Raw genomic sequence first — 72,089 nt, forward strand, 5'->3', positions numbered from 1 at the left:
TTTTCTTTTATAAACCTTTTTTTGACATTCGAAGGGTATTTTTATGATCTTTTAAGGTGTTTTTTTTATATATTTAAAATATTTTATGAAAATATTTTCAATTTTGACATCAAGAACGGAAGTAACGACTCTCGTGGATCGGTTTAGCTATCTATTACATATATATGTTATTATTTCTTCACAAAAGCCATGTTTTTATGAAAGCCATGAAATTTTATGAAATGATAAGGGTGTGGTTGATTTTATTTCATTTTATTTTTTTGTTTCTGCGTACTTTTTTTAACGCTTCTTCTCTCTTTTTTTACGCAAAGTTTTCTATTTTTTTTTAGTCTTACAAGCCCGGTCCAACAATATTTTAAAATATTATATATTTCAGTAACCCAAAGGATCCTAGTACACTCACTAAAATATGACATTCTTAATACGTTCTATTATCATTACCTTTTATCGTAGTGGCAAATCCAAAATCTCACAATGAAGGTTCTTAGGAATTGAAAGCTAATTTACCCATACTTGCTCATTCATTGTTTCCTCATAATGTAATTTGCTAGAAGAAAATCTTAATTCTATCACTGCTTAAAATCTCAAAGTGGAACTGAACACTAAATAAAACATTAAAACTCAAGACAATGACCATAAAAACAAAATCTCAATTCAGTGGTGAGATAAAAAATTTTATCCACCTTTCAACGTAATCATTAATCACATAATATTTATTAGGCTACATTCTATATTCAATTTTTATACAAGTAAATCAAAAACCGATTTCAAAAATTTATCTCAAGCTAGCCATATATTGGTATTGTCCAAAACTAGAAATTATTTTCCATTCATCTAACCAATTTTCATCTTAAGTTGAAATCTTAGGTTAATTCATAACTTACATGAACAGTTCTATATATAACATGTTTTCAAGCCTTAGTTCTATAAAGATACCTTTCTAAAAAAATTCAAGAATCAAATCCAAGATAAATTTGACATTTCTCTAATACCAAGTACCTATGAAAACCTTTTTTTTTTTTTTTTTTTCTAATTGGTGTCTTTTTAAGTTTTTTTTTTTACACACACACATATAAACTTGATAGAGAACAAAAAAATATACTCAATGCCTAAGCCTCAACTCGTCACCTTCTCGCCTCCCATTGTACAGCTGTCGGTTTCAGCAGCCACCTGACAATTTCTGCTTCAAAATCTGAAAAGACTGTAAGCACTCAGCAGAAAAATTAAAAGACACCTCTTTTACCAACAAATTAGTGAGGGGTTTAGCAATAGAAGAGAAATCTTTAATAAATCTCCTATAAAAACCCGCATGCCCCAGAAAACTTCGAATTCCTTTCAAATTCGTGGGAGGTGGTAGTTTTTCAATTACTTTTTCAATTTTGCCCTGTCCACCTCCACACCTACCTCGGACACCTTATGTCCTAACACAATGCCTTCCCTCACCATGAAGTGACATTTCTCCCAATTCAGCACAAGATTACTCTCCTCACACCTTTGCAAAACCTTTTTTCAAATTACCTAAACATGCATCAAAAGATGACCCAACCACAGAAAAATCATCCATAAATACTTCAATAAACATTTCAACCATATCATGAAAAATTTCCATCATACACCGCTGAAAAGTGGCAGGGGCATTACAAAGGCCAAACGACATCCGTTTATATGCAAAAGTACCATAAGGACAAGTAAAAGTGGTTTTATGTTGGTCCTCAGGTGCTATAGGAATTTGCATATATCCGGAATAACCGTCTAAAAAACAATAAAACGCATGCCCTGCAAGTCTCTCAACCACCTGATCAATAAAGAGAAGGGAAAAGTGATCCTTACGAGTGGCATCATTCAATTTTCTATAGTCAATACAAACCCGCCACCCTGTAACAGTTCTAGTGGGAATCAATTCATTATTTTTATTTTTAATAACAGTCATCCCTCGCTTCATGAACTTCCTCGCTAACATGCTCATCATCTGTTGTACCTGTCAAACAAATTTCTAATGAATCCATGGACAACTATTCCTGCAGAGAACACTCAACCAAATCATCAGTAACATCAATTCTGAAACAATCAGAATTGTCAGCAGGATAACGAATGCCATGAAAAACATTAAAAATAATTTTTTCATCATTCATGCGCAATATAAATTCTCCCTTATGCACATCAATCAATGCATTCCCAGTGGCTAAAAATGGTCTACCCAAAATAAGAGGTATCTCACGATCCTCTTCCATATCAAGCACAACAAAGTCCACTGGAAATATAAACTTATCTACCTTAACCAATACATCTTCCACAATCCCCTTTGGATATTTTATAGATCTGTCAGCTAATTGCAGGGAGATAGTGGTTGTCTTAACTTCACCAATTCTAGCTTTTCAAAACATGAATAAGACATAAGATTAATATTTGCACCTAAGTCACATAAAGTCTTGTTAAAAAATGATTTCCCAATAGTGCATGTAATTGAAAAGCTATCGGGATCCTTAAGTTTTGGAGAGAGTTTATTTTGTAAAATAGCAAAAAATTCCTCCGACAACTTCACAGTTTCAAAATCCACTAGTTTTCTTTTGTTAGACAAAATCTCTTTCAAAAATTTTGCATAACTGGGCATTTGAGCCAAAGCATCTGCAAATGGAATATTGATATGAAGCTTTTTGAAAATCTCTAAAAATTTTGCAAATGATTATCCAATTGCAGTTGCTTTTCTCTTTGGGGGAAGGGAGTTTACTCAAATCAATATTATCATTAATAATTGGGTTAGAAGACTTACCTTTCTTGCCCGTAGGCGTCGAGTCTGCCTGCTTGGGTGCTTCCTCTAGTCCTTGTTCCTTGATTGACTCACTTGCTTCCTCATCCTCAGTATTATTTTCTACAGTCTCTGCTTGCGATCTAGTCACCGCCAGAATAGCATTGACATCCTTGGGATTCTTCTTAGTATTGCTAGGAAACGATCATGCTGGCCTAGTTGACAGTTTTGTCGCTATCTGGCTCATTTGTGTTTCCAACTTCTGCAACATTGCCTCCTGATTCTATAGACGAGTCTCAGTACCCGCTACATATTTCATCATGATTTATTCAAAGAAGGGATTTTTCTCGACTGGCTTTGATGTGTTGGCTGTAGGATCTTCAGGTTTCCACAAGAAGTTCGGATGATTCTTCCAACCAGGATTATAGGTATTGCTGTAGGGATTTTATGGCTGTCTCCCTTGATTTCCCATGAAATTCGCTGCATCAATCTCAAATACTTGCTGTTCCTAGGGCTTCTGAGCTTGCACTTGATTGGATGTAGATGTCTGCAAAATTGTCATCTGATGAGTAAGAGAATTGATTTTGGCATTCAGTGCTGTTAGTGCATCGACTTCTAGTGCCTTTTTCTCCTTCTTAACATCTGGCCATCCAATGTTGCTTTCAGCCATGTTTCCAATGATTTCTCATGCCTCTGCTGGTGTCTTCCTAAATAGGCTTCCGCTAGCAGCAGCATCCAACATGGATCGAGCAGATTGATCAGCCCCGTTGTAGAAGGTCTGAGTCTGCTGGCTCTGAGTAATATTGTGTTGAGGACACATCCTCAACATCTTTTTGAATCGGATCCAAGCCGCATGTAGAGATTCAGCTTCCTTCTGCCTGAATAAGATGGTGTCAAAGAATAGTTTTGCCATCTTTTTGGGAGGGAAATACTAGTTCAGAAAAGTCTGAAAAAGTTGGTTCCATGTAGTAATAGAACCAGCAGAAAATTCATCTAGTCATTCAACAGCTGCGCCTTGCAGAGAGAATGGGAATAACCGCAGCCGCACTACATCAGATGTTATCCCATTAGCCTTAAAAGTGTCGCAGATCGACAAAAAACGCTCCAGATGAGCATAGGGGTCTTCCACAGATGTACCCCAAAATATTGCTTGCAGCTGAATCATCTGAATGATTGAAGGCTTCAATTCAAAATTATTCGCCTCCACAGTAGGGCGAATGATGCTAGATCCATAGCCTTCAGTAGGTGGACGAATGATGTCTAGAACAGTTCTGTTGTCTGCCATTTCTTCTTCTGATTCAGATTCTGTTTCAAGTTCAAGATTGATAGATCTCTTGGTCTTTTGGATTCTGCTGAGCGTGCGTTCGATCTCCAAATCAAGTGGCAGTAGCTCCCTAGATCGAATGCTATGAATGCAAAACAGATAGACCTGAAAATCACCAAGAATTAAAATTCGGAATTTACGAAAATAAATAAATTCTAATCTCAAGCAAAATAAAAATTCTGATATAAAACAGTCCCCAGAAACGGCGCCAAAAACTTGACCGCTAAAATCGGTGTGATTAAAATCAACTGGCAAGCGTACCAAGTCAAGTTATAGATAGTGAATAAAATCAGATGTCGAACCCACGGAGACTGTATAAATATGACTACCAGAATATAATTATTCCTACTTAATCTAGACTAATTAATAAGAGAGATTTTAGATTTTAAACTAAAACTTAAATAGAAAATAAATTTCAACTCAATAAAAACGCAGCAGAGATATTGGATTAAAGTTCAATTTGGAAAAAGCTCGATCAAGGACTCACGTAGGTACCAGACAAATTATGTAACAAGTAGTTGATTCAAGACTCAGAATTAATCTTAATTCACGGAAATTCTCCTAATTTGTTCAAAGGACTATTTCTAAAACAATCAAAACTATTCAAATATTGACGGATTAATATTTTGTAATTCTAATAAAATTTGAATGCATGACGAACGATGAAAATTCAGTTGATACCCAAACCGCATAATGAAACGGAATTATATTTCTAGTCGGTTTTACAATATGTTGACTATCAAAGTGATCGAAATCGGAACCTTCTCTGTCGACTTGAAATCGATTAACATGCAAACAAATAATTGGTCAGGAAATTCACAAGACAAATATAAATTCGATAATCAATAAAATAAAATCAAGTCTAAAAATTCTCAAATAAACATCCAAGTTTCCTACATAAATTATATGGCCCAATCGCGTGGCCTTGATCGAAAGAGAAAAACTACTCAAAGTTCAACATAATTCAAGAACAAAAGTTTTTAATCCAAAACATCAACTAAAAATCAAAAATAAAACGAAAAGAAGAAAAGTAGAATCAGAGATGATGATCCCGCCTCTTGCCTTCAAAGATGTTGTGTAACCCTTATTCTAATGATTAGATTTGTATTTATATGCCCAAGGGTCTTCAAAAGATAGTATCCTTCCCGAGCAAGAGTTTCCTTTTTTAAAAATTCTGCGCGCGTCGCTCGCTCGAGCGAGACACTTTTTGTCCCGAGAATTTATTTTCTCGCCTCGCTCGCTCGAGCGAGCATAGCCTCTCGCTCGAGCGAGAAACTTTCTGCCTTGATGATCTTTCTTCGCTCGCTCGAGCGAGTTCAACTTTGTCCAAAAATCAGGATTTTTCCGAGTTTCCCTACAAAATGGACTAGGAAGAGTATTATGCAGACAAATGCATTAAGCATGCTAAAACTAAATAAAACAAAAAAAAAATGAATGCATGAAAAACAAACACAAAAATATGCATACGAAACACAGTTATCATATTGTATTAAATAAACTATACTGAAGCATGTTATACTAGTTTGAGATTGTATAACTCTAGAACTACCTTGAATTGCATTATGCATGTTGATTTGAGTGAGTTGTGCATGTTGAGTTATTGTTGTATTGGATATTGAGCACTAAATCAATTCTGGATTTTGTTCAGGGTTTTTCTCGCTCGATCGGTTGAGTTTTACCGATCGAGCAAGGATGCCTGTTATGCTATTTTTTTTAGTCAGAGTTTTGGCCGCTCGACCGGTTAAGTTTTACCGATCGAGCGAGGGGTCCTGGAAAGCTTGGGCAGGGATTTGCTCGCTCGATCGGTAAGACTTTACCGATCGAGCGAGGCCTGTAGCGGAGAAAATAAAAAAAAAATTATGGATTATTTTTTATTTCTTTGGACCTTTATTTATCGATGTTTGATTGTTTTTATTTGAGTTTAGAGGATTATAACTGAGGTCCTCACATGTAGCCAGTCAAAAACATCTTGATATGTTTCTTGATCAATTCTACCTTGTCCACAATATGTTGGATCATTTCTGGACCTTCAACCAGTCTTTACCCTACTTCATCCCGAAATAGAGGTGTCCGACATCGACGACCATAAAGAGCCTCGAATGGTGTCATGCCAATGATGCCATGATAGCTATTGTTGTAGGCGAACTCTATCATCGACAGATGATCTTGTCAATACAATCCAAAATACATTACTGAAGCCCTCAGCATATCTTCTAATGTCCAAATAGTCCTTTGACACTCTAATTCCTTGTTGTCCATTCTTATGTAAAAACATAAAATCTGAAGAACAACAATCTTGAATTGTGCTAGCCCTTGCACTAGTGAGGAGATCACTAATGCTCACTTTATGGCTCAAAGCTTCTTCCACGAGATTCACACTACCCAGATGATACTTAATATCACAGTCATAATCCTTGAGAAGATCCATCCAATGACACTGTTACATGTTCAACTCTGCCTGAGTGAACACGTACTTTAAGCTTTTATGATCCGAATAGATCTTAAATCGCTCTCCATACAGATAATGGTGCCAAATCTTCAGTGCAAACACGATCGCTGCAAGCTCCTGATCATGCACTTGGTAGTTTCCTTCGTGGGTCTTCAGTTGTCTCGATGCATAGACAATCACATGCTCATTCTGTGTCAACACATAGCCTAAACCCACACATAGCCTAAACCCTGAAAAGATGCATCCGTGTAAACCACAATATCTTCGGATCTATATGGCAATGCTAAAACAGGCGCAGTATTCAATCGACTTTTTAACTCATCAAAACTCTGCTCACACTTGCTTGAACAAGAAAAAGTAACATTATGATACTTCAGTCCCACATGGGAAAAATGAAAGCTTTAAAATGAGCTACAATGGACTTCTATAGCAACTTGGTTAATAATTTTCGTAAAGCGAGGACGAATACAAAATATTTGCTATAGGGGCCCATTGTGCAGTCGCGCAATGCGTGGGCTTGGGTCCGGGACGTGACAGAATATGAGAGCCGGTCACCAGCCGGTAGACCCCGGGAAATAAGTGTTATGCGGGGCAAAATGCTACGTGCATGGGAGCCACCTCTTGAACCTGTGGGACAAAGCGCTACATGACGGGAGTCATCACTTGAACCCGTATGAGCCACCTCTAGATTCCCAGTGTTGGTTGATTGAAGCTCAGGTAGCGACGAGGACGTCGTGTTCTGAATGAGGGGTGATTGTGATACCCCAGTCCCACATGGAAAAAATGAAAGCTTTAAAATGAGTTTAAAATGAGCTACAATGGACTTCTATAGCAAATTGGTTAATAATTTTCGTAAAGCGAGGAAGAATACACAATATTTGCTATAGGGGCCCATTGTGCAGTCGCGCATGTGCGGGCTTTGGTCCGGGGCATGACAAACATCTTTCCTCATTAGTTGCGTCAATGGTCTAGCAATCTGTGAGAAATTTGCTATAAATTGCCGATAATATCCTGCCAGACCCAAAAAGCTGTGGATTTCTCATGCTGTTGTCGGACGTAACCACTTCAATACCTCTTCAGTTTTGATTGGGTCAACTGAAACACCCTACAGAGAGATGAAATGACCAAGGAACACCACTCAGTCAATCCAGAACTCGCACTTGCTGAACTTGGAATACAACTGTCTCTCGCGAAGAAACTGCAGTACTAGCCTCAAGTCTATGCATGCTCGTTGATGCTACGAGAATAGACCAGAACGTCGTCAATAAAAACCACAACAAACTTGTATAAATAATCCATGTAGACTCGGTTCATCAAATCCATGAACACCGCTGGTGTGTTCATCAAACCAAACGACATCACTAAAAATTCATAGTGCCCATACCTGGTACGAAACGCAGTCTTCGAAATGTCCGCATCACGAACACGTAACTGATGATAACCTGACCTCAAATCAATCTTAGAATACAAAGAGGTCCCTTGAAGCTAATCAAACAAATCATCAATCTGTTCAACAGATAGTTATTAGTTCTTAATCGTCACTCGGTTCAACTGCCTGTAATCAATACAGAGGCGCACATAACCATCCTTCTTCTTGACGAGAAGAACTAGCGCTCCCCACGACAAAACGCTCGGACGGACATAACCCTTATCCAAAAAATCTTGCAACTGTTGCTGCAACTCTTTCATCTCCGCTGGTGCAAGACGGTACGGTGCGCGATAAATTGGTACTGTCCTTGGCACAAGTTCAATGCGGAACTCGACTTCGTGAACTAAAGGAAACCTTGGAATCTCATCCGAAAATACGTCTAGGTACTCGCAAACCATTGGTAACTCCTCTAAAGCCCTGCTACCTATGGATGTATCAATAGCATGGATAAGGTAGCCTTCCCCATGAGCCTCTAAAGCCTAACAAGCCCTCAGTGCTGATACAAGAGGATAAGGTCGCGCTTCCTCACCATAGAAAAATCAACTATCGTCCTCCATCGAACGAAACTGAACAACCTTCTGATAACAATCCACTATAGCCCTATACAAGGTCAGAACAACGATACCTAAGATATAATCAAAATCCTCCATCGCTAAGATCATAAGGTTTGCTACCAACTCAGATCCCTCAAACTCTAAGTACACCCTAAGACTAAACGCTTAGCAAAAGCAGAATGATCCATCGGGGTAGACAATGATAAAAACACATTTAAGGGAATGTATGGTAGTCTATAGCACTCAAAAAATCGTGCCGAAACCAAAGAATGCGATGCACTAGTGTCAATGAGAACAAGAGCAGGAATCTCACATAAATTAAATGTACCTACAATGACATCCTCATTCTCCTTTTGAACCTGATCTTGGCTCAGTGCAAAAACTTGGCCTGGAACACGTGGCCTCTCGTTGGTAAATAAGATTTATTCTAATGGCTAAAAAAAATGAGATTATATAAAATGATTAATTTTTCTAATAATTTTGGTTTTTTTGAGAATTTAGTTACGATATAATCGTATAATAATATAGTAATATATATATATATATATATATATATATATATATATTTATTCTATTTTAATAAATTTGAGAATGTGGTATGTTGTTATGACTAATCTTTTAATTTTTCCATTTAGTATATACTTAATTACCAAAATATCATTTTGTTTTGTCTATTGATAACTACTTATTTACGAACATGTCACGTATATAAAATTAATTCATTTGTTTTAAAAAAATACTTTTCAAAATTGTTCTCTGTTTTCTTTATTAAAAAAATTGAATGAATGAAAATGAAATATGTGCACCGAAGTACTAGTTTAAGTAAGAAACATAGTTTTACATTGTATCTTTCTATATTATAATATCTCCAACCCTAGAAGAACTGATTTGGTCTTTTATGTGTTTGGACTTAATTAACCATATCTAACAATAAGAATTACACATGTCTTTCTTATTAAAAATACATTTACATCTTTGAAAAATCACACGTCCAAATAAAATTTAAGCAAGACACATGTCAGTTTTTCTTCTAAGTTTCGAAACCCACTAGATCCACTTTCTCCACCACTACATGTTTTTGAGTAATGGTAACTTGTATGCACTTTTCAAAATTTTATTATTTACATGTGCTTCGTAATTTTTAAAATTTTATGTCTCATTCATTTTATATATTTTATTTAAAAAAATTAAATATGTAAAAATAAATTTTAAACATGCATGGAATCACCTACTAACTGGCAACTAATAGCATGCATTAAACTTAATATAGCAAAATACTTAAATAAATTCCCGGACCATACCTTCGTCCGTAGATAGCCCTTTGGAGTCGCTAGTCCCGGATGACTATAACCACAACTTGGTTATTCCAGAACTTCTATTATAACCGATAGGGCCCTCAAGTGTATAACTCACACTATAAAACTGAAGAAGGAACCTCGGGAATTCGTAATTGAAATGAAATCAGACAAGCCCTATTTATAGGCAAAATTCTCGCCCAGGATCGGAACTTCCAATTTCGGGATCGGAGCTTCCGATCCAGCTCACGGCGTGCATGCGTGACACATCGGGATCGAAAATTCTGATCGGGCGATCGGAGCTTCCGATCTGCTCTACGTTCAACACTTGTCAAAACTCAAGGCTGAGTCATCGAACATTGCTGGCAGCTGGAGATCGAAACTTCCGTTCTTGGATCGGAGCTTCCGATCTCTGTGCTTCCGATTAGCTTCCAAAGTGGCTGGGATCGGAACTTCCGATCTGAGTTCGGAGCTTCCGATCCGGCCCAATATTCAAAAGCCCAAATTTTCTTCTTAAGTCCAATTACACTCCGAAATTGGTTAATTACTAACCCTTAATCATGTTTAAAATATTATTATATTAAAATGGTTTCTGGGTTACTACATTCTCCCCACCTTTAGATATTTCGTCCACGAAATAACATCTAAAGACAAATCAAGATAACAATATGAAACATCAAACCATGTTTCATTACAACAACTTAATTACATCTTTACATGGTAGTCAAAAGTACAAAGCAAACAACTCAGGATATTCCGCTTGCATATGACTCTCAGTTTCCCAAGTTGCATCTTCAACGCCTCGGCGTTGCCACTGTACCATCACAAGTGGTATAGTCTTGTTCCAAAGAACTTTCTCCTTCCTGTCTAGGACACGGTGTGGTCGTTCATCAAATGATAGATCTGGCTTTAGCTGAACATCAGTAGATTGAATTACATGTGATTTATCAACTATGTACTGTCGAAACAACGACACATGAAAAACATTTTGTATACTGAAAAGATTTGGCGGTAACGCCAAACGATAAGCAACATCTCCGATTTTCTCCAGTATCTGGAAAGGCCCAGTGAAACGAGGTGACAACTTGTCTTTCACACCGAACCTCATCACCTTCCTAAAAGGTGATACTCGCAAGAACACATATTCACCAGGCTTGAACTACAGTGGCCTGCGGTGAATATTAGCATAACTTGCTTGCCGATCTTGAGCAATTTTGATCCTTCGCTTGATCAAATCTACCTTATCTACAATCTTCTGCACCAATTCAGGACCCTCGACTTGTCGTTCCCCGACTTCATTCCAGAATAACGGAGTACGACACCGTCGACCATACAATGCCTCAAAAGGTGCCATATCAATACTACGATAATAACTGTTATTGTAGGCAAATTCGATCAAAGGTAACCGATCCTGCCAAGATAAGCCAAAATTCATGACAAAAGAACGTAGCATATCCTCCAGCGTACGAATAGTGCGCTCTGACTGCCCATCAGTTTCCGAATGATATACAGTGCTCAAACTCATAGTTTTACCCAACTCCTGCTGAAAACTACCCCAGAAACATGAGGTAAATCGTGGGTCTCTATCACTAACTATCCTCACTGGAATCCCATGCAATCGCACTATCTCCTGGATATATAAGCGTGTCATGCGATCATAAGAATACTCCTGGTTGTAAGGAATGAAATGTGCTGATTTCGTCAACCGGTCAACGACAACCCAGATAGCATCATACTGACGTGAAGTCATAGGCAAGTGGGTGACAAAATCCATAGTCAGGTGCTCCCACTTCCATTCGGGAATCTCAAGATTCTGCAGTAATCCACCTGGTCGTCGATGTTCAGCCTTGATCTGTTGACAAACCAAACATCTCAAAACAAACTGATAAACACTTCGCTTCATCCCTTTCCACCAGAATCTAGTTCGCAAGTCCTTATACATTTTCATGCTACCAGGATGAACTGATAATAGACTCCTGTGAGCTTGAGAAAGAATATCATTCCTGAGCTCTGCAACATCAGGTACAACCACTCGATTCGATAAGCACAATAAACCATCTGCCTGAAAATGGAATCCAGATGTATTAACCCCATTGGCTAGACGTGCCAAATGCTGAGTCTTAACATCAGATATCTGAGCATCTCTGATCCGAGAATACAATGCTGGCTCAGATAGAATAGTATACAATCGAATCCCATTCTTCCCTTTCTTGTGCTTGAGCGTAAAACTCAATTAACAGCACTCTTGAATCATATGAGATATTTCACTAGTCTGAAGTGCAGAAAGTCTCACCTGCCGACTTAAGGCATCAACAGTAAGATTGGCAGAACCTGGATGATATTTGATTTCACAATCATAATCCTTCAGAAGATCCATCCAGCGTCTCTGTCGCATATTCAACTCCGCCTGAGTGAATAAATACTTCAAACTCTTGTGATCCATGAATATCTCAAATTTCCGTGAAGTAAAAGTTGATAAATGATTCCTAAAAGCTCTCCCAAACACTACCTAAATCTTCACATATCATCACTTCCTCCAAAGCATGCATAGGAGCTTTCTAAAGACTGGTGGCCTTATAGAATAGGCAAATGCGAATACTGGAAACCCTAAAAACTGAATAAAACAATAGTGCTGATATTTTGTGTGTTGTTAATATGATCCGAGCTTTTGTTGTATAGTGTGCGGACTCATCCGCTTTTTGTAATTTTATAACTATTTATAATTCAATATAACATCTTTTCCTATCAAAACAGAAAAATGAAAAACGATAGTACTGCGCAATTTACATTTTGATTATCAAAGTTGGTAGGCTAATATTTTTTATTTGCAGTCAAATATACTCTGGATTCTTTCTATGTTTCACATTACATGTACTGAATTCAATTACCTTTTATGCAGTTATGGGAGGCTTTTCTTGTCACACATAGCTGAAGAGATAACTGACTCGCTTACATTTTCAGGTGAATAATTGTACTAATCTTTTCTGCAACATCAACAATTTATCTTTAAAACTATCTTGGTGCTGAACCTGGTTAATTATTGCATTATCTTGATTGCAGGTGGTGTACCCAAAGAGGGACTAAGAATACAAGACATGCTTGTTAGGATTGGGACATTACTTCTTATTAGGGACAAAGTAAGTTCCATGATGCGAGAAAATATTAATACCTCATACATGTCTCTTGTGATTGCGACTTAAGAATTGAGGTTCCGTTTGGACGTGTACTTTAGAAACGTTTTTAATATTTTATAAGTGAAAAAAAACATGAAGTATGTGTTTGGATAAGATTTTTATAAAAAATTTTTTAAAAATATTTTTTAAAAAATGTTTTCAAAGTATAGTTTTTAAAGAATAATTGAGAGGTGTTTTTAGATGTTTTTAGAATGAAACCATGGAAGACAATGATGAACAACATTACCTTTGAAATGTTAAAATGTTTATATAGAACATTTGTCCAAACACATATGTATTCATAAAAAAACTTTTAAAATATTTTATTAAAAATTTTTAAAAAAAACTTTTATAAAACCTTTTATACGTAGTTGTCCAAACGGAGCCTGAGTACTTTTGTTAATTTTCTTATTTTGAGAGAAAAATAAATATATTGTGTATTATTGAAAGAGGCCAACACCTCTATTTATACAAGAGTATACACTAATTTGTAGCTTTGACTACTGGAAAAGGAAAAAAGGAACATAAATCTCCTATACAAGTGACATAGCTAATTAAAACATAATTCTATGGAACCAACAATATACATTCCTAATTCAAAATCTCAATTATTTTCCAACACACCCCTCAAGCTAGAGAATATACGGCTTTTAATCCCAAATTGGAGACAATCCCTTGAAATGATGTGCTATCGAGTGCTTCGGTAAATGTGTTAGCAAGTTGGTCCTTGGTCGAGATACAGGGGGTGCAACTCAGTCCGCTATGCAGCTTCTCCTTGATGAAGTATTTGTCTGACTCATTATGTTTTGTTATGTCATGTTGAACGTGATTACCAGCTATGTTAAATGCGGACTTGTTGTCACATAATAATCTCATCGGCCCTTCCCACTTGATCTTCAGGTTCTCAAGTTTATTTTAGTCCATAATAACTCGCATATTCCCAAGGTCATTGCACTAAATTTTGCCTTAACACTCGATTTTGCAACTATGTTTTGCTTCTTAATCCATGTCACGAGATTTCCTCCAAAAAAAGTAAAATAGCCAGACGATGATCTTCAATCAATAGGTGAGCTTGCATAATTAGCATCAGTGTAAACTTCGAGCCTCAATCCCGCATTTCTCCTGAACAAGATACCCTTGCTAGGATTCCCTTTCAGATAATGTAGTATCCTGTTAATTGCTTGCAAGTGAACCTCTTTGGGATTTTGCATAAATTGACTTACCACACTGACAACGAATGAAATATCTGGTCAAGTATGAACCAAATAACTGATACATCTCTTTGTCCACAGATTGATCTTCATTTGCCTCACCAAGTTTGTGATTTGGGTCAATCTCTGTAGATGCTGGTTTACATACCAATTTTTTTGTTTCTCTAGAGAGATCGATTACATACTTTAGTTGTGAATTGAGAATTCCTTCATTGGAATGAGCTTCTCCGATTCCCAAGAAATATTTGAGTTTACCAAGTTCTTTCATCTCAAATTCCTTGGTAAGAGTCCTTTTCAAAGCATCTTTGTCCTTCTTGTCGTTACCTTTCATGATTATATAATCAAGATGCACCAAGAGAACTGTCACTAAACCTGAATTTGAATGCTTGATAAACATTGTAATCACCTTGACTCTGTTTATATCCTGAGTCTAACATCCCTTTGGAAAATATTCCAAACCAGGCTCTAGGAGATTTTTTGAGACCATATAATGCCTTCTTGAACCTACAAACCTTGTAATTATTTGTATTGCCTTTGAATCCTGGAGGATGTTCCATGTAAAATGTCTTCTACTAAGCCTCCATGAAGGAGTGCATTTTTCACATTAAAACTGTTACACTTGAAGTTGGCGACTAGTGACATCAAAATTCTATATGGGGTCATTTTTGTCACTGGGGCATATGTCTCCTGATAGTCGATACATTAAGTTTGTGTGTACCATTTTGTTACAAGTCAAGTCTTGTATCTTTCTAGCGAGCTCGAAATTTAAAAAACATAAGAAGATTCTAGCTAATACTTTTTTCATGGGTGGTTTTAAGAAAAACCGGGATATCACATGATTAGTGCATGCAATTTCCCCAAGAATTTAATACGACAGACTTGAGGATGACCTAACCTTGGAGGTCCTGAACTCAATCTGTCATCTTCGTTCCTCCAATTCTTTGTTGCTCGGTAAGTGCTTCAGTAAATCCGCCATCAATTCAAATAATTTGGTATTCTATACATTTTAGTAAACCCCCCATTAACATCCCCAAGTCCCACCACCGAGCCTATAGATCATCTGTTATCCCGCTCCCAGATCCGAGGTCAGAAACGGGACCCTTTAGAAGTTCGAGTAACCCATTGTGTGTTTGTGTGATTAATCGGAGCTTGTGAAATTTGTAGTGTAGCGACTCGTACCAGATCACCTACTTTTTATTCTTAATGGCATGCATAAACTAATAAAATTACGGAAAATTAATAAACTGGTCAAAAACAAGTCCCAAAACAATACTAACTAAACTGTTAATAAGTACAACCATATCGAACTAAAGTTTGAAATAACACTGAAACAAAACCAGATACCCTTCTGCTGCTGGTATTGCCACCGTGAGCTCATTGTGTGCTCCCACCAAGTTCATTCAACTTCCAACCTAAGACCTACTTCATGGAATAAGGTGTCCAAGAATAAAACTGAGGACATGAGCGATAACAAGATCAACATGCTCAGCCTAGTGGCACCATGGTGTGTAGCATGCTGCACAATTGCATTAGGATCTGGCTTCCACACCAGATCAGGATAGTGGACAACAGATGTTCCTGACTACCGTAGTCGATGAAAGTGGGTCCTGTTGTCGAATCATACAACGAATAGAGGGCTGAGCGACCCTCACTAAGGCATATGTGTTGGTTCATGTTTGAACCAATGCCACCTCTTCAAAAAGTATGGGACCTAATACCCTATACTCATTACATTAGTACCCACATTCATTTTAACATTAACAACATTATTCGTGGTAGGGATAACCCGGCCCCATGCTAAACCCGCCCCGGACGGTCCGGGGCGGGTTCAAATAAGGTCAAACGGGTTTCGGGGCGGGTCCAGGTCAACGGGTCCAGGAAGGTCCCGAGTTTGGGTGGACCCAACCCGTATATATATATTAAATTATATATATTTAATATATATATATAGTAATAATATACTATATATATAATATAGTATTTTATATATATATACACAGTATATATAGTATATATAATACACTATATATATGCATTTCATCGTGGAAAAAATAATGGTCTATATCTCGGGTTTGGCAAAACCCGCCCCGTTGACATCCTTAATTCGTTGGTCTCATTGTTCACTCATTCATTTTTATTTTTATTTTATATTAAATAAATACATTTTTTATTTTATATACAATTTTAAGTATTATACTTTGAATTAAATAACAATATTATTTTAAAATATATTTATTACTTTAAATTTTTTACGAGTATAATTTATTTTAAATTAAAATTTTACTATAATAAATTTAAAATGACGGAGTACAACATATGAAAAAAATAGCACTTGCATAAAAATAAAAAAAGAGAGATTTTGGAAAAGATTATGCTATATAATTATGTATTGGGTTTAATGAAATAATATGTAGAAATTGATGAATTTTATGGATAAATTTTTTATTTTTGTAATTAAAAAGCCGTAAGTAGCAGTTGGGTATTTTGGCAAATTTTTATTTTATAAATTCAGATTTATTAATATTTTTAAAATATAAATGTATATACACACATTTTGAAAATTTTGAAGAAATATAAACTAGCCGTTTGTTTTTATTTTAAAACAATTTTTTTAATATAAAAGAGTTGATGAGAGAGTATGGGGTCTCACGTGCAACACCTTTGTTTCTGGCGGTGCATGCATGCGCTAGAATGAAAATGTTTAAAAAAACTTGAACGTGTTCAGAAGTATGAATGTTGCTCTGCTTAGTTGGCAATGAAGTTGGTGTTATAACACTCATCCATATTGGTTTTAACACCCATTGAATGTCATAACACCCAAATTAAATAACCAATGTAGGTGCCCAACAAGCTATATGAAATATATACTCTCTCAACGTGTAATGAATGCAACATAATAGCCATGACATAATATATGCAGTAATTTGTCAAGTAAAATGCACTGCATAGAAATGTACACTCAGTTTGGGTATCTCGGACCGTACTTATGTACGTCTAAACACTGGTCTAGCAACTCAAAGCTCCAATCCTAGACAACATAGCCAAAAGGCTAGCATTACTAACTAAACATGCTTCCTCTATCTCCAATAAACCCATGGCTCACGGATATATCTCTGTCCACCTTCAGTCCATTGGAATATATAACTACGCCAAGGCCTTCTGGCACTGCTGCCACTCTTGAAAGCACTTCCCAACTGATTTAGCCTAAATATATGACCTACAAAACACTAAAATATGGACTGGAACGAGAGGGAACTTCTGAATTTTCGTCCAAATTATGAAATCCCGAGACTTATTTAGAGGCATGGGTTCGGATGGTCCGATCCCGGTTTGGATGGTCCAAACCCTGCATGATTCAACGTGTCAACAACGTTTTGACACTTAAGTGGACTTCGAAAGGTCCAAGTTGTTACGTGTCGATGCACTTTTAACACGCGAATTGTCATGCTAGCACCCTAGGTTCGGTGGGTTCGAACCCTTCGGTGCTTCCAAACTGACTTCAGTGCTCCCGAACTAATTGATGTATAATTACTTTAATTCGTTTAATTAATGACCCCTTAATTATGTTTTAGCATTTATGTAACCAAACTCGGGCCACTACATGTAGAGTATTCAATTTACCGTGAAACATTGAAATTAGTATGTCCAATTTTTTATTGGAAGATCAAGTCATCATATGACATAATTCCATAACAAAGCCAAGTATTTAAAGCCTAAGTAAGACCATCCAATTGTTAACTTTGATTCCAACAGAAAAAAATATTTAATTTTCATGGGGTGAAGTATTTATTTTCGAAATTTCACTGTGGGTTTTGGTGCAAATAATTATATTTTCCTTATGGATTAATAAAATGGCAGTATTATTTTTCAAAAATTGGTCTCATAGAGCCAGCACGAGCGCATGTTCCAACAATTGGATTAGCAAGGGTGATTCTGCAACTTCTATAAAAACACAAGGGCGAAGACGCCTATTTAATTTTTATGGGGGTGAAGTGTGCATTTTTTATATTTCATAGGGGTTTTGGTGCAAAAATCTCTTTTTGTTTTTGGGTGATGGTCCATTGTATATGTTGGTTGGTTGGACAAAAATAGGAGGATTTTTTACAATGGAGAGACTCAATTGGTGGGACATGATAAAATTCGCGGTTCAGTTTTAGATTTCGAGGAATGAAGAGTTCAAAATCTTATCGGTTATAGATTTGTATAGGGATTACAGGGGTGTATTCAATTCAGAGATTTAATGACTTTCATTGACTTATTTTTTATTATAGACTTTCGTGGAGTTGATATATTTTTATTGACTTTTAAGAAATCTCACAGAGTTTGTGAAAAGAATTATATGGAGTCCTATAGACTTTTTTGCAAGACATTTGCAGACATTTGCAGTGATTTATTGATTTTTTTTAATAACAGACTTTCGTGGAGTTAATAATATTTTTATATGTTTATTCGATAAAATTATCCTTATATATATGTGTGCATATATATGTTTGTGTGTACGTGTCAGTGTGTGTTGGTTTATGTATATATTTTTATAAATTTTTAAATATAGTGAAATTATAATTTTAAATTAATGCACAACATATATATATATATATATATATCATTAATGTTCAATAAGTACTAAATAAATAAATTAAATTATTAAAATAATTTATTATTACTTTCAACTCTGACAATAAAATCTTATTAAAATTTTATGATTTTTATATGTATAACATGATAATTTTATTAAGGAATTTCATAATTATAATTTGACGTAATAGAATTTCCATATTAGAAGTTATAAAATAAATATAATTATATTTAATATATTTTTTAAAAAAATTCTTTCAATTATATAAAAAATATTAATTTTTATTTTATAAAAAATATCTATAGCAATATTTGTTTTTATTATTATTTTCATCATTTTGTGGCGTAAAAGTTCTACTATTTAAAAATTAAATGACTTTGTATAGTTTATTGCAATTAATTGTATAAATTATGTATTAAAAATAACAAAATCATCTCCAAAATTTCAACGACCAAAATTTTTTTAAAAATGGATTTTCAAATATTTTACTTTTTGATTTCATATTGTAAAAAGTTTTATGAAAAAAATTTAAGGAGGAAGAAGGAAAAGAAGAGGGAAATGAAATTAGAAATCCATTCAAATCTTTGGGTTCAAGCAAAGATAATTCTAGATATTTTATTATTGTACCTTGAACTTTAAAGTTTGTACTTTAATGACTTTCATGGAGTCATTAAAAGTCTCTTGGAAATTTGAATACCTATGGACTTTTATAGAGTTTTTAAAAGTCATAGTTGAATACCACATGACTTTTTAAAACTCCATAGACTTTTATTTTGGATACCACTAGATTTTCATAGAGTTTGTAAAAGTTTAGATTGAATACCTATTGACTTTTAAATTCCACAAGACTCTTTAAATATCATGATTTCTCCCACTTTGAATACACCCCACTTATTTTATGCTAAGTTGACTCTGGCTTATACCTCGTTTTGCGTGGACCTCTGGTCCAGTTTTTCGTTTATATCTTTATTAATAATTATTAACATAATTTTGTTTCCGACCAAAAAAAAGAAGGTGTCGCTGAATTCAGGATCCATGGAATTCCATAGCCACAACATGATCATGGAATCTGCTTCATCCCGTGAACCAAAGATTGGGTATCCTTTCTTTGGTCCTGTACCAGTTATATGGCTTAATTGCCTTTCCCTTTTAAATCTGTTCGGACAAATTGAGACCATTTGAGGTAGTTCTTCCCATTCATCCTGTACGCGGCCTGTATAGACTGAAGATCCCCAGAAATTTGCTAGGTTAACATTTCTTCGGATCTTCCAGAAGTTTTGGTGGCTTTCAACATGTTTAATCGGGACTGGAAAGGAAAAACTTAGAGGATGAAAGGTAGTCAGTGGGGAGAGACCAGCAAGTTCGGTCGATGAAGATGAGAAATTACGGCTTAGGGACAAAAGCCCAAGAGAGGAGAGAAGAAATATTCCGGGTTTAGAAGAATTACTGCACAGAAGTGAACGCCCAGCTGAGAGAGAATGGCCCGATCAGTAAAACCTAGGGCTCTGGATACCATGTTATTTGAGAGGAAATTAAGATACATTGGGTATTATTGAATGAGGCCAACACCTCTATTTATACAAGAGTATAGTAGTATACACTATTTTCTAGCCTTGACTATGGTAAAAGGAAAATAAATCTCCTATACAAGTGATACGACTAATTACAACGTAATTATAGGAAACCAATAATATACATTCTTAAATCTCAATTATTTTCCAACGAGCTGCATTCCTATAAGTCTTATGTTCTGTACTCTCTTGTTTTCTCTAGTATCATTAGGTATGAGAATCCATGTTGACCTCAATAAAATTTTCCTTGCACGATTCTCTTCAAGGCATTAACCCTGTTTAAAAATACAACATTGCTATTGTGAATATAATTGTGCTTAAAGGTACAAAATTATGTATGCTTCTTAAGCTTGGTGGTTATGGTTTTGATGTTAGTGAAGTGTCCTTCAATATATACCCCAAAATATGTTTTTGATGTTAGTGAAGTGTCCTTCAATATATACCCCCAAATATGTTAGTGAACTGTCCTTCAATATATACCCCAAAATGATGTGTATTATTAAAGGTGGCTTTCGCTGTTCTTGTTTATACTAAAGTTCTGCTAGTCTCTATACCGAAGTAGCTATGCAATACATGGATTGACAAGGTTTCCAAGACCTTTTATTAGTTCTTTGCTTGCTTATGATTTTCAATTAACTTGGAAAGCTCATCTTGGCTTGGCAGGTGAGAGCTTTATCAAAGGAGGGCGCTATTCTTTTCACAGATGATATTCTATTCCGCTACCCGGGATTAAAAGGAGGAAAACTTTGGAAGGAGCACCATGATCAGTTGCTATTGCTAGCGTTATTGAAGTACAACCTCTTTCCCCTTTCTTCCACGCGTGCTAACATCAAGTCTCATTAACTGAAAAAAACAAAGACATTGTAGTATCTGCCTTTTGTAAGATTTTATTATAGTATATAATATATAAAAGTTTCCTATCAAAAAAAAAAAAATTTGTGAGACTGTTGTCTTTTATGCAATAAGTTCTGGTAAATTCATTAAGATGGCTAATTAAATATGATAGGATGATGTTTTCTTTTCCTTACCAGTTTGGTCTCTTCTTATAATCCTTTAGTCAGTAACTTATGTTGTGATTGAAGCAGGTTATGACATTTTAATTTGATTAAAGAGGCTCTTCTTTTTAACTTTCCTCAAATTCTACTTGCATTATCTTGACTTTTGCTTGTATGGATGTTTAGACATGGTTATGGAAGATGGCAAGCAATTGTCGATGACAAGGACTTGAGATTCCAGGAAGTTATCTGTCAAGAGCTGAGCCTTACTATGATCAATTTACCCGTCTCAGGAGCTCCCCAAGTACAAAATACGGATTTAGGAACTTCTCAAGCGCAAGTTCATCCATCAGGGACTTCGCAGGCTCAAGTGTCTGCTTCTGGCATTCCTCAAGCATATGGGCCTACTCCAGGTTTGTGTCATCCACATAACGGTGCAAATTCAGAACATGTTGATGTGACTGGTAATCAGGCCAAGGGAACTAATGCTGCCAATGATTTTGGAGCTGACGTTGCACGTGGAACTACTGACACTCCAGCCCGAGTGCAACTTTTTCAAGATCAAACTGTGCTATATCATTTTAGAGAAATGCAGAGGAGACAAGTTGAGTTTATTAAGAAAAGGGTGCTGCTTTTAGAGAAAGGACTCAATGCAGAACAACAAAAAGAATATTTTGCAAGTTCTTTTAAGTTCTCTATTAATGTATGGCTTCGACCCAATTTAATTATAGCTGAATTTCCATGTATAATGAATAACAGAAGTAGAAAAGTGTTTACATTGTAATTCTAATGGAAGCATGTACAGTATAGGAAAGGGTATTAGAGTAGTATACAAATCTCTACTTATCTTGGGGCTGTTTGCTCCACTGTCATATGAGATATTAGATTGTTGTCTTCTTTTTGTTTGAAGTTTAATTAATTGATAAAATCCTCTTTACTCGATTGAAACTGAAATTTGATTTTTTGAGCGTGAATTATACTGTCTGAACAAGATTATAATCTCAGGGTGATGAGAAAACAAACATGCCAAGTAGTGTGACAGGGCAGAAAGTCGCAGATGTTAAAGTTCCAAGTTCTGATGGATTGGATTCCCAGATGACCAACCGGTTGCTTCAAGTTGAAATTATTTGTATGTGTTTTCCCTTTTTCATATTCTTTTCTTTAAGTTTCCCCAGAGCAGTGATACAATTGAACTTTTAACTTTTCCAAATTTTCCGTGTCTGGGGACTGAGCTAATCTGGTAGAACTGGTGGTTAGAGTCCACTTATTGCCTTGACATATCTCGAGCTTTGTTGTTACTTGAGGATAGCTTTATCTGTTCTCCCATGCACTGTTATACGGAGATTATTACTTGACTATGCAGTATTTTACATTATAAGACTTTAGACTTGTCTTCTTTCTTTTTCCCCGTTTTCTGATTGGCGGATTCTTGACATCTGCGGTGATGGTGAATTGAGTCTGAGTATTGTTGAAAATTAATTCAGCTTCCGAGGAGATGCTGAGTGCCGCTTGTGATAAAAGATCAGATCGCTTGGATATGGCCAGGCTCTACAATGAAGTAAGTTTGTTATATACATAGTTAAATTAAGTTGACAGAAGTAGTGTCTCAAGATTTTGTGAATGCTGAGACGAGCTAGTTGGATATATTATAAAGGGGCTGTTTGCAGATGTGCAGGGTTGTGTCGGACAATGACCAAGATTCAGTTGAAGCATATTTAGCTAATAAACCGGCAAGTTTGAAAGTGAGAAGAAATTTGGGTGGGTTAAAAGAATTTATTGAAAAGATGAACCACATACTTTCAGCAAAGCAACATTGTTCTCCAGGGGTTGAAACTACTACTGCCTCTGCTACACCCGCAATCCCTACACCGGATAATAATATGTTTGGAGTTGTGAATATAGGTACAAAAGCAGAAGTAAAAATCAGCGGTGAAAATATTATTGCTCCTTCGAATGGGAGTGAAGGAGCTACAAAAATGGTTGTGGATGAAGACGGTGCTAGCATCGTTGACTCTTTGGAAAGGAAGTCAGACATGGTTTTGGACTAGCCAGCCATATCTTCTCAACTCTATTATAAGTATATGAAGACCGTGCTAGCATCGTTGCCTCTTTGGAAAGGAAGTCAGACATGGTTTTGGACCAGCCAGCCAGCCATATCTTCTCAACTCTATTATAAGTATTCTATTTCGAAAATGGTTTCATTATGATTGACTACAAGGGAAGTATTATACTTATTTCGTTTTGAGTTTAAAAAAACTTCATCAATTCATGGGGCTCTGTGTTATGTAATGTAATCTTTTCGTTACTCGAGTACTAATATCATTATACTACAGACCTGGACTCCAATATGGTGTATCTGCTTTGTGGTTGTGCTATGCTATAAATGATTATATATATGCCCAACAAAAACAGTGGCAAGTGTAGATAAGCATGGGTAATGTAACAGAAGACCAAATGTGAATGCGCTTACTAATTAATTGAGAGTGGTTGGACTTTCTGATTAGACACTTTTTATTTTACTTTTTTGTTCTCTATTATCCAATTTTACAGCCGAGACTTTATTTGTAAAAGTGAAATTTTTATTTCTCAAACACCACTTGTTTTTTTTTTTCAAAATTTTTAATTTAATTGGACAACAAAATATTATGATATAAGAATTCTTATTGAGTGAACGTAGCAACTGAATAAATCAAATTGGGTGGAAGAAATACTAGATTATGAGTATTTTGTAACTGAATAAATCAAATTAGGTGGGAAATACTAGATTATGAGTATTTTGTAATTAAATGCAAGGGGTAAACCTAAGTGTGCAAATATTAGATTAAGTTTTATACCAAATCCAAAAATATTCATGTCAAAGGAAGATAAAATGTAAGTGGATCTAGCATTACTCATAAATTTGCAAAGGTAGCATTATTCCTCTAGGGGTGAACATCTACCTAATTTACGGAGATTTCGAAGTCGTTTCGAATAATCATCCTACTATATTTATAAAATTTTCTTTCCTCGCGCTCTTCGGTTAGTGACGAGTCTCAATTCTTCTCGCCTCTTTCTCCACCCCTTTAATCCAACACACTCATATCAATGGCTGCTTCAGTTGTCGGATCGGCTCGTCTCCTTCAATTCGACCAGAAATTCTTATCGTAAAATCGCTCATTATCCTACATACATTATTCCCAACATGTATTATAGCTAGTAATCTATCACGGGATATTTTACTTCTATATCTGACACAAGTACAGTTAAGAAAAATTATTTCTATCTTTTCCTGACACTTTAGATCATACCAAACACTAGTGTGAATTGAAACTATTTGTCTTTCGTTTTCAAGATAGATGCACGTTGGATATTTTAGATGATGTCATCCTGCATACAGATAATGTGTGGAACAGTATAAATGTGGGGATCTCGGGTGCTAATCTCATCTTATAGGGCGATTAATAACTGGAAAAATAAAATCTGTAATACAGGACATTTGGCGACGCAAAACCTTACATTTGGCGACGCAAAAACACGTCGCAAAAGATCAACAAATATATATATATATATATATATTTTATAAGACCTTGACGCGCGGGCGCGCCTAAGGCTCGGGCCAAGGCACCCAAGGTGCCTTGGTTAGGCGCGGTCGCGCCTCCTGGGCTGGGCGGGCGCGCCTAGGCCTCGGGTTACACTTCTAAACAACTGAAAAATGAAGGTTTTTCCCCTGTTTTGAATCTCAAACATTGCCTAACATATATAGCATGAATTCAACATCAAAATCTAGAAGAAAACATGCAAATCCATTAGCTAATCAAGCAACTAAACATGGAACTTGACATACAACCCACAAGATCTTACATTGTTCTTATTCTTGCCAAACATACAAGTCTTTATGAGTAAGTGTTTATAACAAAACATATACAAGATCTAGATACAAAGGTTGACATCAACTCTACTGCATAAACCCGAGTTCACCACATCTAACTCCACATCTTTCTGCTTACAACCTTCTTTGTCCTGTGCTAGCCCCATCTATTCCCATGCACACATACAAACATAGAAATAGCCAGATATCTCTGGTGAGAATTGAATCCCAGTATAAAACAACTATATCATGCATATCATAGAGTTTAAAGAAATACTCATATAAACATCTCAACAAGCATTAAATCAATCTAATGCAATGCATGACTTAAAAATCTGCTATCAAGTTCTATATCGGTTCTTGGGATCCCGGGAAAGAAGAACACAACAAATCTCCCACCTAATCTCCCTTTCGGGGTGGCGTTGAGCTCTTTTCCCGGACTTTGGCATACTATATCAAGTTTCTAATAATAGGAGTCGATCTATCTCCTAAGTTCCTTGATATATATCCAAACGTCCGTATTCTTTTGGCAAATCTGCCATTTAAAATCTAAAAGGGTTGTTGGCTCAATATGAATGCATCAAAATCTAGAAGCATAATAATGAAAGCCAACTAACAACAGGCTAAATCAAACAAGCAAGTAAGTGTGCAATACAACACATATAAGCACATAGTATGTGGTTTTGGAAAGGGCATTCAAGGAAAGTCTCTTGAATGTACAAGCCCTTATTCTAAGGTTGTCTTATACCTTTCAATCTTGGTTTCAAAGCTCTTCAAATCTGATCTAGCTGCACAACAAAACCTCAATCAAAATCTGCTCAACAAACTAAGTCTTGCAAGCTAATCTTCAAAGCAAACCTTGGGCTATTCTATTCCGGTTTCGCCGCTGAATTCCCGAGTTCGATGACCTTAAAAACCAATCTGAAAATATAGCATAGCAAACTAATTATATCAGCAAGAACTTACATAATACTCAGCTCATGTAATCTAGACTCAAACTTGATCATTTTTCAAACCGACGGCGTAACGGTACGGAATCGGTAACCGAGACTGAAATCTAACCAATCTATCATCCCAAAACAACTCATATACATGATATACCAGCACAAATACATCAATGTACCAACATATCAGCAGCTATCATTTCGAAATAAATGCTGTAAAATTCACAAGAAATACCAACGGCATCCAATCTTTGACCCGATTTCGATAATACAACACATAGAAGCTCAAGAACACATATCTAACATCAAATTCTGAGTTCTGTATCATCTCAATTTTGAAATATGCTGGATCATAAATATACTTACACCAAATCGAAGCTCGTTTTACAAGGATCGCGTAACTATGCCCGGAATTTAATTTGGCCGGACGGATCTTGAGATATTAAATCTTGAAGATCAAATCTCAACAAAGAAATGAAGCTCTCGGTTCTTAGGCTGATAACTTTGATAATTCTGATGCAAAATGGTGATAACACACGTGAATATGCATAAGTAGACAAGTGTCCCACTCAAAAAGCCATAATTGCACTTTGGCCCTTTAACTTTTCAATATTTGCAAACTAGCCCTTGAAACGACTTTTTGATTTAATTTCAATCCTAAATAATTTAAGAATATTAAAATTTAAATCTAAACTCCAAAAATTCTCAAATTAAATATTCTCGAATTATAATTAAATAATCTCGGGCCTTACAATTAATATCATTTTAGTCGGAAAATAAAATGATACCACATATTGGATCTGGATTAAGTATTTCTACCAAAACGCGAGCCCCTTCTCCAAACCTTTGACTATGTTCGTGAAGACACCTGTCGACATTGAAATCACATACAACTTGGCCTTTTCGTGTCCACGATGATTTATTTACACAACAGAAAGATTCTCTCAACATGGGTCAAAAAAGATACAATGGACAGTCGGTAGGAATGATCAAAACTATCAATAAAAAAGTAAGGCACCCTTTAGCAGGTCGAAATTCGATCCTTGCATGCTTGTACTGACATTTACTATAAATAACTTAATTTTCAAATACTAACTGAAATAAAATTATAAAACACGAGACCTTAAAAAAATTGAATCTTTAAAAAAGTCATACCCATAATTGACATAGAACATTTACCATGGGTTGAAATCTTCTTTGCATTTCTTAACAATCTGATTTGTCTAAAATTTGAGAAGCACCATAATATTTAGGTATGTCCTAAATAATTTAGAGATTGTAATAAAATAAAAAAATTTAGAGATGATTTTCTATAAGAAATTTCGATAACTAATAAAATAATTTTAATTACTTCAAATAAGAATTATTTTATTATACCATAATACCTTATTATTTATTGTTTCTACATGAAGATATCAAACCATTTTCATCTTGTAAACGTTAAATTTAACCAAATTTATCACAAAAAATGACCTATATATCTGCAAAAGTCATACCAACTTTTATATATACCGATTCTTTAGATCCAAGCATTGAGCGTCACTTAGACAATTTTTTTTCAAAAGATACATAAAGTGGGAGAAATCAAGAGATGTTTGTAGAGAAAACATGTTGTTAATACAACTTGAGAAACTTGATTTGTCCTTCCTTTGTAAATGAAAATTGCAAACTTATTTATAGTACTACTCACTTAAGATTCTAGAGTGTTCTACATTTATAAAACTGAAAGAATGTAATGTTACACTCTTATTTCTATATAGAGCTACACAATTTTAGAGTGTTCTAAGTTTTACACCACTCTATATGACACTAATAGTCATGTCAATAATATCCTGAAATCTCCTATAAAATCATAAGATATTCAAGACCCCTCATGAATAACATAGACGATTCAACGCACTTCCTTTTACCAAATTCTTGAGTGTTTCAAAATCTTCTAGAATCTAGTCTAGATACAAATTTATGACTTACGCAACTGTTTGTATTTTTTGTAAAACAAAAACGAGTAATAATGCTATGTGTACATTAAGATTTACACATCATTATTGTACTTAAATTACAAAAATACTCTTAATCTAATTAGACACTTTCTATTTTATCTTTTGTTTTTTGTTATCCAATTTTACAAGATTCACATTGGTGAAATTTTATAAAGAAATTTTTATATCTCAAACAACACGTGATGTTCTTATTTTAATGTTTTCATTTGACAACAAACTATTATGATATAAGAATTCTTATTGAGTGAACATAGCAACTGAATACATCAAATTGGTGGAAGAAATACCAGATTAAGAGTATTTTTGTAATTAAATTCAAGGTGTAAACCTAAGCGTGCAAATATTAGATTATAAGTTTTATAATAATTTAAGAAAAATCTTGTAGTGTATGTTAACTTACGGTAGCTTCGATCCTATCCCATGGGTATTATCCCATGGGGTAATTGACAATCACTGGTTGGTTCAAATCATGTGGGTTCCACTGAATTATATGGGGTCCACATTATTTAAACAAATAAAATACATCCACCTGTGATAATACCCACGGGTTAGATTGGAATTTTCCTTTAACTTACATTTTCTTTGCCAAATACAAAATTTTTACATTTCTCTTATGGTCCGTTTGGTAGATAGGATTAGCGTGGGAATTGTGTTGCAGTCAAGTGTTTGACTGGTTTTTTGTAGAAATCTGGATACCACCAAGCCCGTGATTGTGCACTGTTGAAGTTTGAAAAGGGGTGAAATAAGTCCGGCTCGCAGACAAGGTATTCTCAATCCTCCATTCTATAGTAACATTGACAACCAAAACAATTACACAAAATACCCTCTGCCCTACTTACCTTCTATCATCTCTTCAGCCGCATTTGGCAAAAGGGAGTAAGGTTGACGCAGGTAACGAAATGAATTTCCTTCCCATTTCGCTCTGAAATCGGCGCACCAGTGGGTAAGTCTTGTTACCACAATTTAATTATTGTTCACCCTCTTGGGAGTCACAATTTAGTGGAAAGAATGTGATCTTTTTGTGTGTTTAATTAGTTGGCCACACAAATTTTGTTTCACAAATCTTCCATTTCTGAGTGTTCTCTTAACAATACGATAAAAAAATAGGACATGTGAAGCATAAGTTGGAGCAATCTTTCAAGGTTGGTGAGCCGCTGTGTTTGAGATGTGAAAATGAGAGAGATGCGAAGATGCAAGGTTCTTTGAAGAGCAGAGTATCTCGGGATATGGGTTGAGTTAGGGTGGAATGTGAATTTGATTCAGTCAAGGGGTAAATTTGGCACATTCGAAAAATATATAATTCTTATCTGGGACATAATCACACGAACCAAACATATATACCTTCTCAATATAATTTAACATATCCTTATACAACACATTATTATCCATATTATAATCTTTACATTATTAATCTCATCACACGCGAACCATTATGGTCCGTTTGGTAGATAGGATTAGCGTGGGAATTGTGTTGCAGTCAAGCGTTTGACTGGTTTTTTTTGTAAAACTCTGGATACCACCAAGCCCGTGATTGTGCACTGTTGAAGTTTGAAAAAGGGTGAAATAAGTCCGGCTCGCAGACAAGGTATTCTCAATCCTCCATTCTACAATAACATTGACAACCGAAACAATTACACAAAATACCCTCAGCCCTACTTACCTTCTATCATCTCTTCAGCCGCATTTGGCAAAAGGGAGTAGGGTTGACGCAGGTAACGAAATGAATTTCCTTCCCATTTCGCTCTGAAATCGGCGCACCAGTGTGTTGGAAAACGTGTTCAGATCAATTAAGAATTGATACCCGGTGCAGCGAAAGTTTAAAAATTTCTATTTTTCTATATGGAACGATTCCATATCATGGGTATCAAAACTTTACGATTAAATTATGCAAGTAAAAATAAAATCACAATTAAATTTTTACCTATTCAAGCAACGGCTTGATTATGGACACCAACAGAATTTAATCTGCTCTTCTTGTATTTCCCGGGAACCGATGGCTTCACGATCAATCTCCGGAATAAGGTCCACGAACAGAAAACAAAAACCCTCTGATTTATTGCACTAGAAATCAATCAGATGTTTATCGAAGAGAATAAACAGATTTGATCTGTTAATTCGGAATGTAATTTTTCACAAAAATCATAGACCGAATTTTCTCTAAAGGGACAGAGGAATTTTCGAAAATTCCCCTTTAAAATATATGTGTGATTTCGAAAATTGCAAGAATGAATTGTGTCAATTTTCGAACACTACACATGTATTTATAGATAATTTCTAGACTAGATTAAGTTATAATTTTATTAGGACTCTAACTCCTTAGGGCCCACAATCCATAACTTAAGCCCAACAAGCCAAGCCCGTTGTTATAGAAATTAATATAAAATTCATCATGACTCCGATTGATAAACCGATTTTACAAATGTGCACAGAAACCATTTCTGCACCTTTTAAAGTCAAGATAATTTTTCTGAATCCGAATTCAGTGATTTTCAAAAATGCCCATCCCTATGTCATTTTAGGAAATTCCACTCCCTTTTAGTTAAGAAGTCCAACTTCTCTTTCATTAAATTTAACTCTTTAAATTTAACTATCTCAACGGGGTTTAGTAATCCATTACTTGTGTGACCCTCAATGGTTCAGGGATACAGCTAGCCGTGGGCTCACAACTCCTTGTGACTCGGAACAACAATTTCCGACTTGCCCAACGAATCATGGTAAGAGCGTCTAGCAACATCGCCCCATGATTCCCTAGGTATCACTGATAGTGCCTGCAAGAACCAGTAGATTTTGGTTAGCGTACAGTACGGTCCCTTCATCCATATATCCCGATCGAATCAACAATCATTGGTGCATCGAGAGTTGTTCGAGATTTGATAACTATGCATTACATCTTGGAGATCAAATAGTGACATCGCATGTGTTACTAGGAAAATCGAGTAACCTAAAACACATCATGTACTCTGGCCAGAGATTCGTCACACTAATATCTCCTCAGATCGCATAGGATATCCACACTCGCAAGTATGTGGTGAATCCTTGACAACAAAGCATCGACTCATATATGTGTCGTAACTGTACCCAATCCCGACACCTGATGACCCCAATAGAGTCGGTAAATGAGTCAAAGTACAGTACTAGCATATAGAGTCTCAATGATGTTTCAAGTAGTAAGGACTAATGGTGTACAACCAAAACCGCGGACTTTATCCACTCGATAAGTGATAACCACTTGGAAAGTTCGAATAGGGTAGTTCGATCATTCATCATATGAATATCCATTTGCATGCTTTGAACATCTCCATGTTCATTACCAATGAAACGTGGTACTTGGCATCACAAATGCTAGTCTCAATCTCGAGCGATCATTATCCTTATTAGCGGACGGCTCAATTGACTAGGAACTGTTTAGAATATATAGTGACTATAAGATGTGTTTCATAATAGTGATCTCTCTTTATTCACTATCTCATCTTACTTACACTATAGTATATTCAAGGTCTTTATCAAAACATCAATAGTATATCACAATATAACAATATGAAGAAAGACAAAGAAAATGCCATTAATGAATGTAAATTATATTAAACAAAGATTGTTTATACATAGAGTCATAAAAGCCTTTAGCCACAAGTTAGCTAATCGGGCACCCACTCTTTCAATCTCCTACTTGCCCTAAAGCCAACTAGTCATACTACGTAATCTCATTGCTTCGCGATGTTTGTCAAACAATGGTCCTGGCAAGGGCTTAGTAAGTGGATCAGCGATATTGTCTGTAGAGACCACTCTCTCGACAGTGATGTCTCCTCTTTCCACAATCTCCCAGATGATGTGGTATTTCCTCAGTACGTGTTTGGATCTTTGATGAGACCTTGGTTCCTTTGCCTGAGCAACGACACCAGTGTTGTCGCAGTATACCGGAACTGGACCAACAGCTTCAGGAATTACGCCCAACTCTTGGACGAAATTCCTCATCCAAACGACCTCTTTAGCAGCAGCTGATGCTGCAATGTATTCTGCCTCAGTGGTGGAATCCGCTGTGGTGTCTTGCTTGGAACTCTTTCAAGAGACAGCACCGCCATTGAGCATGAATACAAATCCAGAGGTTGATTTCGAGTCATCCACGTCGCTTTGGAAGCTAGAGTCGGTATAGCCTTCCAATTTCAATTCTCTTCCTCCATAAATCATGAATATATTCTTAGTCCTTCTCAAGTACTTAAGAATATCCTTCACGGCTTTCCAATGCATTTGACCGGGGTTGGCCTGATAACTGCTCGTGACACTCAAAGCAAAGGCTACATCCGGTCTGGTAGATATCATCCCACACATAATACTACCTATGGCTGACGCATATGGTATGTGTGTCATTTTCTCTATCTCTTCGTCAGTCTTGGGACACATAGACTTGGATAGAGAAACTCCATGACACATAGGTAGATGTCATCTCTTGGACTCATCCATAGAAAACCTTTTCAATATGGTGTCGATGTAGGTTGCTTGAGTAAGTCCTATCATTCTCTTAGATCTATCTCTATAGATCTGTATCCCTAGAATATAGGATTCCTCACCCAAATCCTTAATCGAGAATCTACCTGATAACCATATCTTTGTTGACTGCAACATCCCTACGTCATTCCCAATGAGTAGGATGTCATCAACATAAAGCACTAAGAACGTCACCGCATCCTTAACTACTTTCTTGTACGCACACGGTTCCTCCGGGTTTTTGATGAAACCAAAGTCCTTTATTGTTTCATCAAATTTCTGGTTCCAACTTCTTGATGCTTGTTTGAGACCATAAATTGATCTCTGAAGCTTGCATACCTTATGCTCGCTTCCCATGGATGTGAATCCCTCGGGCTGCATCATATAGATTTCTTCCTTAATGTTTCCATTAAGAAATGCAGTCTTCACATCCATTTGTCATATCTCATAGTCATATCATGCTGCTATGGCAATAAGGATTCTTATGGACTTGAACATTGCGACTGGTGAAAAGGTTTCATCATAGTCAACTCCTTGTCTTTGAGTATAACCTTTTGCTACCAATCATGCCTTGTAGGTAAGTACCTTACCATCAGGCCCAAGTTTTCTCTTGTAGATCCATTTACACCCTATTGGAACAATTCCATCGAGAGGATCTACTAAATACCAAATTTGGTTCGTATGCATCGAGTCTATTTCCGACTGCATAGCTTCAAGCCATAAATTACGCATCAGAAATTTCTTCCTTGAAGTTTCTTGGATCACATCCAATGTCGGGTTCAATTTGATCCCCTTCAAGAAGAAGATCATATCGAATAGGAGGTCTAGAAGTCCTCTCGGATCTCCTAGATATAGGCGTGTCAATCAATGGTTCCTGAGGTGTAGGATCGTTATTTTGTATCTCGGGTTCTTCTCGAATTTCTTCGAGTTCCATTATCTTGCCTTTCTTATCTAATAAGAACTCCTTCTCCATGAAGGTGGCATTCCTTGAAATAAACACTTTTGTTTCAGTAGGATGATAGAAATAATATCCGATTGAATTCTTCGGATATCCTACAAAATAACATAAGGTGGATCGACTATCCAACTTATCTCCCACTGTCTGCTTCACGTAAGCAGGACATCCCCAAATCCTTAATTACGAATTCTTAGGAGCTTTTCCATTCCATAACTCGTATGGAGTTTTATCTACTGCTTTAGTGTGGACATTGTTCAACAACAATACCGCCGTTTCAAGCGCATAGCCCCAAAACGAAGGTGGAAGCTCAGTGAAGCTCATCATAGATCAAACCATGTCCAACAAAGTTCGATTGCGACGCTCCGAGACACCATTCAGCTGAGGTGTCATAGGAGGAGTCCACTGAGAGAGAATCCCATTCTCTTTTAGATAGTTCAAAAACTCGGTACTTAAGTATTCTCCACCTCGATCCGATCAAAGTGCTTTAATACTTCTACCTTGTTTGTTTTCTACTTCAGCCTTGAATTCTTTGAACTTTTCAAATGATTCAGACTTATATTTCATTAAATATAAATACCCATACCTCGAATAATCATCAGTAAAGGTAATGAAGTAGGTGTGACCAAATTTAGTACCGATACTAAATGGTCCGCAAACATCTGTATGGATCAAATCTAACAGATTTTGACTACGCTCAGGCTTCCCTTTGAAAGGAGATTTAGTCATTTTTCCTTTTAGGCAGGACTCACAAGTAGGTAGAGAGTTAATATCAGACATATCAAACATGTCCTCTCTCACTAGCTTGTTCATCCTCCTTGAGGAAATATGACCTAGCCTAGCATGCCAAAGGTTTGCCGGGTTTTGACTATCGTTTTTTCTTTTATTTGTTGTTACCGGTTTATCAACATAATTAATTGGAACGTCTTTTAATTTTAAGTTATATAGATCGTTTTCAAGTTGTCCATTTCCAATCAAACATTCATTCTTGTAAATATTGCAAATCTCATTCACAAAATTACAAGAAAAATCATCTCTATCAAGCATAGAAACAGAAATAATGTTTTTAACTAAATCTGGCACAAATAAAACATCTCTCAAAAATAACTTAAAATTGTTCTGCAAAACTAAATAAACGTCTCCCACTGCTTTGGCTTCAACTCTGGAACCATTTCCGAGCCTCAGCTGGGTCTCACCCATCCTAAGCTTATGACTTCTTGTCATCACCTGTAAATCATTGCAAATGTGAGATCCACATCCGGTATCCAATACCCAAGAAGTAGTATTAAGTGAAACATTTATTTCAATGTAAAACATACCCTTTGCAATTCGCAACTGCTCGAGGTATTCCTTGCAGTTACGTTTCCAATGACCGAGTTTCTTGCAGTGATGGCAAACATCTCCAGATATGTTCACGTTTGAAGCTTTTGTCTTGGCCTTCTTTTGTGGTACAATTTTCTTGGGTGGGGCAGAACGTTTCTTACCCTTTCCACTTGGCCCTTTCTTGGAGTAAGAAGAGGATCCAACCAAGAGTACCAGTTTATCCTTCTTTAATGTGGCCTCATAAGACACAAGCATATTGACCATCTCTTCAAGGGTGGCCTCTATCTTGTTCATATTGAAGTTCACCACAAATCCGTTAAACGACGAAGGAAGTGAAAGAAGTAACAAGTTCGCGTTTAGTTCATGCTCCAATGTCAAATCGAGTGTTACTAACTTTTCAATGAGCCCAATCATGTGTACCCCATGCTCACGGACCGAAGTCCCATCTCGCATGCGGCATGTCATGAGCTCTTTGATGGTGGCATACCTCTCCGACCTTGACTGAGCTCCAAAAAGTTCCTTGAGGTGCATGTGTATGTCAGCAGCATTCACGGCATCCTCAAATCGCCTCTGGAGTTCATCAGACATTGAAGCTTGCATATAGCATTTAGCCTTGACATCATGGTCCCACCATTGATCAAGTTTTGCCAATTCTTTCGGACTTATATTAGCCGGTGCTTCCTTTGGAGGATTCATTTCTAACACGTAGAAAATTTTCTCCGAGTTTAGAACAATCTTTAATTTATGGAACCATTCCGTATAGTTTGCGCCAGTCAATTTGTTTTGTTCGAGAATTGAGTATAGTGGATTGCGCGAATTTATTGTAATGAAATACTGAAAAGAAACAGACAATAATTAGTGATTGCTTAATTAATTTACTAAGACATAAAATATGGCGAAATTTAATTTTATGAATTACACTCCCACTATTTTAACGATTTCACTACCCTCTAGTGAAAACGGAAAACTCCTTTCCTTAGTGGGAACATGGAGTCCAATTGACAAATCATAGTCCCGAATAATATCAGCCAACCATAATTTTCAAAAGGTAGAGCCCAATTACTTCCAAAGTAACCCCCATGTCTTTACCTCATGTCCAATAAGGGCTCAATAATATGACGCTGTTTATTGTGACATGTCAAGATAATCTATCAATATTAAGTTGTGATGGACGGTCGCCATGTGGATCCCCCAATAATATGAGCCAATCCCATGGGAGTTCCACCCAACTTACAACATGTGTCGATCCAATGTACAGCTTTCCGACGAACGGGCCCCCCCAATAATATGAGCCGGATCGTGTCCGCGGGTAGCATCTCATACATTGATCGTTGATGGAAGGTAGGAACATTTAAACAATATTTAAATTCCCTTTTATAAATCTTGATATCAATTTTAAATCATATTTAAAATGAGGGATTTTAATTTTTGAAAATTTGTCTCATCATGCAATTTATGTATGCTTGCGGGATTCATACAATTTAGTCTAAATATGCATACATCAATAATATTATATATTATTTAAGGATGATCGATCCCATTATCTAATCGACCCGTGGTTGGCAATCAAGAGTCTAAGTCCAATCCTAGGTTATATGCAAGTATGCAATGCAATCCTATTACATTGAGCTTCCATTTACATTTCTTCGGTCTTTATCGTCTGTTGGGCCCACCATTGTCTTCAAATCTTTATCTCCCACTAAGTCTAACAAATTTACAATAAATTTCGATGACAAGTAGGGGATACATATTTAAGGGGTGGGAACGGTCCATAAACCGAGCCCACTTTTTATTACAAATGACAATTCAAATTGGGCTATAATATCCTAAAACCTCCTATAAAATCATAAGATATTCAAGACCCCTCATGAATAACATAGAAGATTAAACGCACTTCCTTTTACCAAATTCTTGAGTGTTTCAAAACCTTCTAGAATCTAGTCTAGATACAAATTCATGACTTACGCAGCTGTTTGTATTTTTCGTAAAACAAAAACGAGTAATAATGCTATGTGTACATTAAGATTTACACATCATTATTGTACTTAAATTACAAAAATACTCTTAATCTAATTAGACACTTTCTATTTTATTTTTTGTTTTCTGTTATCCAATTTTACAAGATTCACATTGGTGAAATTTTATAAAGAAATTTTTATTTCTCAAACAACACGTGATGTTCTTATTTTAATGTTTTCATTTGACAACAAACTATTATGATATAAGAATTATTATTGAGTGAACATAGCAACTGAATACATCAAATTGGTGGAAGAAATATCAGATTAAGAGTATTTTTGTAATTAAATTTAAGGTGTAAACCTAAGCGTGCAAATATTAGATTATAAGTTTTATAATAATTTAAGAAAAATCCTGTAGTGTATGTTAACTTACCGTAGCTTCGATCCTATCCTATGGGTATTACCCAATGGGATAATTGACAATCACTGGTTGGTTCAAATCATGTGAGTTCCACTGAATTATATGAGGTCCACATGATTTAAACAAATAAAATACATCCACCTATGATAATACCCACGGGTTAGGTTGGAATTTTCCTTTAGCTTACATTTTCTTTGCCAAATACAAAACTTTTACATTTCTCTTACTAAATAAAAATAGGGAGAGGATCCTCTGCTGTGCACTAAAAACAGCACAATATGTTGTGCTCCCAAAACGGTGTCGTTTTGGGAGCTATCAATTTTTTTTTTGAATTTTTTTTCTTTTTTTTAATATTCCACGTAAAGTACTTGTTAGGTGTTAGTTGTTATATAGTACTTGTCGTTCATATTTTTGCAATTACGATACTTTCTCTCTTTTTATTAAAACAAATCATCAAAAGTTAACATAAAAAATATTATTTTCTTGACATTAACATGTAAAATTCGTTTTAGTATATGAGTGGCAGAATGAGTGATAAATTGATTAATTAATTATTGTAATATTTTAATTGTTATCCCAGGTAATAATTTAATTGTTATCCCATTAAAATGTTAATTTTATATTTTAATAAAATTAGTTAATTTCAACTAGTTTTCGTAAATTCCACAAAATATTTTAGTTAAGTTATTTTATTGATAAAATTTTGAGTAACTAATTATTTTAATAATTTAATTTTTATCTCATTAAAATGTTAATATTGTTTCCTTTTGTTGAATTTACGAAAACTAATTGAAATTAAAACTAATTATTATAAAATTAAAATTTTAATGGGATAACAATTAAATTATTAAAAATTAATTAATCAAACTTTTATCAATAAAATAACTTTAAATAAAATATTTTGTTGAATTTACGAAAACTAATTGAAATTAACTAATTTTATTAAAATATAATATTAACCTTTTAATGGGATAACAATTAAATTATTACAATAATTAATTAATCAAACTTTTATCAATAAAATAACTTAAATAAAATATTTTGTCGAATTTACGAAACCTAATTGAAATTAAAACAAATTTTATTAAAATATAAAATTAACATTTTAATGGGATAACAATTAAATTATTACAATAATTAATTAATCAATTTATCATCCATTCTGCCATTCATATACTAAAACTAATTTTACATGTTAATGTCAGGAGAATAATATTTTTTATGTTAACTTTTGACTATTTTGTTTTAATGAAAAAAAAAAAAGAGAAGGTATCGTAATTACAAAAAATATGAACGACAAGTACTAACTACGGACACCTAACAAGTATTTTACGTGGAATATGAAAAAAAAAAAAAAAAGGAACAAATTCAAAACAAAAAAAAAATTTGACAGCTCCCAAAACGACACCGTTTTGGGAGCACAGCATATTGTGCTGTTTTTAATACACAGCAGAGGATCCTTTCCCATAAAAATACGTCTAGAGGTAAACATTGTAATGTTACACTCTTATTATAGTACTACTCACTTAAGATTCTAGAGTGTTCTATATTTATAAAAGTGAAAAATTGTAATGTTACACTCTTATTTCTATATAGAGCTACACAATTTTAGAGTGTTCTAAGTTTTACACCACTCTATATGACACTAATAGTCATGTCTATAATATCCTAAAACCTCCTATAAAATCATAAGATATTCAAGACCCCTCATGAATAACATAGACGATTCAACGCACTTTCTTTTACCAAATTCTTGAGTGTTTCAAAACCTTCTAGAATCTAGTCTAGATATAAATTCATGACTTACGCAGCTGTTTGTATTTTTCGTAAAACAAAAACGAGTAATAATGCTATGTGTACATTAAGATTTACACATCATTATTGTACTTAAATTACAAAAATACTCTTAATCTAATTAGACACTTTCTATTTTATTTTTTTGTTTTCTGTTATCCAATTTTACAAGATTCACATTGGTGAAATTTTATAAAAAAAATTTTATTTCTTAAACAACACGTGATGTTCTTATTTTAATGTTTTCATTTGACAACAAACTATTATGATATAAGAATTATTATTGAGTGAACATAGCAACTGAATACATCAAATTGGTGGAAGAAATACCAGATTAAGAGTATTTTTGTAATTAAATTTAAGGTGTAAACCTAAGCGTGCAAATAATAGATTATAAGTTTTATAATAATTTAAGAAAAATCCTGTAGTGTATGTTAACTTACCGTAGCTTCGATCCTATCCCATGGGTATTACTCCATGGGGTAATTGACAATCACTGGTTAGTTCAAATCATGTGAGTTTCACTGAATTATATGGGATCCACATGATTTAAACAAATAAAATACATCCACCTATGATAATACCCACGGGTTTGGTTGAAATTTTCCTTTTAACTACATTTTCTTTGCCAAATACAAAACTTTTACATTTCTCTTACTAAATAAAAATACGTCTAAAGGTAAACATTGTAGTCATCGCCTACCTAATTTACGGAGATTTCGAAGCCGTTGCCATCCTGGCTTGGAATAATAGATCCTAATATATTTAACATACTCCTTCCTTCCTGCACTCTTCAATCAGTGGCGACTCTCAATTCTTCTCGCCTCCTTCTCCACTCCCCTTTATCCAACACACTCAGATCAATGGCGGCCTCGGTGGCCGGATCGGCTCTCCTCACCTTCAATTCGGCCAGAAATTCTCACAGCAGAATCGCTCAATTTCACCAGCCATCCTCCCCGATGAAACTCCCACATTCATTTCACGTGCAAAGCAGATCTCTCAGCTCGTTTTCATCCACAGGTACTTTACAGTATCCGCAATATTGTGTTAGTTATGCGTATGTCAGGAGGATGGTTTGGGGGAAGTTTCGGAAACATACGTTATATGTGATCCATCTATGATAGTTGTACTGTTTAATTCTCTTGTCCTGATAATTACGATTCATCTTTCATCAGTGCACAGTTTTAATTCCTTTGTCCTGATCAGTCAAGATGTTTGTAGGTATAAAGGCACAGGTTGCAACTGTTGAACAAGCAAGTACCGAAGCGACACAAAGTGTTGAAGCTCCTGTTGTTGTTGTCACTGGAGCTTCTAGGGGCATTGGAAGAGCTGTTGCGTTGGCTATGGGGAAAGCTGGCTGCAAGGTAGGGTTCTCTACGTCTATATTATATACATAAAAGTTGGTGACTGGACGCAATATATCAGCTTTCAAACAACAATATCTTGTGGCTATATCATATTATGGCTTCATGCGCTGTGCTTTTGCTTCCCCTTTTCTTAAAATTGACAATGGATTATCTACTTCAGGTTCTTGTTAACTATGCGAGGTCATCAAAGGAAGCAGAAGAAGTTTGCAAAGAGGTGAAGCTGCCATTTATGTGTATGAACTGATAGGAAAATTACAAATATAAATGTTGTGAGCCTGGATTACCAAATTTCCCATCACCACTGTTTAGGATGTGCTCTCACACATGGCCACTGGAGCTATTAGTCGTATCTCACCCAAATTAACCCAACTCAAATCAAATCAATAAACATGTAGTAGCATGAGTATGGATCGTTCCAATGAAGAGGTTTGAATTTTATAGAAATTCTTGTGGAACTGAATTTTAAATTGATGTCTACATTAATATTATCAGTATTCGATAATATTTTATATTTATGAATACAGTTGTCTTATGGTGCACTTTTAAAATTGAAGATGATGTTGATTGCAATTCTTGCAGATTGAGGCATTCGGTGGACAGGCGATCACATTCGGTGGAGATGTTTCAAAAGACGAAGATGTTGACTCTATGATTAAAACTGTGAGAGAAGCCTCTTATTTAGGCACACTTTATTTTATATATTGTAGAGATCATTGTTCCAATGATATGTATGGGGACGTTTGCAGGCAATCGATGCGTGGGGAACTGTCGATGTGTTGATTAATAATGCCGGTATTCTCAAAAGTTCAGCTTCATTTTATTGCAAACCATTGTTCTGTCTTTCCTTTTTCAGAAAAGAATTCAACAATTTCAGGTATCACTAGGGATTGTTTGCTGATGAGAATGAAGAAATCTCAGTGGCAAGAGGTCATTGATCTAAATCTTACCGGGGTGTTCCTTTCTACACAGGTTAGATTCTATGCTTTGACATGTGGATAAGGTGCGCCTATATTTTATATTTGTAAATAATCTGAGATTTTAATATCTGTAGGCAGCTGCAAAAGTAATGATGAAAAAGAAAAAGGTATCTTTTAATATTCAGACCTATTTTCACTACTGCACTAGCCACTAGCTTTCTAGTTAGCCCTGTTGTAAAAGAACTCATAATGTTATGTTCTCTTATTCATGCTTTGTGCTTGTGCATCTGTGTGAGGGTTGTTTAGGGGGTGTAGGCCTCTAGGGGTAAGGCAGTTCTTTAATTAAGTGCTTAGGCGCAACCTTTTGCCCTTGAACCTTTATTCGCTGAGCTATGAAAACTGTTGTGTTCAGATGTTTTATATCAGGTTTCAAATATTTACTGCTGATTTTCCAGGGAAGGATCATAAATATCGCTTCAGTTGTAGGTCTTGTGGGCAATGTTGGGCAAGCCAATTATGCAGCTGCAAAAGCAGGGGTAATTGGATTTACAAAGTCAGTGGCCAAGGAGTATTCAAGTAGGAATATTACTGTGAGTTAGCTAGCTGGTGTTTATCTTCTTCAAGTGTTGCAAGCTGCAACGTGCTTTAGCTTTCGGAAATTACATTTTTATTGAATATTGAAGCTTCAATTTTCAGGTAAATGCGGTTGCTCCTGGATTCATTGCTTCGGATATGACTGCTAAGCTTGGTGCGGACATTGAGAAAAAGATTCTGGAGAGCATCCCATTGGGTTAGTTTTGTATTTCTTCCTTTTTGTCATGAAAATTTTGTACTAGGCTTGGGAACACACTTTGTTTTTTTTTCCTTTTCGTAATGATAATAATAATAATAATAATAAAATTTAAAATGTACAAATGAAGGATGTGACATCTCTTAATCCATCTGACACGAACCCCTTAAACATGTTGCGCGACCCACTGACAAACATGACAAACTAATTCATAAAAAGCTAAATCAACAAAGACTTACACCACGATAGAAACTTGAACCAAGTGCTTATATATGAAGCACGAACCAAAGCCATGTTTTTAAGACGAACCTTGACCCAATGCCTATAAAGAGGTAAAAAGCTTGGCATGATTTTGTAGACGCCGTGTCCCTAGGGGTGTAGCAGACACAATGGAGAAGACTATGAGAGATTTCTTGTGGGATGGACCCGATAGGGATCACCATAATCATCTGGTTGCTTGGGAAGAGGTTTGAAAACCTAAGGATAGAGGGGGTTTAGGTATTGGTAATATTTGTATGAGGAACAGGGCTCTGTCAGGGAAGTGGTAGTGGAGATTTTCAATGAGGGGAATTCAGTTTGGATGAAGATAATTGTAAGTAAAATACGGTAACATTTACAGGGTAACGGATGGGACGCAGAGTTGGGATTGAACGTAACTTTTAGGGGCCCTTGACAAATTTGTTTCTAGGATCTACTGGTTTTTATCCAGTCAGTGAAGGTGGTGGTTAGGGGGTGATAAAATCAGATTCTGGGAGGACAGGTGATGGGAGAAGGCTCTTTTCAAAATATTTTTTTAGCATTCTTTTGCCCATAACCAGCCAATTTCTCATTTCGTGACCTCTGGATCCATGTCGCAATATTTCTACTCTTTCTTGGAATTTTCACTGTATGAGAGATCTCAGGGATGAGTAGGTGAGTGATTTGAGTTTATTGCTTTGCTTACTTTAGGGGGTTAGGTTATGCGAGGGAGTTGCAGAAGGGAGGAAGTGGGTCTGTGAGTCTTCTGGTCAGTTTATCGTTAAATCTTTCTTCGAGTCATTCTTTGATAATCGCAATTATCCATCATTTCCACTGTGTCGTACCATATGGAAAACTTCCACCCCGTGAAAGGTTCAGGTGTTCTCGTGGTCGTTGGTGTTTGGAAAATTACCCACGTGTGATTTGATGCTGACGACAGATGGAGACTCAGGATCACTTATCATTGCCCACTTATGTACGATCTTTGTTCTAACGCTTTGGAGGAGATGGGTTTGGTCTGGGTACTTCCAAGATCAACTTGGGATTTATGTGCGACAGATCTTGGGTGGTGTCTGGGAACGAGGGTTAGAATTTTTTGGGATATGGTTGTTCACTGTTTATGCTGGTCGGTTTGGTTGGAAAGGAACAGGAGGATTTTTACCGATCTAGAAGACTCGCTTGAAGATTGTTGGGATGAGATCAAGTTTAGAGTTGCGTGTTGGAGTTTGAAGAATGTTGAGTTTATATCATTTTCGATGTTAGATATTTTGTTAGCTGCTTTTGAGCCATAGTCAGGTGTGGATCTCTGGTCCGCTTTTTGTGACTAATCTATTCTATTAATATATTATAGTTTCCTATCAAATTTTTTTTTTGTAGATGCCACACCCCATGCACACGAATGCATGAGAATGATAAGTCAAATATCAAGTACTACTAGGACCGCACAGTGATAAGTTTTTTTGTTTGGAGAAGAACATAGATAACTCTAAAATTCAGTATTCGAACTCAAAATATGAATTTCATTCATATAATCTCACCTAAAAGCCCTATACGTACATACAAGCAAACGCGTTTCTAGTTACAACATAGGCCTAAAGCGACCTTAATTGAGCACGTAAAATATATTAACTAAATAAGTACGAAAATAAAAAGAAATAAACAATAATTAGACCAAAAACTAACAAAGATGGCCTTTAATTACATTAAATCATTTAAACTTCCAACCGTAGTCTTTTAACTTTCGAGCTCGCTTAAACTCTGTAACGACTTGGTCCAATTGACAAGTATCAACACCTTCAATAGTTGTATTTTATTTTGTGCATGGTTCATGAGGAAAATTATATCATTTTCCTTTCTTCAAAACGATTTGTCCTCAAATCTTAACACGAACCTAGATTAAATTTGGTGATTATAAACCCATCAATGCAAAATTGCAAACCTTCCATGAACAAGTAGATATAACTCTCTCAAGTTGGTTTTATCGCTTTGTTAGGTACCTCCACTTCAACTTGTTGCTCATCCTTCTTTTCTTCGTCATTAATCCACTTTTCAAATGTGCTTTTTTCCTTTCTTTTCCCTCATCTTTCCAGTCCTTTTCTACTAACTCATGCTCATGAACTTTTCTGACTTTCAAACTATCGTTATTTTCTCCTATGTTCTTCAATACGATCACACACTTCCTCTATTTTTATCTCCCCATCTATTTTTCCCCAAGACACTTCTCTTTCTTTTAAATCACTTACTCGCTCTTTTATTTCCCTTTTCTCATGCTTCTCTTTCTATCTTTCTGAACTTTCTCATCAACACTTTTTTTCTCTATTTTGATTCGAATTCATCATTCTTACCTATACGCAATCAAAATCTTGATTAGGAATTATAAAATCAATTTGAACCATTAAAATTCACCTAATCTGAACAGTTTAGCTCAAATAATTGTATGAAAATATGAACACATCAGTCACAGTTAAGCAGGCTAAGGGTGACTATATAGTTGGACCAGAGCTGCCGAGGGAATGGAGATCGAGCTTGCTAAGACTCGTACTCCCCGCGGGGTCTTGGCTGCAAGGATGCTACAGAAAAGGTGATGAATTGATCCATCAGGGAATGATCCAGTGGAATAACAAACCTAAGGATGAAGCTACGTGGGACGAGGTGACAGATCCAACAGCAATTTCCGAACTTCAGACTTGACGACGTGGGAAGGCCAGCAATACAAGCCCAAACAAGATAGACCAAGAGTTTGCAAAGTATATTAAAGAAGGCCCAAATAACATGTGGTTATGCATGTGCAGGGGGGAATAAAAGAGGAGAGGAGAGGTGTAGTTAGATAGGTTGTGTTTTGACGCATGAGTCTAGCACTGCTAAGGCAAGGGAGATCTTCCCTTCTTGCGTGGAGTAGTGGGAGAGTTTCTCTACTGTGTTTATTTTCTTATTCTGCAAGTGTATAGAATATAGTATTGTTTATGCTCTTTCAATTGCTGAGATTCATCTCTTTCCTTCATTATATTGTGTGTTGTTGAGGTAGAACTCTGGGAGTTCTATCGGAGACCTAGTGACAAACATGTTAAACAAATTCACAAGAAAGCTAAATCAACGAAAACTTAATATAGGTTGACACTATCCAACGAATAAAGGACTATGTATTTTTTTTTTTTGAGATCTTATCTAGTTGAGTTGTCTCGGATTTTCTCCCTTTCCCTCATATAATTGGTTTACCACAAGGTGTAACTAATGTTTTAACATTTGCATCTTCTGTGTTTTCCTATTCCAGTGACAGTAGTTAAATGGAAAATCACGATGTCTCTATTATAAGTATAATAATTTGAAGATTGAGGTTGACTTTGAAAAATAATATATCGTAATATTATTTTAAGGGAACATTGTTGCATTTCAGATGCTATCATTGTAATATTTGCGCTTGAGCACTAATACGTAGATGAGTTATTCATGCTTCTTGCTATACCTTGTGTAGTCCAGTTTAGCAGCATTACCTCATATCTGCATAGAAAGATTATGAAAATTTGACTGATGCTAACCATTGGGCCATATCAAATCCAGGAAGGTATGGCAAGACAGAAGAAGTTGCTGGACTTGTGGAATTCTTGGCCCTCAATCCCGCTGCAAATTACATCACTGGACAGGTTTACCAAGCATTTGCCTTTTGGGTTTGTAATGCCATATATCTCACAAGTTGTATGACTTGGTAATCCATAGACTCTACTATTTGTTACATTTGCAGGTGTTAACCATTGATGGAGGTATGGTGATGTAATGAAAGTATCTTCCAGCGGATTAACTTCTGATCTTGGTTTGCTTGTCCAAATTAATTAAAGTACTCGCTCTTCTTATGTGTTATGGCTTTGACGTAGTCTCAAAATAAGGTGGTGCAAGTTTTGGTTGTAGCTTGTTCTAATAGACTTTTGAGGATAATTTATTTGGGATAAGAAATGAACTAAATCATGCATGCAGTAGCAAGATTGAAGGCAATATTAGTCTATTGGCTCGCACTGATCATTATAACTATGTTGAAAATGTACGGCAATTTCCAGAAAGTACCTAAACCAATGTCTCAATGGTGGTTCTGTGCCCACGTCAGATTTTAGTTCTATTCAGTCCCCACCCATTTCCTTAGTTTTAGCTCCCCTATTGGACACAAGAATACCATATTCTATTCTATTATCTATTTCTATTTACATTACATTACACATATATAAATATGTGAGTTAATTTCTGAATTTACATGTCAATCATTTTGCATTACTACATAATTAATGTGTTTTTTAATTATTTATTTATGTGACTCTTCAATTAACTAATTTGTTTAAAAAAGTATATCATTCACTCTTTCAAATAAAAAAAAATTAAAATTTTGTGCATCTACTATTTATTATTTCCTCAATCCAAATGCACTCTTATTTCATTTATTTAATTTTTTTGTAAATAAAGTAAATCATTTTGATTAATTTTGACTATAAAAGATATTTCTGTGATTTATATTACAAATGTTTGAAATATAAGTTATTAGGAGAGATAGGAACACCAAGCTTATTCTCAAAAAAACTATTTTTTATAAATTACAAATTAGAAATTGCATTCTGTATATATTTTTATACAAGATTCAAAAAAACGGAAAACGTGACAAAGCTCATGATTAAATGTCGAAACTTTACAAGATTAAGCAGTTTAATCTAAACGTGAAAATGTTTTTATGTTTTATATAATTTTATTTTAATTATATCAAATCAATCAATATGTTAATTAACACATAAATATACAAAATTTAAGAATAAAAGCATAAATTTTATAAATTCTTGATTATGTGATGTTTTGTTTCAGTGCTTTTAGAGTTTTTTTAAACATTTTGGGAAAAATATTTTTTTGATAATGTGTGTTAGACTCGTTGTGATTTAGTCGTTTATATTGTAAATTTTAGCCTTGACCTGCTGGCTTTGTGTTTTTCAAAATTTTATTCATTTTTTTGATGTGACACTAATGTGTCCTTGACATGTGTGATGCCACATTAGCACTTGCAATGAAAATTATTAAATTATCAAAAATAGAAGATTGAGATCAGCTAACACTGGTAACATTGATGCCACATTAGCACTTGCAATGAAAATTATTAAATTATCAAAAATAGAAGATTAAGATCAGCTAACACTGGTAACATAGATCAAAATCGTTAAGAATCACATACACGGGATCAACAATGTCTTTTCTTAAAATTTTATACCGTAAATACTTATTATTTAAAATTTAAATTAAAAGTTAACTGCTATAAAAATAATATTAATTTAACTTAAAACTAAATAAAAATTGAAATTGAAATTTTATCATAAACTCGCAACTTTTCATATTTTTTGTGCTTCTTTCCAAAATGAAAACAAAAACAAAAACCGCAAATGTCTTAAACATTACATGTGGCAATATATATATATTAGAAATTTTCAGTTGTCCAACCATGTTTTCTCACTTGATCCGCGACCACTAAAACCCGGTAGTGAGTTTTAGTGGTTTTTGTTTTTTTTTTTCGCACTACTGGGTTTTAGTGGTCGCGGACCAAGTGGGAAAACATGGTTGTGCAGCTGAAAATTCCTATATATATATATATATATATAACAAATATTACAAAAAAGAAAACAATATTTTGCAATAATGAAATTCACGTTACCAAATAGAGAAAAGAATTAACTAAATCACCAAATGATCAAGAAAATACAATTATTGAGATTGAATATGATAACTCAAAACAACACATATAACAAAAAATAAATAAGTTAAATCTAATCTAAAGAGAACAAAGAATGGAAAAGAATGATTTTTTTCCAAAGTTAGTGACGTAAGACTGATTAACATGAATTATAAAAATATAAAATTTTTATTTATTTTATCCGAATTGTCTAATTTTGTTTCAAATATAACTATGTTCACGTGTAACACACATGTTTTCTTCTAGGATCGAGTAATTAGTTTCGCTGAAATTGTATTTTATTCTGCGCGACTTCTTGTCAAACTCATCGAAGTTCACATTTATTATATTATCAAACTAACAACCATGTTACTAATCAAATAACCACATATTCTTGAATTTTCTTATTAGTTTTTATTTCGATAATTTGTTTAATTTGGTATTTAACTCACAATACACTGTTATTAGAATTAAGGTAGAAAAAAACATGCTCATAAGGACTCAATCACTAACTCATATGAAAAAACAATTATCAACATGCTATAATGAAAATTTTTTAATTGATTAAACACATATATTGAAAAATTTCTAATTAATTAGGCAAAAGTTATTCACAATTACCATACTTAGTCTTTTGGGCTTACATCATTTGTTTCTTAAAATTTTCTTCACAATTATATATCAGTATCTTAATCTTTATATTTTAATTATGATGTATATTTTAGTTTCTACATAGTTTTTAAATAATGATTCAATACATTTATTTTGACACTTAAATATTAATATTATAAAATATATTAATTTTAGATCTATATTATATGCTTGCAACACATATAATCGTGATTATAAAGTTCAAGAAAAACTTAGATGCAATAAAGAACTATTTTTTATAAACCATCAAGGAACTACGCAAATTTCTATTCAATTTTTTTTTAAAAAAAGGTTGTAGAAAAAATGATATGTTGTTAATGATGACGAAAACTATGGAAGGACCAAATGACTCTTAAAATAAGGAGGAAATAAAAAAAGAGAAAGACATGACGCTTGAACAATGATCATATAAACAAAAGAAGAAGAAAATGTGGGAAAAACAATCTAAAATAAAGTTAATTAATAATCAACATTAAATTCAATGATGACAAGAAAACCACGATATATATGATGAAAGCATTGTTGAATTTGATCAAAAGAAGCCGGAAAAAACCGATGAAAAAAAATGAATCCGGTGAAAATCAAGCATGAAAACATTGAAAATCATGGTTATTTGTATTCATAGATAAATTATGAAACAATATATGCATGTATATATTCATTTGCAAAATAACAATAATTATTTTTTCCAAAAAAAATTACGATTAATTAATTTTATTCTATCACGTTCGTTATCCACGTGCAACACATGTACTTGCTACTAGTACCCCTATCCTTATTTATTATATTATTGAGATAAAAAAAAGCATTCTTTTCCCCCTTCCAAACGGCCACAACAAAATATTGCAATAGTTTTCTGCAATTTGTTGATCATGTTGACAGATTTGGGAGTTTAAATTTTAGTATTAGATTTAAGGGTGATCAAATATTTTTAAAAAATGTCATGATCGAATTAAAACGTATCGATATTCATAATTTATTTAAGAAGTGGGATTAGAAAATAAATCATAAACCATATTACATTATATGGTGCGATAGCATTTTTTTTATAAAACCACATTAACCACATCATTTATTCAATTGTGAAGGGATTGTTTATTCCCTTGTAAAGATCCTTTACGTTTTTAAATAAAATATTTATATATTTTGTCTTTTTTGAACTCAAAGTTTCAATAGAATTGTTTTTATAATTGATAAGATATGAGATAGTATATACTTATGATATTATCTTGTATCTCTCATATCTTAACCTTTTGTTACCTTATCTCTGCAGATTCAATCTTGAATCAAGAAAACTAGATCAAACTAATTTTGGAGATAAGAGTCCACGCCTACAAAAAAAACGAATCATGAAGGATTTTATAAAAGGCGTGGAGGCTTGCATAGAAAAAGGGATGAACAAGAGAAGAGCCGGGATTGAGAGTTTGAGCTTACACTTTGAAGATTTCTAAAGCTCGGATTTTAGACCTTGTTCGTGCTATATAGGAAAAAACCCAACTCCGTCAACGAATTCTTAATTCATACGTCACAACCCATGCAATCATTCAGGCTACCATCCATCAAAGGCTTGGCCAGCCCTGTAGGACTACCTAATCCACGGTTCTATAAGAGGTCAGGACGACAAAAATAAAGTCTCGGGATACCTCACCACCTAATAGAGTGGGTTTAGGACTTTCCCATGAGACAAAATCTTGAGAACTTGATCCATTCCTAAGTACTCCATCTTAAGCACTACATTATTTCTCCTAGAGCACAACAAAAAGTCATTGAGACTATAAACAATTCAAAAAAGTCATAGCGACTATAAATGAAAAATTCAAAAAGTAACAGAGACTATAAATAATTCATCAAGTTATGATGACCATAAAAAATTTATGAAGTCATAGCGACTATAAAATTTTTTTCAGAAGAAGTCATAGCGACTATAAAATTTTTTTCAGAATAAGTCATAACGATTATAAAATATTTTTCAGCAGAAGTCATATCGACTATAAAAAATTTATCAAGTCATAATGACTATAACAAAATTCATCAAGTTATGATAGCCATAAAATATTCACCAAGTCCTAAAGACTATACAAAATCATATTCCCAATGGGTTACATCCAATGCACCAACCTAAGATACTACATGAAATACACTAACTTAAGAGTTTTCATCGAAGATACTACTCCAAGGGATTGCAAAAGATGCATTCCTTAAAGAGATTGCATGAAAACAAAAATCTCCAGGGCGTTAGAAAAAATCTCCATCGAAAATATTATAAGTGGCGGTCCTAACGCATCTTACCTCTTACAATTGTTAGTACAAATAATCGTTTGGAAGTATTGTCGTGGTCTAAATCCGACAAGAGGGGTTAGGATCCTTCGCCCCCTAAGCAACCCATCGTGCGGTCGGTTGACCGGCTAAATCGGTGTGATTAAAAATCAACTGGCAAGCGCACCAGGTCAAATTATAATATAGTGAACAAAAGTCCAGATGTCGAACCCACAGGGACTGTATATATATGAATACCAAAATATATGTATTTCTACTTAATCTAGACTAATGAATAAAGGTGATTCAGATTTTAAACTAATAATAAAAGTTGCAATTAAAATTAAATTAAATTAAATGCAGCTGAAAATTTTAGATTTAAATCAAATTTGGGAAAAACTCGATCAAGGACACACGTAGGTACCAGACAATTCAAGTAACAAGCAGTCGATCTAAGATATCAGACTTAATCTTGATTCACAGGAATTTTCCTAATTTGTTCGAAGGACTATTTCTAGAACAATCAAACCTATTCAAATATTGATGAACTAATCTTTCGTAATTTTAATCAAATTTGAATGCATGAATAACTATGAAAATTCAGTAAACACCTAAACCGCATAATGAAATCGAATTCTATTTCTAGTCAGTTTTACACTATGTTGATTATTGAAGTGATCAAAATCGAAACCTCCTATGTCGAATTGGAATCAATTAACATGCAAACAAATAACTGGCCTGGAAATTCACAAGACAAATATAAATTCAACAAACAATAAATTCAAATCAATTCTGAAAATCTCAAATAAACAAACGAGTTTTATACATAAATTGTCTGGCCCAATCACGTGGCCTTGATCGAATAAAAGCTACTACTCACTAATAAACATGATTAAATAAATCAAGTCTAAAAACATAAAATAAAAAATACTAGAGTAGAAGAAAATCTGGAGAAATTTCTTCAGCAGCCGCCGTGTGCTTCGCGTACACAAAAAGACAAAAGTCTATAAAAAGAGCATACAATTTCTATTTATAGGGCCGCGCTAATTAGAATCCTCGTAACATTGAAATTCTCGGATTTTAGGTCTCCCGAACACGCGCGCGCACCTTTAAAAAATAGTGAATCTTCGCGCGCGCGCGACTTCCCTGCAACATTCTGGAACTTTGTTCTGCGCGCGCGCGGGGCAAGAGCTCGCCCGCGCGCGCCTTGGCTCGGAAGCCTCTGGATCCTTGTACTGCGCACGCGTGAGGTGTAGACCTCGTGCGCGCGCACGTCATCCGCACAGAAATTCCCGAAAAATTGGCTATTTTCCTACAAAATTCAACCAGGAGAGTATAATGCATGCACATAAAATAAAACACTAATAAAACTCACGAAAATAAAATAAATGCATGCAAAATAAATCTAAAATGACATAAAATAATGCATACTAAACACACTTATCAACACCCCCATACTTAAACCTTTCTTGCCCTCGAGCAAGACATGCAACAACAAAATGCACAGATACAAGTATGAATGAGTCATGTTCAAATTAGCCTCAGATGAGTCCTAAGCCGATTTTCCAAAAACTAAAACAACTTTCGATCGTCCACAATATACTGTCAGTTGAACGCAAACGTGTGTGTGTGTCATGTCATTCCAGCTTCATGCAACTTCAAAAGAATCTGTCCTAAGAATGCTTAGCGACCTATGACAATTTAGTGTAAGTGTCACAATCCAGTACTCCGTTATCTCAACAATCCCAAACAAAAACATGTACTTTCTTGAGATTAATTACGTACCCCAGGATTTTTCACCCGGTATTTTTAATAAGCCCCAATAATTACCCGCAAACTTAGCTATAACTAAGATAGGATTTGAATTTCAATCCCCTCGTCTATAGCCCGGATGGAGCATCAATCCCATTTAACCCGCAAACTTAGTCATGGCGCAATGATTAGGATTTCAATCATTGTCCAAACCCGGATGAAATTGTTATTTTAAATTTTCAAAATTTTTAACCCCATGAAATCCGCATACTTAGTCAAGAACAGAGATTAGAATTTCAATCTCTGCTCGTAACCCGGATGAAGTTAACTTAATTTTCAACAAAATTGTTTTAAAAATTTTATAGGTACGACCAAAATCATACATGCAATGTCTAACAATCATCAAGAATCCAAAAACACTATCATGATCCACAAACACCTATTGTCGTGCAATGGTCAAACAAACACGAACATCATCAATTACATCGCTACACTACACTAGTCTAACATGCGTGCTTAAAATTATTCACGAGTCGACTAACAGCTTTTCATGTGCAATCAAAAGCAAAAATTTAGCAAAAATTTTCCAACACAATATCTCTTTTCCACTCAATCATCATTGGCTAACATATTTCATTCAACTCGCATCATTAATACAGACGACAACAAAATTAAATGCAATGAAAACGACTAGATGCAACTAACGACACAAAACAAATGCAAACGAATGCAAACAAAATGAATAAAACACATGATAACTAAACAACTAAACACCCCCACATACTTATCCAAATCATTGCCCTCAATGCTTCAGAATACAAACAACGACAACCGAAACAAAATGCAAATGAAACAAAGAAAAGTGAAACAAAAAGACTCCCCTGGTGACTAATCTTCGTCCTCGTCTGGAATGGAGGGATCATGTGGTGCAGCCGGAGCAAATTGGGCCGGCATGTCAGACTGGAATGAGAATGGAGGCGGATAGTGCGGTGTTGCACGAAAGCCCGAAGTATCAAGTCCCAACTGCGTCGCCATGCTGCGCATCATGTCTTCCACATTTTTTAGATGAGTGGAAGTGGCCTGAAAATAATCCATGGCATAGTGGTTGAAAGCAGAGCTCTCAACGGCCATGTCCTGAGCGGTGCGGCGAGGAGGAGTGGCCTGAGGCGGTGGTCGACTGCTAGAGGAGCTCCCAACATGCTGCTGACCGCTATAGAATTCCAAATTGCGCTTCGCCTGCTTAGAAGTAGCAAGCTTCTCATCTACGGTCTTGAAAGGCGGGAGCCACTCCTCATCGGGACTAAACTGCACACCCACCTGGCGACATAGGGCTGTGATGGTGTGGGAAAAGTAGAGGCCCACCGTCGGAGTCCGCATTGAATAAAGAATGGAATCGTGGACAAGAGTGCCCACATCAACCGGCCACCTCTTTGTGATAGCATATACAAGAATAGCCCTATTTGCCTGAACGTCAACTGTGTGGAGTACGGGTAAAATTCGTCGGGCAATGAAGGCATACCACAACGCCGGCTCAAGTTTCAGAAAATGCTCCGGGAAATGAGTGAACTGGAGGGGATCGTGCCAGTGAACACCCGCATAACACATCTCTCTCAACATCAAAGAATAATCCGGATTCGCCTTAAAACTCCTAAATTGGCTATCATCCACAGCAGGAGTATCAAACAACCTATTCAATGTTTCGGCATCAAACGAAACAAGTGTTCCTCGGACAAAAGCTTTCGAGTCCTCTCGGTCGGGGGCATTAGCATAAAATTCCCGAACCACCGGAACAGGCGGGTTTGGGCACTTGACAAAATACAGTCCATTTTCTCTTAATAATCCCCAAAGAAACAAATTCATTACAATCCAAAGTTATTCCACGCTCAGCAATATGATTGCGATTGAGGCGAGCATGTTCGTACCTTTCTTGAGCTTCCCGAGAGACGAACCTATTGGAGATGTCTGCAGAGGATGAGGAACTAGCAACGATAGGGCCGGACGAACGAAATCGCTTGGCTGGCATGGTGTTGGTCGACCGGAACAGAGGTGGCGATCGGCGGTGGCTGACGGTGGTGAGAGGCAGCGTTGGACGTTGGTGAGCAATAGAAAGATTTGGGCAGAAATTGGCGGACCCGAACTTGAAGCGCGATTATATACTCCCAAAAATCTGCAAATTAAGAGCAAGGATGTCAAGAATTTATGGAGGAATTGAAGGGGAAAGATTTGGGGATTTAGGGTTTATGGGAGAGAAGGAGGAAAGAAGGATAAAAGAATGGGGGAGAAGAAGATCTCCCGTCTTTTTTTTTTTCAATCTGCGTCTCTCGCGCACGCGCGAAACTTTTAAGTGCTTCTGTATGATTTCATTGCGCGCGATCGAGCAAGAGACTCGCGCGTGCGCGCGTTCCCCTTAGTGAGTCTCTGGAGTATTAGCCTGCGCGCGCGGGGGGCATTAGGGCAGAAACATTTGCCTGCAAAACAATTGAAACCCAACAAAAATACTTAAATAAAAAAAATTAAATAAATCCAAAACAAAACTAAAATAAAAAAAAAAAACAAACCATAAAAATAACACAAAACTAAAATAAAAAAACAAACAAACCATAAAAAAAACACTGGGTTGCCTCCCAGATAGCGTTAAATTTATAGTCTATAGCCCGACTATACCTCCCTTTTAAATTTAACGGGTCTTGCAAGTCGACGCTGGTCTGTGTTTGATCCAAGATACCACCTCGATAAATTTTTAATCTTTGCCAATAAACTTTGAATGCTCCTGTGGCAAGACTATAAATTTCTACCGTACCATACGGCATTACTTTCTTGATAGTAAATGGTCCTGACCATCTCGAACGTAGCTTTCTTGGCATGAGCTTCAAACGTGAGTTATATAATAAAACGATTTGTCCTACCTCGAACTCACGTGAGACAATGCGCTGATCATTTCATTTCTTGATCTTCTCTTTGTAAATTCTGGCATTTTCATAAGCATCCAACCTAAGCTCCTCAAGTTCGTTCAACTGTAGCAAACGTTCTTCACCTATGGCCTGCACATCAAAATTTAGAAATTTAGTACCCCATAGTGCTTTTTGCTTAAGTTCAACAGGAAGATGACACACTTTGCCATATAACAACCTTAAGAGAGAAGTTCCTATAGGTGTCTTAAAAGCAGTTCGATAGGCCCATAACGCATCATCTAATTTATTCGACCACTCTTTTCTGTTCGAATTCACCGTTTTTTCCAAAATTCTTTTCAACTCCCTATTAAAAATCTCAACTTGCACATTAGTCTGGGGATGATAAGGTGTTGCCACCTTGTGAGTGACCCCATATTTTGTCAAAAGTGTATCAAATTTCTGATTACAAAAGTGGGTTCCTCCATCACTAATATGGCTCTAGGGATACCAAATCTAGCAAAGATAAATTTTTTTAAAAATTTCACAACCACCCTAGAGTCATTAGTCCTACATGCAAGTGCTTCAACCCACTTCGACACATAATCGACCGCAACCAAAATATATTTGTTCCCTTCAGACACAGGAAACGGTCCCATGAAATCTATACCTCATACATCAAAAACTTCACAAAAAAGAATATTATTTAGGGGCATCTCGTGTCTCCTAGAAATATTACCCACTTTCTGACAAGCATCACAAGCAATCACATAGGTATATGCATCCTTAAACAAAGAAGGCAAATAAAATCCCGACTGAAGTACTTTAGCGGCGATACGACCCGCGCCGAAGTGACCTCCAGTCGGACCTGTGTAACAGTGTGAGATTATAGGGCTTACCTCCTCCGCTGGAATACACCTATGAATTATACCATCTGCACATATCTTAAACAGAAAATGATCTTCCCACAAAAAATATTTCAACTCAGAGAAAAATTTCTTTTTCTGTTGATAAGTTAAATGCGAGGGAAGAAACTTACTTGAGAGTTAATTTACTATGTCTTCATACCATGGTAGTTTCGTTACCTCAAACAACTGCTCATCTGAAAAATCATCATGAATTATTTGCGTTTCAGTTCCTTGATTTTCCAAGCGTGAAAGGTGGTCTGCAACTTGATTCTCCGCACCCTTCCTGTCAACAATTTTCAAATCAAACTCTTGCAACAATAAAACCCAACGAATTAACCTGGGTTTAGCTTCCTTCTTGCTCATCAAATACTTCAATGCCGAGTGATCTGTGTGAACTATGACTTTGATTCCCACCAAATAAGACCTGAATTTATCCAAGGAAAACACGACTGCGAGAAGTTCTTTTTCAGTGGTTGCATAATTCAGTTGGGCGGCTGACAGGGTGATACTGGTAGTAAATCACATGAAGTACTTTGTCCTTCTTTTGTCCAAGCACGACTCCCAATGCAGTGTCACTGGCGTCACACATCAACTCAAACGGCAGATTCCAATCAGGCGCTACTATCACTGGTGCAGTTGTTAATTTCTGCTTCAAAATCTGAAAGGCCTGCAAGCACTCAGCAGAAAAATTAAAAGGAACCTCTTTGATTAACAAATTAGTAAGGGGTTTAGCAATAGAAGAAAAATCCTTAATAAATCTCCTATAGAAACCCGCATGCCCAAGAAAACCGTGTGTTTCAGAAATATCTGGATGACTTTGATGAACCGTGTGTTTCATAATAAATCTCCAGCTGTGTTTATGGCTTTGATGAACCGTGTGTTTCAGAAATATCTGGATGACTTCGTTATAATTTTTATTGATGATATTCTGATATATTCGAAGAATTTGATTGATCATTCTGAGCATTTGAGAACCGTGTTGAAGACTTTAAGAGCTGAGAAACTGTATGCTAAACTGTCGAAATGTGAGTTTTGGCTGAAACAGGTTGTTTTTCTTGGACATATCATATCCGGAAATGGTATAGCTGTTGATCCAATTAAAGTCGAGGCAGTGATCAATTGGTCGAGACCAACATCTGTTCCTGAGATACGTAGTTTCATGGGTTTGGCTGGGTATTATCGTCGGTTCATTAAAGATTTTTCCAGTATTGCGAAGCCGATTACTCAGTTGACTCAGAAAAATGCTCCATTTATCTGGTCTGAAGCTTGTGAATCCAGTTTTCTTGAGTTGAAGAAACGACTGACCAGTGCACCAGTCTTGACGATTCCTTCAGGTACTGGTGGTTTCACTGTTTATTGTGATGTATCTCATCGAGGTTTGGGATGTGTATTGATGCAGCGAGGGCATGTGATTGCTTATGCCTCACGATAGTTGAAGCCTCACGAGACCAGATATTCGATTCATGATCTTGAATTGGCCGCCATCGTATTTGCTTTGAAGATTTGGCGACATTATCTGTACGGGGAACAGTTTGAATTCTATTCTGATCACAAGAGTCTGAAATATTTGTTTTCACAGTTAGAACTGAATATGAGACAGCGGAGATGGCTTGATTTGCTGAAAGATTTTGATTGTGAGATTAGATACTATCCTGGGAAATCAAATGCAGCAGCTGATGCATTGAGTCGAAAGGTATGTTCTTTATCTCTATCGACGATTGGTGTATCTCATTTGATTGAAGACTGTTGTTGTTCTGGATTAGTATTTGATACGAATTATCAGCCTCTGCGACTTTATCAAATTCAAGTTGAACCAGCATTATTGTTGCGAATTAGAGATGCTCAGAAACTTGATCAGAATGTGCAAAATTCGATTGAGAAAGTCCGATCAGGGCACGTATCTGAATATCAAGTTCGAGATGATCTTCTTTATGTTCATAATCGCCTTGTAGTGCCTGATATTTCTGATGTGCGACAACAACTACTGAAAGAGGCGCATTGTAGCCGTTATAGCATTCATCCTGGAGGTAGGAAGATGTACAATGATTTGAAGACTCGATATTGGTGGAAACCAATGAAGTCCGATATCACTGATTTTGTGTCTCGATGTCTGAATTACCAACAGGTGAAGGCTGAAAGGAAGAAATCGCCTGGTTTGTTACAGAGTTTATCAGTGCCTGAATGGAAATGGGATCATATTTCAATGGACTTCGTGACGAAGTTACCTCGATCTTCTAGAGGTTGCGATGCTATCTGGGTTATTATCGATAGATTGACGAAGTCAGCGTGTTTTATTCCTTATCGTATGACATATAGACACGATCAGATGGCAGATATTTATGTCCGAGAATTTGTCAGATTACATGGTGTGCCGAAGTCTATTGTATCAGATCGTGATCCTCGATTTACATCTCACTTCTGGCACAGTTTACAGAGTGCTTTGGGTACTCAGCTACACTTGAGCATAGCGTATCATCCATAGACAGACGGACAGTCTGAGCGTACCATTCAGACTTTGGAGGACATGTTGAGAGCTGTAGTGCTTGATTTTGGCACTAGTTGGCAAGATTCACTACCCCTTTGTGAATTCTCGTACAACAACAGCTATCAATCGAGTATTGAAATAGCTCCGTTTGAAGCTCTGTATGGTAGAAAATGTCGATCTCCTCTTTACTGGGATGATATTTCAGAGGTACCTGATGTTGGACCTGATATGATTCGAGATATGACTGAACAAGTGAAGCTTATTCAGAAAAGAATGAAGACAGCTCAGGACAGATAAGCGAAGTATGCCAATATTCGACGTCGACCTTTGTCTTTTGAACCGGGGGATCGTGTATTTCTGAAGATTTCTCCGTTCAGAGGCACCGTACGATTTGGCAAGCGAGGGAAGTTGTCTCCACGCAACATTGGTCCGTATGAAATTCTGGAGAAAATAGGCAATCTCGCCTATCGATTAGCTCTTCCTCCGGCTTTATCTGGAATACATGATGTTTTTCATGTATCGATGCTTCGAAAATACCTTGCTGATGAATCTCATGTACTTCAATCTGATAAGGCTGAACTCGACGAAACCTTGAGTTATTTTGAAAAGCCAATTCAGATTCTTGATCGTAAGGAGAAGCAACTTCGAACGAAGACTATTCCGCTTGTGAAAGTTCAGTGGAGTCGTCATGGTATTGAAGAAGCGACTTCGGAGACAGAATCAGATATGAGGCAACGGTTTCCAGAAATGTTTCAATGATGTGAGTTCTCCTTTAGTTTTCTGTTATCTGATATATTTTATGTGTTGTTCGTACTTGAGATTTCGAGGACGAAATTGAATCTTAGTGGGGGAGAATTGTAACGCCCGGAATTATTTAATTTTAATCCGAGAATATTTAATTTGGGAATATTTGGAGTTTTGATTTAAATTCTAATATTCTTAAATTATTTAGGATTGAAATTGAATGAAATGAGAAGCTGAGGACCAACTTGCAATTTTTGAAGACTTGAGGGGCTAAATTGCAAATATAAATGAATTTATCATAATTGTAAAGGAATTGTCAGCATGTATACGTGTATGTGTGAGAATCAATTCAGAATTTGGAGAGAAAGTTGAACAGGGAGCCGAACTCTTCTCTTTTCTTTGCCTTTGGACTTTTCAAATCGTCGTATCTTTTGATCCGGCTATCCGATTTCGATTCCGAAAGATGTTCTGGAATCCTTGCAAGAAGACCTTAGATTTGATGTAAGTTTTCTGTTAGTTCATTATGGTTTAAGAATTCGAAAATGGCAGAGATCATATGTGGTTATGAATTGTTGTTGTTGAGCTTGCACTCCTTGATTTATCGAGTTCGGGTTGAAGGATGGCTATCGATTATGTTCTTATGAATTCAGCCGTGTATTTGATCGTATATCTACTGATATATTGAAGAATTATTGCTGGTTTTGAATCGTATACAACTGATATGATCATAGAATTGTTATAGTTGCGTTTCGGGATTGCCGACTTTAACCGTTACGCCGTTGAACTTATGATTTGCGGCTGTTTTGCTATTGTTTGTCGGACTGAGATGTTGCTGGGTTGTAGCTGATGTTTACTTGGTTTATATGCTGTGATTTCAGTTCATAAACAGGGGATATCAACTCGATAATCTCGACTTCGAAACCGATAGAAGAAAGAGCAAGGTTTGTAGCTTTTTGCCTTGAAGTTTGGTTGAAGCTTGAGCAGATTTTGAGATAGGTTTGGTGATTGTGTTGTTCAGATTTGGTGAGCTTTGAAGATACCTTGAAACTTCACAATTGAAAGGTAAAAGTGGACTATTATTTGAATGGGATTATAACTCGAGATGGTTTGTATCGAGTTTCCTAAATCACATACTTATTTGCTTAATTGCTTTTATATGCTCTTCTATGAGTTGTTGAATGAGTCTTTGTTGTTAATGGATGTTTTTATGATGATATATGTTGCATTCATCTTGCAAGACTTATTCCTTGATTTTGAAATGAACAGAGACGTTCGAATAGACGATTTGAGGGATTATATATGTATGGCCTAGGTGTTTGACGTAGCCTAGCGTCTGAAATGCATATGTAGTGGCTTCAAAGTCTAGATAAGGAAGATAAGTAGCCCCACCTCGATCGGGAGAGTCGGTGGTTAGTTATGATATCTTCTTCTCGGGATCCCAACCGAAGAAATGAGAGAATTGTTAGAGAACCTTGTTTTAAAACATGCATTGTTTTTATTTTATATCATGAGTTTGATATATGCTTGTTATGCATGTTAGTTGCTTTTACTGGGAAATATATTTCTCACCGGAGTTATCCGGCTATTGTTGTGTTGTATGTGTCATGGCAATAGGCGGGAGTGGAACAGGGCAAAAGCGATCTTGAAGAACAAGGGATGAAAGAGATGAGAGAATAGCGTGATGATCCGAGTTTAGGTGGTTTATTGAGCTGTCAATGCTAGAGTTGAGTCCAAATCATGATCTTGTTGTAGTTACATGTACTAAGACTTGTTGGTTATGAGTTTGATGTATTACTCTTATGTACAAAACTGGAGATGATGTTGCTACCTCTTAGGACTTAACTTGGTGTTTGTAAACAATGAGTCTTGTTTGATATGTGAGCCTATCTTGAGTTGATTTTAAGGCTTTGTTATGATCTATTTCTGTCAACTTATACCATGTTAGAATTCATGCTAGCTTATGATTTGAAATAGGCTTTGTATGAGTTGTTGTTAGATGAAAAGAAATGGAAGAACTTGGCATGACAACAGATGAGCATCTGTTTTTATTTTTTTTCTGGACGTGTGCTCGCTCGATCGGGTAATTCCTACCGATCGAGCGAGGCCTGCAGAGTGGAGGCAGTATTGTGAGCTTATTTGGCTCGCTCGATCGGTGAAGATTGACCGATCGAGCGAGGCCAACATTTGATCAACCCGAGAGTTGAGCTGCATGGCTCGCTCGATCGGGTAATCTTTACCGATCGAGCGAGGTGCTCACTTTTAAAAAAAAAAAAAAATTTACTTTGTTTAGTCTTTGGTTCCTTGACTATTAATTATGCTTATTTGATTATTGAGAGATTAAAACTCGGGTCGTCACACATGAAGTGGCATTTTTCCCAATTCAACACAAGATTGCTCTCCTCACATCTCTGCAACACTTTTTTCAGATTTAATAAACATGCATCAAACGATGATCCAACCACAGAGAAATCATCCATAAACACTTCTATAAACTTTTCAACCATATCATGAAAAATAGCCATCACACACCGCTGAAAAGTGGCATGGGCATTACAAAGACCGAACGACATTCGTTTATACGCAAAAGTACCATAAGGACAAGTAAAAGTGGTTTTATGTTGGTCTTCAGGTGCTATAGGTATTTGCATATATCCAGAATAACCATCCAAAAAACAATAAAATGCATGCCCTGCAATTCTCTCAACCATCTGATCAATAAAGGGAAGGGGAAGTGATCCTTACGGGTGGCATCATTCAATTTCCTATAATCAATACAAACCCTCCACCCCGTAACAGTTTTAGTAGGAATCAATTCATTATTTGCATTTTTAATTACAGTCATCCCTCCCTTTTTAGGCACTACTTGAATTGGACTCTCCCATTCACTATCAGATATATGATAAATAATACCTGCATCAAGAGCTTGATTACCTCCTTTTTCACTACTTCTTGCATCGTTGGGTTGAGTCGCCTCTGTGATTGAGTAGATGTCTTGTGCTCTGCTTCCATCAATATTTTGTGCATGCACATGGTTGGACTAATCCCCTTAATATCGGTCAAGCTCCATCCTATAGCTCTTATGTGTTATCGAATCACCCGCAACAACTTTTTCTCCTCACAACCTGTCAAAGAAGATGAACAGATTACTGGCAGTTTATCATTCTATAATAAATACAAATATTTCAAATGAGTAGGGAGTGGTTTAAGTTCAAGAGTAGGGGCTCCTCGGTGGATGACTTCAGTGGTTTTGGAGTATGGTAAAGCTCCCCCATCTTGGTATTGATGAGTCTGTCGAAGGGTAGACTCCAATCCAAATACCGTGCTACTTCATGAACCTACTCACTAACATGCTCTTCATCAGTTGTACCTGTCAAACATATTTCTAATGGATCCAAATGTTCCTGCAGAGAACACTCAACCAAATCATTAGTAATATCAATTCTGAAACAATCAGAATTGTCTGCAGGATAACGAATGCCCTGAAAAACATTAAATATCACTTTCTCATCATTCATACACAATATCAACTCCCCTTTATGCACATCAATCAAAGCTTTTCCAGTGGCTAAGAACGGTCTACCCAAAATAAGAGGTATCTCACGATCCTCTTCCATATCAAGCACAACAAAATCCACTGGAAATATAAACTTATCAACCTTAACTAACAAATCCTCTACAATCCCCCTTGGATATTTTATAGATCTATCAGCTAATTGCAGGGAGATAGTAGTTGGCTTAACTTCACCAATTCCTAGCTTTTCAAAATATGAATAAGGCATAAGATTATTACTTGCACCTAGATCACATAAAGCCTTATTAAAAAATGATTTTTCAATAGTGCATGGAATTGAAAAGCTACCGGGATCCTTAAGTTTCGGAGGGAGTTTATTTTGTAAAATAGCAGAACATTCCTCCGACAACTTCACAGTTTCAAAATCCACAAGTTTTCTTTTGTTAGACAAAATCTCTTTCAAAATTTTTGCATAACTGGGCATTTGAGCTAAAGCGTCTGCAAAAGGAATATTTATATGAAGCTTTTTGAAAATATCTAAGAATTTTGCAAATTGATTATCCAAGTGCAGTTGCTTTGCTCTTTGGGGGAAGAGAAGTTTACTCAAATCAAAATTCTCATTAATAATTGGGTGAGAGGACTTACCTTTCTTGCCCGTAGGCGTTGAGTCTGACTGGTTTGGGGCTTCCTCCAGCCCATTTTCCTTGCTTAGTTTGCTTGCTTCCTCATCCTCAGTATTCTTCTCCATAGTATCTGCTTGCGATCTAGTCACCGCCAAAATAGCATTGACATCCTTGGGATTCCTCTCAGTATTGCTAGGAAACGAACCTGCTGGCCTAGTTGACAGTTGTGTTGCTATCTGGCTCATCTGTGTTTCTAACTTCTGCAACATTGCCTCCTGATTCTGTAGACGAGTCTCAGTACCAGCTACATATTTCATCATAATTTCTTCAAAGGAGGGCTTCTTCTCGACTGGCTTCGATGTATTGGCTGTGGGGTCTGCAGCTTTCCAAGAGAAGTTTGGATGGTTCTTCCAGCCAGGATTGTAAGTATTGCTGTATGGATTATACTGCTGTCTCCCTTGATTCCCCATAAAATTCGCTGCATCAACTTCAAAAACTTGTTGTTCGTCAGGCGGTTGAACTTGCACTTGATTGGCTGAAGATGTCTACATAACTATCATCTGATGGGTAAGAGCATCGATCTTGGAATTCAGCGCTGTTAGTGCATCGATTCTAGAACTCCAGCCTTTTTCTCATTTTTAACATCTGGCCATCCAATGTTGCTTTCCGCCATATTTCCAATGATTTCCCATGCCTCTGCCGGTGTCTTCTTGAATAGGCTTCCTTTAGCAGCGACATCTAACATGGATCGAACAGATTGATCAGCCCCATTATAGAAAGTCTGAGTCTGCTGGCTTTGAGTGAGATTATGTTGAGGACACATCTTCAACATCTTTTTGAATCGAGTCCAAGCAGCATGTAAAGATTCAGCTTCCTTCTGCCTGAATGAGATGATATCGGAGAATAGTTTTGCCATCTTCGTGGGAGGAAAATATTTGTTCAGAAAAGTCTGAACAAGTTGGTTCCAGGTAGTGATTGAACCAACAGGCAGATCATCTAGCCACTCAGCAGCTTTTCCTTGTAGAGAGAATGGGAATAACCGCAGTCGCACTGCATCAGATGTTACCCCATTCACTTTGAACGTGTCGCAGATCGACAGAAAGCGCTCCAGATGAGCGTAGGGGTCTTCCACAGATGTACCCCAAAATCTAGCTTGCAATTGAATCAGCTGAATAGTAGAAGGTTTCATCTCAAAATTGTTCGCCTCAACAGCTGGGCGAACTATGCTAGATCCATAGCCTTCAGTTGGCGGACGTATAATATCCCAAACAGTACGGTTGTCTGTCATCTCTACTTCAGATTCAAATTCTGACTCTAGTTCAATATTGATAGATTTCTTGGCTTTTCGGATCCTGCTAAGCGTGCGCTCGATCTCCAAATCAAGTGGTAGTAATTTTCTTGATCGAGTGCTGCACAACAGAAAATACCTGAAAATCACCAAGAAATTATAGTCATCAATTAAGAAAATAAATAAGGTCTAATCTCAAGCGAAATAAAAATTCTGATATCAAAGAGTCCCCGGCAACGGCGCCAAAAACTTGACCGGCTAAATCGGTGTGATTAAAAATCAACTGGCAAGTGCACCAGGTCAAATTATAATATAGTGAACAAAAGTCCAGATGTCGAACCCACAGGGACTGTATATATATGAATACCAAAATATATTTATTTTTACTTAATCTAGACTAATGAATAAAGGTGATTAAGATTTTAAACTAATAATAAAAAGTTGCAATTAAAATTAAATTAAATAAAATGCAGCTGGAAATTTTAGATTTAAATCAAATTTGGGAAAAACTCGATCAAGGACACACGTAGGTACCAGACAATTCAAGTAACAAGCAGTCGATCTAAGATATCAGACTTAATCTTGATTCACGTGAATTTTCCTAATTTGTTCGAAGGACTATTTCTAGAACAATCAAACCTATTCAAATATTGATGAACTAATCTTTCGTAATTCTAATCAAATTTGAATGCATGAATAACTATGAAAATTCAGTAAACACCTAAACCGCATAATGAAACCGAATTCTAATTCTAGTCAGTTTTACACTATGTTGATTATTGAAGTGATCAAAATCGAAACCTCCTCTGTCGAATTGGAATCAATTAACATGCAAACAAATAACTGGCCAGGAAATTCACAAGACAAATATAAATTCAACAAACAATAAATTCAAATCAATTCTGAAAATCTCAAATAAACAAACGAGTTTTATACATAAATTGTCTGGCCCAATCACGTGGCCTTGATCGAATAAAAGCTATTACTCACTAATAAACATGATTAAATAAATCAAGTCTAAAAACATAAAATAAAAAATACTAGAGTAGAAGAAAATCTGAAGAAATTTCTTCAGCAGCCGCCGTGTGCTTCGCGTACTCAAAAAGACAAAAAGTCTGTAAAAAGAGCATACAATTTCTATTTATAGGGCCGCGCTAATTAAAATCCTCGTAACATTGAAATTCTCGGATTTTAGGTCTCCCGAACACGCGCGCGCGCGCACCTTTAAAAAATAGTGAATCTTCAAACGCCTCGCGCGCGCGCGAGGAGGAAACTCGCACAATTCTGATTTTTACAACATAAATGCCCTAGAATATCAATAAACTTATACCGAAAACATCAGAAATGCATCACGCTTCGCAATTTTACAACATACTCATGTAACTTTCTGAATTCATGCATCAATCAACACCATAAATCAACCTAGGGTTCATATCAAACATATTTATACTCATGAATAGGTTTCAAAACATTAAAAACTTGCCTGAATTGTCTGATTGGGATTAATCTGGACGGCGGAACGATCTAGCCTTGAGAAGTCGAAGAACCCTAGCTTTGATGCAGCGTTCGAGTGAGAGAGATTTGAAAGAAAGAGAGCGTTCAAAAATGAGAGTTCAGAAAAAAATCTGAACACTTATTTCTTTTGTGACTAATGGGCTCCAACACGGCCCATTAGTTACATTTAAAATCCTTTAAAATTTGTACTCTCACAATAAAAATACACTGCATACCTTTAAACTTAATTAAAAAAAAATATTTTCTTACTCGCTTTAAGGCTAAACTCGTTCCTGCGACCCAAGATTAATTCCAACATGAAAACTTTAAAATCATACATATTGCATAAAATTTCAGGCATTTAATTTAATCACATAATTAAACATAGCAATTAAACATTCTAAATAACATGCATTAAATCATATAATTTAATCAATTAAACGTGATTAAGCTAGTGGACTTTTTGGACCTTACAACTATACCCTCCTTAAAAGAATTTCGTCCTCGAAATTCGACTTACCAAACAGTTCAGGATAGCGTGCTCGCATATCCTGTTTGGTTTCCCAAGTAGCTTTCTCGACCAACTGGTTGCGCCATAAGACTTTCACCATTGGAATCTCTCTGTTTCTCAACCTACGAACTTGTCTGTCCAAGATTTGAACAGGCATCTCCTCGTAGGACAAGTCTGGCATCCAATCCACTGGCTCATGGCGGATAACATGAGAAGGATTTGCCACATACTTCCTTAGCATGGAGATATGGTAGACATTTTGAACGCCCTCCAAGTTGGGTGGTAGTGCCACTCGGTAAGCTCGAGCCCCAACTTTTTCTAGGATCTCAAAAGGTCCTATATATCTTGGACTCAATTTACCCTTTTTTCCAAATCTCATAACACCTTTCCATGGTGACACCGTTAAAAATACATGGTCACCTACTTCAAACTCCAAATCTCTACGTCGCTGGTCGGCGTAACTTTTCTGTCGACTTTGAGCTGTCAACATTCTGTCTCTGATCTTGGCTATCACATCTACTGTTTGGGTCACTATTTCCGGTCCCAAAACAGCTCTCTCTCCAACTTCATCCCAGTATAGGGGATTTCTACACCTTCTCTCATACAACGCCTCATAAGGAGCCATGCCAATAGTTACTTGATAACTATTGTTGTAAGTAAACTCCACTAAAGGAAATTTCGATTCCCAATTACCTCCAAAGTCGATCATACAAGCTTTCAACATGTCTTCGAGTATTTGGATCACTCGTTCTGACTGACCATCTGTCTGAGTGTGGAAAGCTGTACTGAAAGCTAGCTTCATTCTCAATCCTCTATGTAAACTTCCCCAAAAGTTTGAAGTGAACTTAGAATCTTTGTCAGATACTATCCTCGCTGGTACTCCATGCAATCTGACAATTTCTCAAATGTACAGATCTGCATACTGATTCATCGAGAAGTTATTCCTGACTGGAATAAAGTGAGCCGACTTAGTTAACCTGTCGACTATCACCCAAATCGAGTTCATCCTACGCGCTGAAACTGGCAATCCTACCACGAAATCCATGGTGACATCTTCCCACTTCCATGTGGGTATTGACAATGGTTTCAGGAGTCCTGCCGGTCTCTGATGCTCGATCTTCACTTGCTGGCAAGTCAAAATTCATTCACAAATTTAACAACATCCCTCTTCATTCCTGGCCACCAATATAAGGATTGCAGATCCTTATACATTTTTGTACTTCCTGGATGAATGGAATACGGAACCGTATGGGCTTCAGTCATCACTTCAACTCTCAGTGAGTCTACTGCTGGCACCCACATCCTACCTCGGTGATGACCAATTCCATCTTTGACAGTGTACATTGTACCACCCTTAGCTTCATCTATGTTCCTCCACAACGTCAACTGTTCATCAGAAGCTTGGCCTGCACGAATTCTCTCAAGCAAACTAGGTACTACTGTTAAGGCTGCTAGAGTGCATACCTCCATTGGTTCGAATACCTCCAACCTCATCCGTTCAAATTCAACAATCAACTCCTGCTGGACTCTCAATTGGTTCAATGTCGCAGACTTGCGACTCAATGCATCTGCTACAACATTAGCCTTACCCGGATGATAGCTAATGTCACAGTCGTAGTCCTTCACCAATTCCAGCCATCGCCTCTGCCTCATATTCAACTCCTTCTGAGTGAAGAAATATTTTAGGCTTTTGTAATCAGTGAATATCTGACACCTTTCGTCGTACAAGTAGTGTCTCCATAGCTTCAAAGAAAAAACAACTGCCGCCAACTCAAGATTATGAGTCGGGTAGTTCCTCTCATGGACCTTCAGCTGTCGAGATGCATAAGCTATTACTTTATCATCCTGCATCAAAACAGCTCCTAATCCACTCTTAGAAGCATCGGTATAAACCACAAATCGACCCGTGCCTTCGGGAATTGCTAGCACTGGCGCTGTCATAAGTCTTTCTTTCAATTCTGCAAAGCTCTTCTCACATTGATCTGACCACACAAACTTTACACCTTTTCGAGTTAAGGAAGTCAGTGGAGCGTTTACTTGGTTAGAGTCATCTGTATTTTTTTCTGTGTGAAATATGCTAGCATGTTTTTTTCTATTTTTCTGTGTGAAAAATAGTTATGATTGTTATTTTTCAAAACTTGACTGGGCTCCAAGCGAGGTGGAGCGTTTACTTGGTTAGAGTCATGTTTCTGAAAATGTTGAAAAAGTTTTTAAACTTTGATTTTTGACATATTTGTTCTGTTTTTCGTTGTAGTTTTGTATCTTGCTTTGTGTTTGCTGCATATTGGTTTAAATACTGACTTTGTGTCTTTTGTTGGGGCGATGATGATGGCTAGGTGACTCTCGAACTAGTGAACCGGTGTTGGGCCAAAAGGTGGAGATTGTTGGGCTTTTCCCCAACGATTCTCTATTATTTCCCAAGCCCACTACCCAAGCCTTTTTTACTTATACTCTTGCCTCAACCCTTATTGAGTAGGCACCTCCTTCTGTGCGAGGCGCCTTTGCTGCTGCTGTGTGTGAGCGAGAGGAGAAGATATTGAGAGAGAGCCAGTGAGCGTGAGGGTGAGGGCGTAGACTGAGTGTCTTATCTTCTCCTAGCTTTGTGCTATTGTCTAGGCTGCTGCTCTCTTTCTCGTTCTTGTGTTGGGGCAGCGTATTGAGGGGGTTCTCTACTTTGTGTAGAGTAGCGAGCTTGGTTTGGGTGGGAAAGCTTTGCCGGTTAGGGATCCTCTTTCTGGGTTGTAGGGGCAGTGGGCGTGGTATAGGCGTGAGGAGAACCTTTGTGGTCTTCGCCGTGGATTGCCGGTGTTTGGAGAGTCGTAGCGTCTAAGCCGCGGAATCCCAACTTTGTATTACTCAAGTTATTGCTGCCTTTGTTGTTGGTTTTGGTTTCCCTGTTGTGTTGTTAATTTTTGCAGGTGAAACGCGTACAAGAAGGAGGTGGATCGGACGATGTTCCCAACAGCTTGTACTTCAAGTCAATTGAGGTTTTTAATGCAAATCGGCTTGGGGGTCCGTGTGGTCATGACAAATGCATTTGGTCTGCGAATAAAATTGGTATTAGTTTAGCAGGAAACCTAATTTATCATTGGGATAAATTTTGAAAAGCGTTGATTATACAAATTTCATTATTTTTGGATTCCATGTTACAATCCATAGATAAAATTTGATAATTTGGTTCTTTTATGTTGGTTATGGGGCAAAATGATTCATGCATTAAATGCATGTGGACAAGTTGGCATACTTAATAGAGGTAGATGACAATTGATTACGTTGAATGAAGTTAAATGTACATCAATGATTGAAGAAAAATTCTCAATTGAATTTTTCTTTTCATGTTTACGAGCAGAAGAGATCTATAAATAGAGCCCCCCTCCATCAGAAGAAATCATCTCATTCTGAGTTCATTTCTTCAATATAACATTCAAATGATTTGAGTGTATTTTTATATATTTGTGAGATAGTTTTTTTCCTGTATTAAGAGAGTGAGTGTCTTCTTGAAAACACAGAGAGAGCTAGGTTGTAATTCTTCAAATATTATAGTACTGAAATCTTTTCATCTTGTCCGTGGTTTTTACCCTAATAATTTTTAGGGATTTCCGCGTAAATCTTGGTGTTTATTTATTCTTCAATTTCCATATTTTTTTATCTCGAGATGTCGCACTTGGGACCAACAGATTCTCCCCTAAATTCATTTTTCTCTTACATGGTTTTGAAAATATCTGAAATAATAGTCTTCTATTTTATTATGTTTCGATCGGTCAATCTCCTAGTTCTAGTTCATTTATTTCATTAGGAAAGGACATCAAATGTTTAACTAAAAGAAATATATACCAAGCATATAACATATATATGCTTGCAAAGTTGTGCTTCGATTTCTAAACAATGTTACATGTGAATGCTCGAGATAATTATTTTCAAATTTGCAAGTACACAAAAATAAAATAAAATAATATATTGAGACGTCAAAATGTGTCACGTAACTACACCGATTAGCCATAGTCAGTCATCAAACGGCTCGTGCAGGCCGGAAAACCTTAATCCACCCCAATCCACTTTAGGCTACGGGTTAGGCGAAGTACATGCATCAAGGGCTGAGATATCGTACCAAAATATCGAATTATTGGGATATCGTATCGAAATTTTTTCGATATACAGATATTTTATGTAGAGGAGATATATCACTTGATTCGATGTATATGGGCTTTCCCAATTTATTGGTGTTGTTGTTTATATCATTTCTTGTGGAATTTCGATGAATAAGAGTTGTTAAAACGTACAATAAATTGAGAATAGACAAATCAATGATTTTCATGTTACTTTAATGAATACTAAATTCTCCGTAATATACTTTGTATAATATAGATTATAAAATGCGTGCAAATGATATTTGTTCAAAAATTGTGTTACAAATGTAAATGAATTTACAATTGTTGAAAAACATATTATGATCAATCTTATAATTTTATATAAATTAGACATTTAAAAAATATAATTGAGAACTCATATAATATAATATAATATTAAAATAAATGTAAGAGAAAAAAACAATATAATACATAGTGCCAAATTACCACTTATTTTACCACTACTATTGCTTCATGAAAAATAAACATATAATCATCTAAATAAATGAATAAATAAGGGTAGGTAGTTAATGATTTAATTTTAATAAAATTAAATGGGTGAATGAGTAGGAAATGTAACATTAAATATGAAAATTCGATTATATAATTGGTACGGATGAAAAAAAATATGTAACCTAAATGAGTGGTACACAAAAAGTATATTTGATTTATATTCAAAATAGTGAATATATATACTTGTTTTTTAATGTAATAAATCTAGTTCTAGTGTTTTATAAATAAATAAATAATATTTCATGTGGTCAATTTCCTAAAACACCTACGTTCACTCTTACGGATTTT

General features: G+C 36.0%; 2 protein-coding genes across 2 annotated transcripts; both read left to right on the forward strand.

The window, feature by feature from the left end:
* The first annotated feature begins 11,360 nt into the window (after nucleotides 1-11,360).
* Nucleotides 11,361-23,735, forward strand: LOC140860936 (CHD3-type chromatin-remodeling factor PICKLE-like). The gene is made up of 8 exons (XM_073263934.1): nucleotides 11,361-11,365; nucleotides 12,697-12,758; nucleotides 12,858-12,934; nucleotides 20,992-21,119; nucleotides 21,510-22,026; nucleotides 22,329-22,452; nucleotides 22,808-22,881; nucleotides 22,991-23,735. The coding sequence occupies exons 1-8, from the start codon at nucleotides 11,361-11,363 to the stop codon at nucleotides 23,369-23,371; spliced, it is 1,368 nt and encodes a 455-aa protein (XP_073120035.1). The 3' UTR covers nucleotides 23,372-23,735.
* Nucleotides 23,736-39,729: 15,994 nt separating this feature from the next.
* On the forward strand, nucleotides 39,730-46,413 carry LOC140864630 (3-oxoacyl-[acyl-carrier-protein] reductase 4-like). Its single transcript, XM_073268913.1, has 11 exons — nucleotides 39,730-40,070; nucleotides 40,272-40,414; nucleotides 40,578-40,631; nucleotides 40,997-41,077; nucleotides 41,164-41,209; nucleotides 41,292-41,386; nucleotides 41,469-41,501; nucleotides 41,790-41,924; nucleotides 42,031-42,124; nucleotides 45,920-46,002; nucleotides 46,101-46,413. Exons 1-11 carry the CDS (start codon nucleotides 39,914-39,916, stop codon nucleotides 46,131-46,133), a joined length of 954 nt encoding a protein of 317 aa, XP_073125014.1. The 5' UTR covers nucleotides 39,730-39,913; the 3' UTR covers nucleotides 46,134-46,413.
* Nucleotides 46,414-72,089: the final 25,676 nt, after the last annotated feature.

Source organism: Henckelia pumila, chromosome 4, assembly GCF_033568475.1.
Source record: "Henckelia pumila isolate YLH828 chromosome 4, ASM3356847v2, whole genome shotgun sequence".
Lineage (NCBI taxonomy): Eukaryota > Viridiplantae > Streptophyta > Magnoliopsida > Lamiales > Gesneriaceae > Henckelia > Henckelia pumila.

Coding starts and splice junctions, on each gene's coding strand:
- LOC140860936 (XM_073263934.1), top strand. Junction 12,935..20,991: donor TACTTCTTATTAGGGACAAA/GTAAGTTCCATG, acceptor TTGGCTTGGCAG/GTGAGAGCTTTATCAAAGGA. Junction 22,882..22,990: donor TGGCCAGGCTCTACAATGAA/GTAAGTTTGTTA, acceptor GGCTGTTTGCAG/ATGTGCAGGGTTGTGTCGGA.
- LOC140864630 (XM_073268913.1), top strand. CDS start 39,914: ATGGCGGCCTCGGTGGCCGGATCGGCTCTCCTCACCTTCAATTCGGCC. Junction 40,071..40,271: donor CAGCTCGTTTTCATCCACAG/GTACTTTACAGT, acceptor AGATGTTTGTAG/GTATAAAGGCACAGGTTGCA. Junction 41,078..41,163: donor TTGACTCTATGATTAAAACT/GTGAGAGAAGCC, acceptor GGACGTTTGCAG/GCAATCGATGCGTGGGGAAC.